A 72,089-nucleotide genomic window follows, 5' to 3' on the forward strand; every position below is an offset into this window, starting at 1 on the left:
ATTTATTTATGTACATCTAACAGTGGACAACTAGTTGTAAGTTACTAACGAGGACAGCTGACTTAATACACTAAAATCTTTAAAACATAATAAAAATGGTTGTAATTATATTTTGATCATACTTTGATATATATGTACATATTTGTATAGGTTCGTGAATCGATCCGTGGCCAAGTCTTATTTCCGAGGAAGGAAATATCTGTGAAAGTGAGTTATAGTCCCACTTTTAAAATCTAATATTTTTGGGATGAGAATACATGCAGGTTTTATAAATGATTTACAAAATAGACACAAGTACGTGAAACTACATTCTATGGTTGAATTATCGAAATCGAATATACCCCTTTTTATTAAGTCTGGTAATCTAAGAATTAGGGAACAGACACCCTAATTGACGCGAATCCTAAAGATAGATCTATTGGGCCTAACGAACCCCATCCAAAGTACCGGATGCTTTAGTACTTCGAAATTTATATCATATCTGAAGGGTGTTCCGGAATGATGGGGATATTCTTATATATGCATCTTGTTAATGTCGGTTACCAGGTGTTCACCATATGAATGATTTTTATCTCTATGTATGAGATGTGTATTGAAATATGAAATCTTGTGGTCAATTGTTACGATTTGATGTATATAGGTTAAACCTATAACTCACCAACATTTTTGTAAACGTTTAAAGCATGTTTATTCTCAGGTGAATACTAAGAGCTTCCGCTGTTGCATACTAAAATAAGGACAAGATTTGGAGTCCATGTTTGTATGATATTGTGTAAAAACTGCATTCAAGAAACATATGTCGATGTAATATATTTCTATTGTAAACCATTATGTAATGGTCATGTGTAAACAGTATATTTTAGATTATCATTATTTGATAATCTACGTAATGCTTTTAAAACCTTTATTGATAAAATAAAGATTATGGTTGTTTTAAAAATGAATGCAGTCTTTGAAAAACGTCTCATATAGAGGTCAAAACCTCTCAATGAAATTAATTAATATGGAACGTTTATAATCAATATGAACGGGACATTTCAGTTGGTATCCGAGCGTTGGTCTTAGAGAACCAGAAAATTTGCATTAGTGTGTCTTATCGAGTTTGTTAGGATGCATTAGTGACTCTGGACTTCGACCGTGTTTTATTTAAAAATGATTGCTTAACATTTTTGTTGGAAACTATATATTATTAACATGTAAATATTACGTGATATATTAATCTCTTAACATGTTTGATATTGTGTGATAGATGTCTACCTCTAGCACCAATCCCATTAACTCACCTAATAATAACGAAGATTCAAATATATATTGGCAAGATTCACAAGTTCCCGAAGAACCGGAAGAAGAGGAAACGGAACCGGAAGAAGAGGAACTGGAAGAAGAGGAACTAGAAGAAGAGGAACTGGAAGAAGAAGAGGTTCCAGAGGGGGGAATAGTAGGAACCACAGACTACCGGTCAAATAAAAGAAAATCCTCAACCAATGGACCAAAGTTAATAATGGTCAATGGTGTTTCCGCTAAGGAAGCAAAATATTGGGAAAATTACCAATTTTTCGATGAATCGGATCCTGAAGAGGATTCCGATGATGTTATAAAAATTATCCCGACCCAATTTAATGAGGCAAAAGAAAATAATAAGGGAAAAGGCATCAAAATAGAGAAATCTGATTCCGACCCCGATGAACTTTATATGTACCGTCAACACCCGTATTTTCAATATTGTGACAATAACCCGGGATCCTCTAAACCACCAGGTTTTTCTAAACCAATGTGGAAAACGACGGCTCGTATTAGAGGAACATCATATATCCCTAGAAAATTAGGAAAAAGAACCAAGTCCGAAGAAGAAGAAACCAATGATTCAGATTAGAGGGGTGTGAGCATGTTGTGTAATAAATGTATTGTAGTGTGCTTGTACTTTTATGTTCTATGTAAAAATTGCTTGTATTGTTTGTTATTACGAATCTGATCCTTGTCTATTTTACAGTATAAGAACAAAATGGACGTTAAGGGTAGAAAACTGAATATTTTAGAAGACCTACCAGAGGATATGATTGAGGAAATCTTGTCTAGAATCGGTCTGAATTCATCAGCATATTTAGTTATGGCGAAATTAACTTGTCAAACATTTGAAAGACTTTCCAGAAATGCCTTAGTTTATAAAAGGCTTTCCTTTGATAGGTGGGGTATATCACATTGGGGAGACTTTAAGTTACGCCATGTTTTCTTTAAAGCGTTAAATGCGGGGAACCCAAATGCAATTTTACGCTACGGGTTAAGAACCTATTTTGACTCAACATATCCCAACATAGGATTTCATGAATTAGAAAGAGCTTCTAACATGCAACTTAAAGAAGCATGTTATGCTTATGGGTTACTGATGTTCGCTTCTTACCAAAGTGAGAAAAAGAACATCGGATTGCAGCTTTTAAATAAAACTTTCCCACAAGTGACGGATTCAGTAGTTGGGGTGAGAAACAAGGTTTTTAGATTATTACGGGGCTGTTGGACATTACGAAACCCTCGTCCTTTTGACGACATTACAACATGCTGCCTAGCTAATGGTCATAAAGGTTATTTTCCACAAGACCGAGGATGAGAAGTCGTATTAGTAAAACCAAAATGCATGACTTGTTTCTGGACTTATGAATTACGTGTCTTTATTTCCTTTGCTGAACAACTTGCGTATTAACTAGATTTATCTTCAAAACTGTCCTGTATCATAGTGTACTATATTTCATGTTATATGTAATATAGCGAAGTTGTAAGTTTTAAGAATATTTGTATGTGATATATTATTATAATCAGTTTTTCATATGGAATTGTAGTAGTTGAATTGTATATTAGCTACTAAGTATGAACTTAACGGGTAGGTAGTACCAGAATTTAAATTTATAAAACGCTAATATGAAGAAAAAGCTTTTATAAATGAGTTCATATTATGCTACGAGATACTATTGACTACTCTTAATATTCTGTATGATTAAATTGTTTCATTTGACTATTTTGAAGGAAATGGCACCGACTACTCGACACACCTTGAATATGAGCGAAGAGGAATTTCGTGCCTTTCTTGCTTCAAACATAGCCGCAGTACAGGCCGCGCTACATACCAACAATAACTTTGAATCTAGCAATACAGCTAACGGCGCAAGAAATCGTGTAGGATGCTCCTACAAAGAATTCACTGCCTGCAAACCTTCAGAATTTGATGGGACTGAAGGACCAATCGGATTGAAACGGTGGACCGAGAAAGTTGAATCGGTGTTTGCCATAAGTAAGTGTGTTGAAGGAGACAAAGTGAAGTACGCTACGCATACCTTCACAGGTATTGTGTTAACATGGTGGAATACCTATCTAGAGCAAGTGGGACAAGATACTGCTTACGCGCTACCGTAGTCAGCATTCAAGCACTTGATGAACGAGAAGTACCATCCGAAAACCGAGGTCAATAAGCTCAAGTCAGAACTTAGAGGGTTATGAACACAGGGATTCGATATTACTTCGTACGAAAGACGATTCACAGAATTGTGCCTATTGTGTCCGAGAGCGTTCGAAGATGAGGAAGAGAAGATCGACGCGTTTGTGAAAGGGTTACCAGTGAGAATCCAAGAAGATATAAGTTCACACGAGCCTGCCTCCATATAAAAGGCATGTAGAATGGCTCACAAACTAATGAACCAGATTGAGGGAAGAATTAAAGAACAGGCGGCCGAAGAGGCCAACGTGAAGCTAGTCAAAAGAAAGTGGGAGGAAAATGGTGATAAGAGTCACCAATACAACAACAACTATCCCAACAATCGCAACATCAATCGCAACTACAACAAATGGCACAACAAGAACAACAACAACTACAACAATCATCCCAACAACAATAACAACCGCAATAACAACAACAATCAGAAGCAGCTATGCCAAAGGTGTGAAAAGTATCATTCGGGGTTCTGCACCAAATTTTGCAACAAGTGTAAAAGAAATGGTCATAGCGCAGCGAAGTGTGAGGTCTACGGACCATGGGTTAACAGAACGAAAGGAACAAATGGTGTCGGAACGAGTAATGGCGGAGCAAGTAGTGTCGGAGCAAGTTATGCCAATGTAGTTTGTTATAAATGTGGAAAACCGGGCCACATTATTAGAAATTGCCCGAACCAGGAGAACACAAATGGACAAGGCCGCGGAAGAGTTTTCAATATTAATGCGGCAGAGGCACAGGAAGACCCGGAACTTGTTACGGGTACGTTTCTTATTGACAATAAATCTGCTTACGTTTTATTTGATTCGGGTGCGGATAGAAGCTATATGAGTAGAGATTTTTGTGCTAAATTAAGTTGTTCATTGACGCCATTGGATAGTAAATTTTTACTCGAATTAGCAAACGGTAAATTAATTTCAGCAGATTATATATGCCGGAATCGAGAAATTAAACTGGGTAGCGAAATATTTAAGATTGATTTGATACCAGTAGAGTTAGGGAGTTTAGATGTAATAGTTGGCATGGACTGGCTGAAGGAGATGAAAGCAGAGATCGTATGTTACAAAAATACAATTTGCATTGTACGAGAAGAAGGAGAACCCTTAATGGTGTACGGAGAAAAGGGCAACATGAAGCTACATCTTATTAGTAATTTGAAGGCACAAAAATTAATAAGAAAAGGTTGCTATGCTGTTCTAGCACACGTCGAGAAAGTACAAACTGAAGAAAAGAGCATCAATGATGTTCCCGTCGCAAAAGAATTTCCCGATGTATTTCTGAAAGAATTACCGGGACTACCTCCACATCGATCTGTTGAATTTCAAATAGATCTTGTACCAGGAGCTGCACCAATAGCTCGTGCTCCTTACAGACTCGCACCCAGCGAGATGAAAGAACTGCAAAGCCAACTGCAAGAACTATTAGAACGTGGTTTCATTCGACCAAGCACGTCACCATGGGGAGCTCCTGTTTTGTTTGTCAAGAAGAAGGATGGTACATTTACGTTGTGTATTGACTAAAGAGAGTTGAATAAACTTACCATCAAAAACCGTTATCCACTGCCGAGAATTGACGACTTATTTGATTAACTACAAGGCTCATCGGTTTATTCGAAAATCGATTTACGTTCTGGATATCATCAAATGCGAGTAAAGGAGGATGATATTCCAAAAATGCTTTTAAGACGCGTTATGGTCATTACGAGTTTATGGTTATGCCGTTTGGATTGACTAACGCACCAGCTGTGTTCATGGACCTTATGAACCGAGTGTGTGGGCCATATCTTGATAAGTTTGTCATTGTTTTCATCGATGACATACTTATTTACTTAAAGAATGATCAAGAGCACGAAGAACATGTAACATCCCGCCTTTTTCCGTTTACTTTTCCGTTATACTATTTTTAAACTCCATTATATGTTTATAACATCTCCCGTTAATACGCGTTTTAAATTATCTCGTTTAGGTAATTCACGCACCCGAATGAAACTAGAGGGACCATTGTTGCAAAGTGGTCAAAGGTGTGACTAGGTCAACTAGTCAACACCCTTTCTCCACCATTCATTAATTTCCAATTTCATTTTCCTTTTCTTTCAATACTTCTCAAATTCCTCTCAATCTCCATGACAAAGAACTCATCATCCACTCATGATCTAGCAAGTGTTTGATAAAACAAATTACATATTTGGAATCCTTGCAACCTCCTCTTCGATTCCATACCGATTTCATTACATTTGGGTAACTTTCTAAAATCACTAGATTTTGTGTTCTTGATGTTTTTAAGTTATAAAGTTGTTAATTAGTGTCTATGGCTCAAGTCTAACATGATTATATGCTTTATATGCTCAATTTCGTTATTTGAAATAACTAACTTGAATATGGACCTTGGTGTGTTTGATTTGGTGAATTGGTTGCTTGAGTGTTGTTAAATGTTATAAATGCATGTATTAAATGTGTTCCTAGTATCACTAGCTTCAATTTGATGTGTAGGTTACTTGAGAAAACTCCATAAACTTGATTAGTGATTTTGGTGAATTTTGGTTTAGGGTTTGATAAGCTTGAAATGAATATTTGATGCATTGAATGCCATGAATTATTGTTAGTAAGTAGTTACTTATATTGTATGCTTGATTATCTAAAAAATGGCGTGTTTTATGTATGCATTAAATGCCCGAATCATAAATGTGCACTTGTAAAATTTGAAGCATTAAATGTGTGCATTGATTGATCATTTAACTTGGGAAGTCGATTGTGGCAAATGATGTCTTTGGTTGGTGAAATGTATTTAGTTGTGTTCTTTGTCAAATTACCTTTCTAACGATATAAGATACGAGTTCTAAGTGTTAGCGGTTTGTGATTTATGCTTGAAAGAGTTTTGATTTGAGGCTTGGACATTTGAGACTGACCAGGTACCAGCACACGTTATATGTCGCGGCGCGGCAGTCTTGGTCGCGGCGCGACCTAAGGCGTGTTCAGCCTCTAACCTACTTGTCAATTATATGAAAAATGTTTGGCATGCTATGGACCTCCGATTCACATGAGACTTGTTCTAACATGCTTATATAAGAATAACTAGCATAGAAAAATAGTTCGAGACCCGACCCGAACGCGTTGACTTTTCGTTGACTTTGACCGATCAAAGTTTGACTTTTTGTCAAACTTAACCGAATGATTATGCAATCTTTCTAACATGATCCTATACTTGTATCTTGCATGAAACTTGACAATTTGATTCACATGCTACATAATCGAGTCGTATTGAGCCATATGACTAATTGAACATCTTTGACCAATCGTGACTATCGTTATTGATACAACCTATTTGTTTAGGTCGAGACTAGCATTGTTCTTGCACACGTTACTTGTTGAAGTAAATTTACATTCATACACTCAAGTTGAGATCATAGCCCCACTTTTCAAATAATTTTATACTTTTAAAATCGTGGGATGAGAAAACATATACATTACATACTTATATATACTTTTCACATGTATATATATACTTTTCATACTTTGATACTTTGAATACTATACGAAGCAAAGATACATACGAGTTAGAACGAAAATCCTCAAGTCCAATTATCATTAGTTACACTTTAGGGTGTAAGCGAGAAATTATGTTGTGTGCCCATGCGGGTTTGACGAACCCTCATTCAGATGAATGAAATGTACTTTCGATGTATAGTGTAGGTTCTAACACTATTATGCAGAGGTAAGATTCAGTTAAGCTTGATAATTGGGTGCTCGTGATACAAACACATCTTTTGAGATGTATACGCTTGATAAACGATTTATACTAAACCTTGTGATACAAATATACTTTATGCATACAACTATGATTTCACCAACGTTTTCGTTGACAGATTCTTTTATGTTTTCTCAGGTTCTTGAATGCTTAATGATACATGCTTCCGCTCATTACTTTTGATACTTGCTTGGATGTCGAGTATACATGCATACGTGGAGCGTCTTTTGACTACTTTCAAATTGTGTATCATATGTTTCATTTGTACTTTAAACTTTGTTATGTAACTAGTTGTCGAACTATTTTGTAAACCTTGAAACATCTTTACTTTTGAAATTAATGTGACATACTTTTGGTCAAACGTTGTTTTAAAGACTTATGACCATGTAACGGGACCTAAGTAGACGGCGCCGTCAATGACGATTTTTTCGGGTCACTACAGATGGTATCAGAGCATTGGTTGTAGGGATTTAGAGTTCATTGGTTTCAACCCCGAGTCATAGGGTACATTGGTGAGTCTAGACTACAACCGGCATATAGACTTGAAGTAGGAGTTACTTGACTACTTGTGCATTATACTCGAACTCTTCTATCATATCTAATTCTTATTCAATCTAAATCTCACGCTATTTAATTTAATTGACACGCCACCTTGACATAGTGAAATAATGTCGAATGCACATATGATTTAGGGTAATATAATTTTCGGGATTCTATTATAGTGACTCATATGAACGTTCCGACATTATGACGTAAAGAATTTAAGGCGAGTCAAGGAAAATTTTCTCTCTATCTTTATTCCATATCACGGTTAGTATTATTTAGAATACTAACCAATGGTATTCTTTTGTTTTGAAGGAACAATGCCTCCTCGCCGTGTGCCACGCCATGAAACTCCCGAACAAGCACTACAACGAATGGTGGCCACCGCCGTAGAGGCGGCCATGGCTGGTCACTCCACCAACAACAACATCAATAACAACAACCACAACAACAACAACAACAACCAAGGAGCCGGTAACTCTAGTGAAGGGTGCTCCTACAAGGCTTTTATGGGGTGCAAACCTCACACTTATGATGGAACCGGGGGACCGGTTACACTCACTCGATGGTTCGAACAAATGGAGGCCGTCTTTAGCATAAGCGGTTGTCGGGACCAAGACAAGGTCAAATACTCCACTCACACTTTCGCCGGTGTCGCCCTCACGTGGTGGAACACCTATGTTCAATCAGTGGGTACCGATGAAGCTCATGCCCTCTCTTGGGCCGATTTAAGGGAGAAGATGATTGTTGAATACTTCCCTCGCGAAGAAACCCGAAAGCTCGAACAAGAGCTAAGAACTTTGAAGGAGGTTGGAAACGATCTCAGGGCCTATAACCAACGCTTCGCCGAGCTATCCTTGATGTGTCCTAATCTCGTGAACCCCGAATCTCAAAGGGTTGAACTCTATATGGATGGTCTTCCAAAGAGCATCAAACAAGGTGCGATGTCCTCCAAACCCGCTAATCATCAAGCCACTTTGAACATGGCCCGCCAATTGATAGAAATGGTGGATGAAGTAGTAGTACCGGCTCCTAAGGCCGAGGATAAAACGGGCGGCAACAAAAGAAAGTGGGAACCCTCTCAATCAAGCAACTACAACAACAACCCCGCCAAGAAGCCTTTCACTCCCGACGGTAAGAAAGGTTATGTCGGAGCTTTACTATTTTGCAACAAGTGCCACAAACATCATTTGGGTGAATGTGGAAGGCCGTATTGCATCAAGTGTCAAAAGAGTGGCCATTTGGCCCACGAATGTAGAGACACCGCTCCCGTTGCTCAAAAGGGGCCCAATGCACCAAGATCGGGTGTTTGTTATGAATGTGACCAACCGGGTCACTATAGAGATGCATGCCCAAAGAAGAAAGCCAACCCCAACACACGCAGCTGAGCTTTCAACATCAACACCGAGGAAGCCCGAGATGACAATGAATTAGTCACGGGTACGTTTCTTCTCAACAACACTTATGTTACTTGTTTATTCAATTCGGGTGCCGATAAATGCTTTGTATCCAAGACTTTGACTCATTATTTTAGCACTCCACCACTTCCACTAGATACCACTTATACCATTGAAGTGGCCAATGGGAAACTATTGAGTGCTGACACATATTACCGGGGGTGTACGTTAAACATTTTGGGTAATGGGTTTGAAATTGACTTGATACCCATGGAACTAGGAAGCTTCGATGTAATAATCGGTATGAATTGGCTAGCTAAAACGAAATCTCACATCCTTTGTGATCTTAACGCAATCCGAATTCCTATCGAGAATTGTGAACCATTGATTGTCTATGGCGACAAGAATTGCACCGGACTCAACCTCGTTTCGTGCATCAAAGTTAGAAAACTACTCCGTAAGGGTTGTTTTGCAATCCTTGCCCATGTTAAGAAAGTCGAGTCCGATGAGAAGCATATCGATGATGTGCTAATTTTTAGTGACTTTTCCAATGTATTTCCCGACGAATTGCCGGGTCTTCCACCTCATCGATCGGTAGAATTCTAAATCGATCTTATTCCGGGAGCCGCACCCGTAGCACGTGCACCATGTAGACTCGCTCCATCCGAAATGCAAGAATTGTATAGTCAAATCCAAGAACTACTTGATCGTGGTTTTATCCAACCTAGCCATTCACCATGGGGCGCTCCGATTTTGTTTGTTAAAAAGAAAGACGGATCCCTACAAATGTGCATTGATTATTGTGAACTAAACAAATTGACGGTTAAGAACCGATATCCTCTTCCTCGCATCGATGAACTCTTTGATCAACTACAAGGGTCTTGTGTATATTCGAAAATCGATCTCCGCTCGGGTTATCATCAATTAAGGGTTAAGGGGGAAGATGTCTCCAAAACCTCTTTCCGGACTCGTTATGGTAGTTATGAATTTCTTGTAATGCCATTTGGTCTCACTAACGCGCCGGCGGTGTTCATGGATCTTATGAACCGCGTGTGCAAACTGTATCTTGACAAATTCGTTATCATGTTCATCGATGATATTTTGGTTTATTCTAAAAGCGAAGAAGAACACGAGGAACACCTTCGACTTGTGCTTGAACTTTTAAGACAAGAACGACTCTATGCCAAATTCTCCAAGTGTGAATTTTGGTTGAAGGAAGTTCAATTTCTTGGTCACGTTGTAAGTGACCAAGGTATTAAAGTTGATCCATCGAAAATCGAAGCCATTAGTAAATGGGAGACTCCTACTACTCCTACTCACATTCGTCAATTTTTGGGTCTTGCCGGATACTATCGTAGATTCATCAAAGATTTTTCTTTGGTTGCACGTCCTCTAACCGCGTTAACTCATAAGGGAAGAAAATTCGTTTGGGCAACCGAACAAGAATCTGCATTTCAAATCTTGAAAACAAAGCTAACCACCGCTCCTATCTTGTCACTTCCCGAAGGCAATGACGATTTTGTTGTATATTGCGGTGCCTCGAAACATGGTTTTGGGTGTGTATTGATGCAATGAAAGAAAGTCATTGCTTATGCCTCTCGACAACTCAAAATTCATGAACGAAACTACACGACACATGATCTCGAACTCGGAGCCGTTGTCTTCGCACTTAAAATGTGGAGACATTATCTTTATGGAACCAAAAGTACCATCTTCACCGATCACAAAAGCCTTCAACACATCTTCGATCAAAAGCAACTAAACATGAGACAATGACGGTGGATTGAAACTTTAAACGATTATGATTGTGAGCTTCGTTACCATCCCGGGAAGGCAAACGTAGTAGCCGATGCCTTAAGTCGAAAGGAGAGAGCGGTGCCTCTTCGTGTCCGAGCTTTAAACATCACCATTCACACCAACCTCAATAGTCAAATTCGTGTAGCCCAAGATGAGGCTCTCAAGGATGAAAACATCTCTCTCGAACACTTGAACGTCCTCACCTCTTGATTCGAAGTTAAAGAAACCGGACTCTGATATTTCACCGGAAGAATTTGGGTGCCTAGTTACGGGGACTTGCGAAGCCTTATTTTAGACGAAGCCCATAAGTTACGATACTCGATTTACCCCGGTGCCAATAAGATATACCATGACCTTAAAGAACAATATTGGTGGCCGAACATTAAAAAGGACATTGCTACTTATGTTGGAAAGTGCTTAACTTGCTCCAAAGTCAAAGCCTAACATCAAAGACCGTCTGGACTACTTCAACAACCCGAAATCCCGCAATGGAAGTGGGAAATAATAACGATGGATTTTATCACCAAGCTACCGAAAACGTCGGGTGATTATGATACTATTTGGGTCATTGTTGACCGTCTCACCAAATCCGCACAGTTTCTCGCCATGAAAGAAACCAAAAAAATGGAGAAACTTGCACAACTTTACATCAAGGAGATCGTAGCCCGTCATGGTGTACCCTTATCGATTATCTCCGACTGAGATGGCCGTTTTGTTTCTAGATTTTGGCGTACTTTACAAGAAGCGTTGAGAACGCGTTTAGATATGAGCACCGCCTATCATCCACAAACCGATGGGTAAAGTGAACGTACAATACAAACCTTGGAGGATATGTTACGAGCTTGTGTTGTCGATTTTGGGAAAGCTTGGGAAAAGCACTTACCTCTCGCCGAATTCTACTATAATAATAGTTATTACGCGAGTATTAACGCCGCACCATTCGAAGCTTTATATGGCCGAAAATGTCGTTCTCCTCTTTGTTGGGCCAAAGTAGGCGACACACAAATCACCGGACCCGAACTCATTCATGAAACAACCGAGAAAATCGTTCAAATCCGAGATAGGCTTAGGACGGCCTGAAGTCGTCAAAAGAGCTATACCGACAAACGACGCAACGACCTCGAATTTCAAGTCGGAAATCGTGTAATGTTAAAAGTTGCACCTTGGAAAGGTGTAATCCGTTTCGGGAAACGCGGGGAGCTAAATCTGCGGTATATTGGTCCTTTCGAAATCTTGGAGCGTGTTGGAACCGTTGCTTATCGTTTAGATCTTCCGCCTCAGTTGAGCTCCGTTCATCCTACTTTTCATGTAACTAACTTGAAAAAGTGCCTTACTGAACCCGATATCGTCATTCCTCTCGAGGAGCTTACTATTGATGAAAAACTTCGTTTCGTGGAGGAACCGGTTGAAATTGTGGACACCTCCATCAAAACATTAAAACAAAGCCGAATTCCAATTGTCAAGGTCCGTTGGAATGCCAAAAGGGGATCCGAGTTTACTTGGGAAAGACAAGATTAAATGCAAAGGAAGTATCCTCATCTATTCACAAATTCGGAAACGCAACATCCCGAGGAAGAAACAACGACTACTACGCCTACTTAAATTTCGGGACGAAATTTCTTTTAAGGAGTAGGTAATGTAACATCCCGCCTTTTTCCGTTTACTTTTTCGTTATACTATTTTTAAACTCCGTTATATGTTTATAACATCTCCCGTTAATACGCGTTTTAAATTATCTCGTTTAGGTAATTCACGCACCCGAATGAAATTAGAGGGACCATTGTTGCAAAGTGATCAAAGGTGTGACTAGGTCAACTAGTCAACACCCTTTCTCCACCATTCATTAATTTCCAATTTCATTTTCATTTTCTTTCAATACTTCTCAAATTCCTCTCAATCTCCATTACAAAGAACTCATCATCCACTCATGATCTAGCAAGTGTTTGACAAAACAAATTACATATTTGGAATCCTTGCAACTTCCTCTTCGATTCCATACCAATTTCATTACATTTGGGTAACTTTCTAAAATCACTAGATTTTGTGTTCTTGATGTTTTTAAGTTATAAAGTTGTTAATTAGTGTCTATGGCTCAAGTCTAACATGATTATATGATTTATATGCTCGATTTTGTTATTTGAAATAACTAACTTGAATATGGACCTTGGTGTGTTTGATTTGGTGAATTGGTTGCTTGAATGTTGTTAAATGTTATAAATGCATGTATTAAACTTAATCTTTATACGTTTCCGACACGATATGTAACACCCGTGTTACATCCGTCCCACATCGGTTGGAGAGGGGAACGAAGCTTGCCTTATAAGGGTGTGGAGACCTTTCCTAGCATGACGCATTTTGGGACCACAAGCGCAGCAGATCCCATGAGAACTCTGCAGTTAAGCGTGCTCAGGAGAGAGCACTACCAGGATGGGTGACCTCCTGGGAAAGTGCTCATCGTGTGTGGTTGCCAAGAAAAATCCGTGCGCCTACGGGCAAAGCGGACAATATCATGCTACGGGGAACGTTTACCTGGGATGTTACAGATGGTATCAGAGCCAGGCCCCGGACCAAACGTGCACAGCGGGGACGCTGTGTCCCATTATGGGGTAGGATTATAACACCCGTGTTACATCCGTCCCACATCGGTTGGAGGGGGGAACGAAGCATGCCTTATAAGGGTGTGGAGACCTTTCCTAGCATGACGCGTTTTGGGACCACAAGCGCAGCAGATCTCATGAGAACTCTGTAGTTAAGCGTGCTCAGGAGAGAGCACTACCAGGATGGGTGACCTCCTGGGAAAGTGCTCGTCGTGTGTGGTTGCCAAGAAAAATCCGTGCGCCTACGGGCAAAGCGGACAATATCATGATATGGGGAACGTTTACCTGGGATGTTACACGATAAGGAAAATCTGTAATGTTGAGTCTCGAAAGATTTGGAATCTATATTCAAGTAATCAATTACCTTTCGACCATGCCTGCCGATTCACGAACAATTAATTGTAAATAGATGTGTATATATATACAGAAATATTTGTAAAACAATTACAAAGTATTAAATATTATACTTTAAGTTATTTTTTTCAATATATAATTATCTACTTGATATTTAAAACATAATTATATATATGTGTATAAATATTAAATATTAAATATATGTTAATATGTAATTATTAAATATTAAATAATTAATAAATTGTAATATCAATATATGTAGTTACAAATTAAAACATAAATATTATAACAAATATTATTATTACTACTATACCAATAGTATCATTTATATTATTAATATTAGTATTATTAGTTATATTATTAGTAATATTATTATTATCATTATTAATTACTAATAAACCTAATTAAATTATCATTATTGTTAATATCATTATTTTTATTATTAAGATTACTAAAATAAGTATTATTTTTTTATACAAACTTATTATTATTATCATTAATGTTATTATAATTATTAATATTAATATTAACATTTTTATTAATAAATATCATTATTCTTATTATTTATATTATTTGTAGTATTTTTATTAATATTAAAGATATTATTAATATTAATATATGTATTTATAATAATTATATATGATTAAAGTTGTACCACATATTCCAATTTCGTTACTTGTAACTATCAAGCTGTTGCAGATTTTTGTTTCCTATCTGATAAAGTAGACCAGTCGATCTCAGCATATAGTTAAAACAAAAATCGGGTACAATTTAATTGTCAAACTACATATTTTTTTCTTTTTCGTCTGATTAATTTAATATGTCGACTATCCAATTGTATTTAACAATCGAATGGTTCAGTCATATTGATGAACTCATTGATTCCTTTCGTCTTCACCATCAATTAAAACAATTACAGCCTCTATCAGATTTAAAATTATCAAAGGAAACCCAATAAAACCTTCGGTCCCCTGTCCTTGTGTTATTTTATTAAAACCGCGAATTCGAATCCCATTACAAAAAAGTAAAAATGCAGTTCTGTTAGTGATCTCTGATGAAAACTTTCTGCAAAATTCCATGTCCCAATTCTTAATAACAAACCCAAATTTTGAGGTCAAACTTTAGGTTCCAAAAGTCAAACGTTTTGTTTATAAAGAAATTCGAAATTTTTTTGATGTTTTATGTTAAATTGATGAACCAAAAAGATTATAAGTTTGATTTAGGACTTATTTCATTCAGGAAGTGTAGTCTGAAACAGTCTAAAACTTCGAAATTGATCTAGAGTTGTGTACGTGTTCATAGCAGGTATACAGCTTCTGTTTTTTTTAATGTTTCTATTCCTCTCTGATTAATTAAAACAACCACTACAGATCAAATATGTTTCTATTTCAAGTCTTACTTCGATTTTTATTTCGCGGTCATGATATTGGGTCTGATTTTAGTGGGTATTATCTCTGGTCGAGGTGTTTATGATGAGGAAGGAGAGGAAAAACAGAAACTGAATATATATTTATTTAGGGTTAGTATTATATTAGAAAAATGGAAACAGCGTGATGGTTAGAGTGTGTATTAGATGAGCGAGAGGTCTCGGGTTCGAGCCCAGTTCGTGGCAAATATTTTTAGGAAAGCTTCATAAGGTAGTTCTCATTTATTATTATTATTATTATTATTATTATTATTATTATTATTATTATTATTATTATTATTATTATTATTATTATCATTATTATTATTATTATTATTATTATTATTATTATTATTATTATTATTGTTGTTGTTGTTGTTGTTGTTGATGATGTTATTATTATTACTTATAGTACTTGTTATTATTATTAATACAAATATTATGAGGTTCATTATAAACATTAAGATAATTTATCACTTTGTTATTAGTATTATCATTATTATTATTATTAACATTACAAATAAATATTACAAATATAATAATATAAAGTGTTATTACATAATATGATATTTCTAAACATCAATATAGGATATTTATAATAAATGATATATCGTGTACTTTAAATCGGTTATCTATATATATCTAAAAATTGACTTCTATTGTCATAAATTAGGGTATTTAATCAACATAGTTACCCCAAATTTTTTACCCATTTGCTGCAATTAACCACATGGTAAATGAGAGTTAATTAAAAAAAAGGTAAATTTGTTAGGTTTCAAATTTTTGGGTCAGCAGCCACATATGTACGTAGTCAAAGCACCCAATATCTGTTTAAAGTCAATGTGTTGTGGTAATTTATTTAACATATTTAAAACCGAAAAGGCAACCGCTTCCTTCCCTATTTTGAAAACGCACGTCGTTCAGGCTCTCACCCATAAATTTGCCAGGCTCCTGTTTAACAGCCACAATCAACCTTCAACCACAATGACATGATCGGACGCCGGAAGGTTACCCCATACCTTCATCGGTATCGGCGAATCCTTTTCTTCCGGCATGCATGCAATTGAAGGTAAGCTTCCGGCCAAATCCGTAGCTTCCGACCAAATCGGTTAGTGTCTGTTCAGATTCATGAAAGATGTGATCATACATTATTTAATTCGTTAATTAATTGGGTTTTATATGTTTAATTAAATCTCAGATCTGTAACTCCCTATAATTGATTTCGGAATTTGCTCAAAATGCCCTTTCGTTTTCGTAATTAAATAACAATTTTCAGTTTAGGTCATGGTTTCATGTTTCATGTATGTGTTTAAATGGGTAGCCTCTACAGTAGTATGATTATAGAAAGCAAGAACAATCCATCTTGGATTATTATACATTATACAAAAACAACTGACATTGCAATGGCACTACCTATTGAAAACAACATGGCACAGGGTGGTCAACGAACGTATGTTTATCTTCATGAATTGCAGCTAGGTGAAGATGCCGTTGTTAAGGTCATGATCTGCAGGACATGGGATACGCATTCGGCGTACGGCAAATACCTCAGCACGGATTTTATAGCTTCAGATGAGAAGGTGCAAAATTCCCCTTACATTTGGTTTTTGAATTTCTGTGTAATTTAAGTTACGTATATGTATATGATGTTTAATACTGAAGTTGTGTATGGGATGTACATACATACATTGTGGTTGAGTGCATTTGGTATTGCATAATCTTCTACTCCTTTAAAATAGATACATATATCATAATTGAGATACCTTTTTGTGTGTGGGGTTTTTTTGAATGAATGCATCCTTCTTTAGACATAAAGGTCAATAGTGTGTGCATCTTTCTCTTTCTGAATGTAGTTGACCACTATATAGTGGATGCAAGCACAATGAATCCCTTTGTTTGTAATTGAAAAGTTTGTAAAAAACTGTGTAATATATATGCATATTATGAATTGGACCCATGTTTTCTAAATTTGTCCCTTTGTATATTTTATGCTGATGTGGTTTTTTTAAATGAATCCAACCTCCTTTACACATATATATCAAAAGTGGCTGCATCTTTTTCTTTCTAAATTTAATTCACCCCTGTATAGTACATGCATACACAATGAACCTCTTTATTTGTAGTCGATAAGTTTGTAAAAATTGTATGACATCTATAGATATTAGGAATTGGACCCATGTTTTGTAAATTTGGTCCTCCGTATATTTTATACAAGTCTTTGTATGACTTCAACCTTCTTTACACATATATATCAAAACTTTCAGCATCTTTTCCTTCCTAAATTTAATTCTCCCCTGTATAGAGCCTGCATACACAATGAATATCTTTATTTGTAGTTGATAAGTTTGTCAACACTGTATAACATATCTATATATTAGGAATTGGACCCATGTTTTGTGAATTGGCTCCTTTGTATATTTTATCCAGTTCTTTGTACACTTACACCTCTATATATGTATGCATATACATATTTAGAGTTGATGCCCACAAATGAAGCCTCTGCATTCGTAGATGTTGATTTTTTGGTCACCGTATAATCATATATACACCTTCGTATATTTTATGCTGGTGTGGTTTATTTAAATGAATTCATCATTCTTTTGACATAGATGATAATACTTTATGCACCTTTTGGCTTCTGAATTTAGTATACCCTCCTATAGTTCATGCATATTTTCTACAATTCTTTGTCGGCCGGTACAACGGGCTACATCCGACACCCTTTCGCCTGCATTCCATTTGAATCCTTGGAAGCAACTGACGGGAAATATTTGATTGGTAGGGTTTCTTAAAAATTTACATTCCATTTCTGTTTATGTCAAAGTGCTTATACAAGATACCCCTACTAACTTCTGAATTTTAGATGTCGTTGGATGCGTGTTGAATGTGGGAACGCCACAGAACCCAAAAAAGGGAACGCCCACTCTAGAATTTGAACTAGCAAACGAACGGTACACGGCCCATGTGACTGCCTATTTGGCTTCTGCGAACTTAATTCTTAGGTATCATCTAAAAACTTTTATGTTGAGCCTCCCTCTTTGTTAACAGGGATCAGCGGATCAGGGTGACATTGTGGGGAAACTTGGGCTCTTATTTCCTAGGCCGGAAACCTGTGACAAACACACGCTACTGCATCGTTTTAAGCTCAGTCTCTGTGAAACAAAACTACTATGGTATGCTTTATCACTTCCGTCAATGGCCCCTCGACAAATATCATGTTCATTAACAACTACTATTACCCTCCCTTTACAGGTACAAAGGCTTTGTCAAGCACATCATCGACCATGATTATGGATGACACGCAAATACCCGATCTCAGTGATTTCATCAACAAAATCAGGTATATGTGGTTTCATTTGTTACCAAAAAATGTGCATAGTTGACCTAAAACTGGTATTAAAGAGCAAGGGAAATTTCGACAGCGGCGTTGAGTTTTCGGACACTCAGGAAGATTTATATTCCGGGCGCCATTTTCCACCACCCAAAGAAGGGACACTCACTGATCTCCTGGCGCTGGTCCGTAAAGGAAAAACAGTGTGGTAAGTACACTCCAATAGAAAATGTGTTTTCATGTTATCACCAACAGGGGTTTCCCGTCACATAATACCACTAACTGCTGCGGTTAAATTTTAGGGTGACGTTTTCAAGTGTAAAATTGAACTGGTTAACATCCGCATGAACAAGGGGTGGCATTACACAACCTGCAGTATCTGCAAAGCTTAAAAAGGGATCACGAGGAAGTTTTGTGGCTACTATTGTGAATCTTGCGCCAAAATTGTGCCTGAGCCGATTACCAGGTATTTATTGTCTATACTTATATGTGGGTTCCAAACTCCAACCATCTATCTCATTTGTTTGACCTTTCACTGAGGCCTGTCTGATACATGCCCGCTATACATTCCCAGGTTCCGAGTACAAAGCGATGTCTGAGACACGACTGCTGAGACCATGGTTGTTTTCTTTGATGAAACCGCGGAACAGCTGACTCAGACAACAGCGCCCGTTCTGTTGGCTGAACAAGATGAGGTATGTTTAACAAGTTTTGTCGCGTACGTTTGTTTGCGCATGCTAACAGTTCATGCTTATATCTATCTAGGAAACCTGTACAACCGTTTTTCCGAATGCGCTTGCAAACCTCTTGGGAACCACACAGGTCGTGTTGATAAAGACTAGCTCTTACTATGAACACGGAACGTTTGAAAGCTTCAATTGTATAAAGGTGTACTTGGATGACCCAGTTCCCGAAACCCCACCCTCTGGATGTGACGAGGACGTCACCGTACCTACAGTTGCTGAACCAGTTACTCATACTAATATTTCCCCATCGTCCGCCTCAAAAGGGCTGAAACGCGAGATTGATGTCCCTACACCAGCAAAGGACTTGGAACATCTGAACCGCCGGAGGTAACCTATTACCCAGCCTACTTATATAGAAATATGGAATCATATATACAAGGGCAGACACCCGTTGTATAATGCTCCCATTATTATCAATTGTGAAGCCCACGCTTAAACACATCGTTGTCATGAAATACAGGTTCATAGTTACTACGTCTGATTTGGATGATGACCAGCCCCCTGCAGCAACAAATGTTGAAGAGAAGGAAATGAAGAAGAATGCATAAAAAGGAGCCGCATAATTAAAATAAAGAGCTCAACTTAATGAGTTATAATTTCAGTCTTTTATCTTTGTAAGCACATTTTTCGATCTCCTACCACTGTTGGCGTGTTTAGCCAACATGAATAAACTTTGTCCCCCATGTTTTTGGGCATTTATAATAAAGTCTATGTTTCCGTTATTCGTCATGCTTTAAAGGTATTATAACCATGTCGGTTTTTATGGGTTTGCATTATATGGTTGTGTTGCTGTATTACCCGATTCCCATTTAGTGGAGAATGCAGTTACCATACAACCCTCCAAATTAAGGATGTGAGTACCTTTGTATGCATTCTGACCCGATTGAATTCACCGTATGCACTATTCTTAAATTGCATGCCACTATAATCTGGGCTTGGTATAAGGGCCTGCTGCAATATTTTTTAAGTTATGGTAACTGGTAACTTACATAAACGAAAATAGGCTTGAATTAGAGGCAGTTGATTTATGTACTTGCAAGAATGTTTACTATGCATGATTCGTTTACACTGTATACAATCGTATTTAGGTGTACCATGTTTACTTCACTTTTGTACAACGCCGACTCGAGCTCCTAGCATACAATACCTGCCCAAATAGTATTTTGCCTTATGTTTCCCAGGTGACCGGTCCTCATAAATGCCAGGAATACAAACATGGAAAGGGTGACTCATAAATGGCAGGATGAGTATCATTAAAATAGTACATCGGAATCCTTTGCCTATATTAGGCATCCAAGGAGGTAGAATTGTCGAGTATGCGTTGTAGTCCATACATATATGTAGTGTAATCAGGCCTATTTTCCTACTTAACTATCCATGGCCATTATAGTAATTAAATTATCGACTGTTAGAGGATGTATTGCATCAGGAGTCATGATAAATTTAAGCGCATACCCACAGTTACATTTAGTGTGAATCTATGGATTAGATAACATAAATATAATCCCCTCATGTTCCCCTTCTCCAACCCTTGGCTTTCTGTAAACCCCCTGCATTACTTAGCCACATCATATTAAATGTTTAGGGATAAGTGAAAAGCCACAAGGAAAGGAAAAGCCTGTAAACTGTCTACTCACATTTATTTGTTGCTATACATAAATACTAATTTCTCTCATTATAACCCAATATCTCGAATGACCTGCACTTAGGTTTGGCTCCCCTATGCACAGATGTCTCCAGGTATGTTTTACATTCATAGCACGTTATATCAAATTTTAGCACATCCCATACATACCAATGCTTATCCTCCTCCCTTTTTGTGATCACCAGATTCCATCCTTCATCTCACACATTCAGGATTTCCCAAGTGTGGGCTGTCAATATACACATCAACAAAGACAGGAGCTGTTGGAAAACCACAGCCGTATTGTGTTCTAAAGTTAACTCAAGGATGTAGCAGCAATTCAGGTTTTCACTAAATCCTGTAAAAAACCCTGATTTGCACCTAATTTTGTTACACATATTAACCTCACGATACATTTGCTTATGATCATACTTTAAATCATAAAAAAACATTTTTATGCGTTCGTGCCTCTGCATTTTCCTGTAGGGAATAAGAGTATATCCGTGTAATGTTAATAAACATTTGTATAATATATCGGGTAATATATGCTTTATATTATTCATAGTACAAATTTGTGGATGTATTTACATAGACACAGGCTGGTACGTATACCCAAGCCCAGGAGTTTGCCTAGCTACATTCTTTAATTAACACAATATGATTTAACGTTACTATGTTAACACAAACTTTACCAGATATATAAGTTGTTGCTTTTTCCAGGTAAAGCCACTGCCGACGAAGCACCACTGACCTTCTCCACTATTCTGCACCATTCATTGATTTTAGAAACCATCAAGACCCAGCTACATGGCCAAAGTCAGACTTTTGTTGGCCTTAAGTACATTGAACTGACTAACCATGTCAAATCTGGTAAGTATTTGTCCATTTCATCAATGCACTCATTGTTTGTCCATGGTATAAAAGTCTCTCATCAGACAATCGTGGCTGTGACACACTGGCCCATTACTTTTGATACATTTATTTTCAATGTAGCGAACCAAACAGACGACAGGGCAACCCTATCGTTCTCCAGGATCCTACAGCATTCACTCATTATAGAATCGATGGAGACAAACATGCATGGTCGGGTGCAGACGTTTGTGGGTTTGAAAATTATGCCGCCCCCTGCGTTGCCGAAACCTGGTAAACTTACAATTAACTCTCACCTAAAGGTGTTTGCTAAGCGAAAGTGTAAGGACATAACTTTTATATTGTGTTCTCATGCAAGAATTGATAAGAAAAGTATTCTAATTTTATATTTTTTTTTAAACCATGTTTCCTAGGATGCCCATAGTGTCATGATTTTTATTTTGTCTAGCGGTGTTGATGGTCAAGATTTGTCATATTTGAAGTAGCTCCCTAACTAACTGTTTATCCATCGTTCTCATACATGGTGAACCAGAACAACTAAGATTTGTTTTTGGATATTCGACCCGCTTAGGCTTTCCCAGCTGACCGTTTAAATTGTTTCGAGTTGTTAAACGTTGTTTTACTGCTTTCACTAAATTTATCATCGAACACGTACACTTTATTTTACTCAGGCAAACTCGGCAAAGAACATACAAGTTATAAAAAGCGCAACCCGCATATTGCCTACACGTCTTCAGGTAACTTCTATGCCCAACAGGAACTCCACCAATAACCAATTATTTTAAACATAAACTAAAGTGGTTAAATTATTTATGGTAACCACCCATACAGGTCAAAGTACATTTGTCATTAAACCATCATGGCTAACTAATTACTCTATTTGCAGGTACACAGGTGTCTTACCATAACCAAGGCGCACCAACCTTTAAGTGTATGTATTGCAATGCAAGTATGTGGTATGAAGAGCGTAGTAACAAACCCAATACCACAAAGACACCAACGTTCTCACTATGCTGTCAAAACGGAAAAATCCTCCTCCCAAAGCTACAGGAAGCCCCAACATTGCTGAAATCATTATTAGACTACACAACTACTTCGACGGCTAAATTTCGCGAGCAAATCTGGGTGTATAACAGCATGTTTTCCTTCACATCATTTGGCGCAAAAATTGATCACTCAGTCAACCGTGGCCGAGGCCCTTATACATTTAGAATAAGCGGCCAAACATACCATAAAATTGGTTCACTTTTGCCAGAGGAGGGAAGCCAGCCCAGATACGCACAACTGTATTTTTTTGACACAGAAAATGAAACAAGGAACCGCATGTCTGCCTTTGTTAGTCCCGAAACACGACAACCGTTAGATGAACACTTAACCACGAGTCTGATCAACATGTTGAATGACCACAGTGACGTTGCACAAGCGTTTCGGATGGCACGAGATTGGGCAACTAATAACATATCGTCAAATTTTGAACTCAGGTTGCTTGCTAGGGTAACACATACCTGACAATATAACACACCCACTGTAGCGGAAGTAGCAGCATTGATAACAAGCGATTTTGGGCAATGTACAACCTCACGTGATATCATTGTCCAAAAAAAAAAATTCACCCCCGAAAAGGATATCAGAACTACACTAACTGTATATGGCATTACAATACCCTTTATTATTTCCCTATGGGGAAAAAGGGTATCACGAAGAAATCCCGTACCGTAATAATAACGAAAGACGGAAAACTATTAGAGGGTTTGTCACCATGCGTGAGTTCTATTGTTATATGATTCAACAACGTGAAAATGAGGGCACCACCTTGCTAAGAGGTGGACGATTATTTCAGCAATATTTAGTCGACGCGTTCACAGCCATCGAAGAACAACGGCTTAAATGGCTAAGGAATCATCAAAACGAGTTACGCCTTGATCTATACAATAACGTTTGTGATGCTGTGACACGAGGAGACACGAAAGCCACCTCAATAGGAAAACGTATCATCCTCCCATCTTCACACACAGGGAGCCCGCGGTATATGGTCCAGAACTACCAAGATGCGATGGCTCTTTGCCAAGAATTTGATAACCCCGAATTATTCATTACCTTCACCTCCAACCCTAAATGGCCAGAAATCGACGCCATGCTATCCTATATAGAAGGTCAACGCGCACCAGATCGACCCGACATTATTGCACGCGTCTTCAAACAAAAGCTTGATTGCATAATGACTGACATAATGAAGAAACACATTTTTGGCACAACGGAAGCAGGTATCTTTTAGACACTTTTAAACTTCCCATTATAGGGCCATTTCCTTCTTATCGTGGACACTATTGTCAAAGTGGCGTCAAAATAACTGTTTCTGTTACCCTACCTCTATGTTATCATTTAAATACCTGTTAAAACATAAAAAAATTAAATAAATATCTGTAAATACAAAGACCCATATTAAAATACATAGCAGCAACCTACTAATAATTATAGGTATTACCCTGTTGACCAATTTAAGTATTAAGTTCTTAGTCAATAAACCTGTAGATAATTAAACTACTTGCAGACCCTATGACATGTTTCACTCAAACACTATATGGGCTCATTTTGCAATTAACCACGGTTTCCTGATAAAAACCTATTGTTTCCTTCAGGTATACATATAATCGAGTTTCAAAAACGCGGGCTTCCTCATGTACATATGCTGATTTGGTTAACTCGCGACTGCAAATGCAAGAGTCCATCAGACATCGATGACCTCATATCCGCTGAGATCCCATCTAAGACTGACGACCCAGAAGGGTACAAAGCCGTTAGTGAATACATGTTACATGGACCATGTGGTGGAAACAACATGGATGCACCCTGTATTATTAAAAGAAAATGTTCAAAACATTTCCCTAAACCGTATTACGCAGAGACAACAATAGATGAGGATGGATACGCAAACTACCGCCGAAGGAAAAATGGCGAAACGGTTACTAAAGCCAAAACTACACTTGACAACAGCTTTGTTGTCCCTTACAACAGATACCTCCTACTAAAATACAACGCACACATAAATGTAGAATGGTGCAATAGATCTCGGGCTATCAAGTATTTATTTAAATACTTAAACAAAGGCCCTGATCGAGCAACAATTGTTATACAGGAAAATTTAACTCAGATAGAAAACTCCTCAGTAGCAAAGATTGTTGAAGTAGACGAAATAAAAAATTATTTGGATTGTCGTTACCTGTCTCCATGTGAGGCTGTTTGGAGAATGTTTTCGTTCGACATCCACTTTTCTCAGCCATCCGTGATAAAGCTGTCATATCATTTACCAAATCAACAAGCTATTACCGTACATGATTCAGCTAACCTCCCCGCGCTTCTACATAGAGAAAGCATAAAGGAGACAATGTTCACTCAATGGTTTGAACTGAACAAGCGAGACGAGAATGCCCGACAGTTTACATACGCTAAAATCCCTATTCACTATGTATGGAACCAGGACGCAAAAGAGTGGACCCCTCGAAAACAACGGATTGTGTACTCAAACCCTGCATCGGGCGAGCGTTATTATCTCCGTATGTTGTTAAATATAGTGAAAGGTCCCCAATCATTTGAAGATATCCGTTCAGTCAATGGCATATTACATCCCACGTTCAAAGATGCTTGCTTTGCATACGGTCTCATAAATGATGATAAGGAGTGGACGGAAGCGATAGACGAGGCAACATTATGGGCTTCTGGTTCACAGCTTCGCGATTTTTTCGTCACAATTTTGCTTTTTTGCAACGTCAGTAAACCTCTCAAACTTTGGGAACAACATTGGGAGGCCTTATCTGATGACATTCTTCGCAAGAGGCGAAAACTGTACAACTACCCGGACTTAATCCTGACTGAGACTCAGATTAAAAACTATTGCTTGGTCGAAATAGAAGCTATTTTGAATAAAAATGGTAAAAGTCTAGCGGATTACCCGGATTTGCCCCAACCTGACCAATCTCTACTAACGCATAAGGACAATCGACTAATTCGAGAGGAATTAAACTACAACCTGCAGGAAATGAGAACCCTACACACCACACTTCACAACTCTCTCACCCCAGAACAACTAGCCATTTATGAGAAGGTTATTGCAGCAGTCACACAAAAGAAGGGCGGGCTTTTTTTCCTATATGGCCCTGGTGGTACAGGAAAAACGTTTGTGTACAACACCATATTGACCAAGCTGAGATCAGAAAAGATGATCGTCCTTGCGGTAGCATCATCAAGTATGCCCATTTTTTTTAAACAAAAGCAGCTGTGCAGGATATGTACCTCAATATTTACTACAATTAATAATTAAAAAACAGTCATTCATTATACATAAATGTCTAGCGCCTACTATTTTGGTACTGTTTACCCCCGGTTTATAATTATAAGGTTTTACCCATAACTAATCTTTCTCCCTGTTTGTGTTTACACTTAGCTGTTTATTTACTATCACATTAGACATTTGTTACCCCCTTATGTACTATATTAGCCATGTATAATTATACAGATAACGTTAAACCATGCAGTTACCATTGTATTGTCGAATACATGTTTACCCTTTTATATGAAAACACATACTTTAACAATTTACATTCGCAGGAATCGCATCGTTGCTTTTACCAGGAGGCAGGACTGCTCACAGTAGATTTGTCATCCCATTAGAACTCATGGAGAATAGCACTTCCGGTATAAAACAAAAAACACACCTGGCTGATCTCATTCAGTAAGCACGGTTAATAATTTGGGACGAAGCTCCCACGACACAAAAATATGCATTTGAAGCATTGGATAAAACCTTGCGGGATATTTTAGGCGCTCAAGATGAAACAAACAGAACCAGGCTCTTTGGCAGGATGCCGATTCTATTGGGAGGTGATTTTAGACAGATCTTACCGGTCATCCCCAAGGGCAAAAGACAAGAGGTGGTGCATGCGTGCATTAACCGTTCTAACCTGTGGAATCATTGTCAGCTACATACACTAACACGAATTATGCGGGTCAACGAATACGCTCCCGACGGTGCCATTGATACAAGAAAAAGGTTATTCAATAAGTGGGTGCTCGATATTGGAGATGGCAACGTCCCAGCGTCTACCCGAGACGGGGAAGATGAGGCTACATGGATAAAAATTCCCGACGAATATATTGTTGAATCAGATACCTCCCCAATTGACACTATTGTGGACACCATATTCCCAGATTTCATAGCAAACCATCAAGATGAAGACTACTTACGCGAAAGGGCAATTTTAACTCCACGAAACGACGATGCAGACCAGATTAATAAACGCATGTTCAAGAAACTACAATCTAAAAGTATGACATACCAAAGCTCAGATGAAATATGCAAGGGATCAACAGATGCACTGGAGCAACACCAAGCATATCCGGTCGAGTTTTTAAATAAATTGAATTTCCCCGGCGTCCCACCGCACAAGCTAAAACTGAAGATCGGTCAACCTATAATGTTGTTACGGAATTTGTACCCCAGCGCAGGCATGTGTAACGGAACCCGGCTTATAATTACCGACTTTCAGAAATTCGTGATTCATGCCCGCATAATTACTGGCTCGCATATAGGGAATACGGTCATAATACCTAGAATAGTCTTAACCGCTACACAGTCCAAATGGCCATTTGTTCTGCAGCGCATCCAGTTTCCCGTTAAACCATGCTATGCGATGACGATTAACAAGAGCCAGGGACAATCCCTAGAATTAGTGGGCCTATACTTACCAAAACCGGTCTTCAGCCATGGGCAGCTATACGTGGCAATGTCACGAGTCACTCACCCCGATGGCCTGAAAATAGTGATGGTCAATGAACTATACGACGGGTTACAGAACCATACACGAAATGTCGTCTACAAGGAAACATTCACAAACCTACATCCTACTACTTAAAGGTTCATCATCACTCTCTCTAACCAATTAATTATATACTGTCCTTCATTTGCTTATAAGTTATAACATATTTATGCTATTAATTAAAAATATACAATTAATTGAAACACGGGTGATATTCGCAATAACAGCCACGGTTACTTCCTACTTTAACAATATGTACCCCTACAATTAACTGGTTCAGGTGAACTTTTGTTTCAGGCATCCCCTGCAAATGGGAACATTATAAAATAGCATACGCGCATTAATCTGGTACATTACTACTCCTCACTTTTAATTTTACAAATTATACTTTTACTATTTTGGCAGTCATGGACTTCGTTGTGTTATTTAAAACTTAATTCAAAGATATAGGATATACTCTGCTACATTCATTCAGCTCACTTTTACTTTTACAGAATATAAGGTTTCTAATTTAACAAACATGTTCTTAGTTGTCTTATTTGGCATTTGCTTCAAGTTACGCTCGCAATAAGGCTATTTGCAGCCTATATCGCTAATAAACTGTTGGTTTTAAACAGGCATACTACACACCCATAGTTCTGCGCACCTATTCTGTAACTTAATTTCATTTACCTCCCAGAAAACAGCGGCTAACCTGCCTTTAGACTCAGGTATACAATGTAGATAGGCATTACCTTTGAAAGAGATATATAAATACTAAGTTTAAGAATATAGCATACAAATTGGACTCTACTAGGTGATAACATCAAACGATCGTAATAGTTCATAGTTATTATACCAACACATGATTTACTTCAGATTTGCTATAAATGGCAGCAGCTACAGGATGTCGATATTCAACTGAAATAAAAAAGCCATTATACCCAAGCTTCTACGCGCACAGGCAACCAGTTTGGCAACCAAATATCGGAGTCGACTCCGCAGCTATATTCAATTGTTTAACCCTATGTAGAAAATGTGTCCACCAGTCTACATTTATAACGTCGTCTGATCCAAAATGTAATAGCTAGCACCGATATTTTTAATTCGCTTTCCTGGATTCATATGCACTATAAATTTATGCTACAATACCCTCAATTCTGGAAATAGCACAGGTAAAAACCATCGATTTCGTATACATTTTGAAGCCCTCTGTTTACAAAGCCACTTTAAATAGATCCTCATAACCTTGGATATTGAATTAGCAAACACATTAGACATACAAAACAAGCCACCGTTCACGTGTAACGCACGGGCATTGGCTACTAGTATATATAAATATTAAGTATTTAAAATATATATAAATTAATATAGCTAATAAATTTATTAATTTAAGAAGTATATTAATAATATCAATAAATACTGGTTAATTGTCATCATGTGTTTTAATATATATATATATATATATATATATATATATATATATATATATATATATATATATATATATATATATATATATATATATAAATGATATAGGTTCGTGAATCCGAGGCCAACCCTATACTTGTTCAATATCGTTCTATGTATTTTTACTACAAAATACATTAGGTGAGTTTCATTTGATCCCTTTTATCTTTACATGTTTGGGCTGAGAATACATGCAAATGCTTTATTAACTGTTTTACAATATTTATATGCGTGAGTTTCATTTGCTCCCTTTTTAAATGCTTTTGAAATATATATTTTTGGGACTGAGAATACATGCGCTGCTTTTATAAATGTTTTACGAAATAGACACAAGTAATCGAAAATACATTCTATGGTTGGATTATCGAATCGAATATCACCCTTTTTAGTCTGGTAATCTAAGAATTAGGGAACAAACACCCTAATTGACGCGAATCCTAAAGATAGATCTATCGGGCCCAACAAGCCCCATCCAAAGTACCGGATGCTTTAGTACTTCAAAATTTATATCATGTCTGAAGGAGGATCCCAGAATGATGGGGATATTCTTATATGCATATTGTGAATGTCGGTTACCAGGTGTTCAATCCATATGAATGATCATTTTGTCTCTATGTATGGGACGTATGTTTATGAGAAATGGAAATATGAAATCTTGTGGTCTATTAAAAGTTATGAAATGATTATTTATGATAAACTAATGAACTCACCAACCTTTTGGTTGACACTTGAAAGCATGTTTATTCTCAGGTACGAAAGAAATCTTCCGCTGTGCATTTGCTCATTTTAGAGATATTACTTGGAGTCATTCATGACATATTTCAAAAGACGTTGCATTCAAGTCATTGAGTTCATCAAGATTATTATTAAGTCAGTTATAGATAGATATATTATGAAATGGTATGCATGCCGTCAACTTTCAATGTAATGAAAAATTTTCTTTTCAAAAACGAATGCAATGTTTGTAAAATGTATCATATAGAGGTCAAATACCTCGCAATGTAATCAACTATTGTGAATCGTTTATAATCGATATGGACTTCGTCCGGATGGATTAGGACGGGTCTACACAGTTGGTATCAGAGCGGTGGTCTTAGCGAACCATGTCTGCATTAGTGTGTCTAACTGATAAGTCGTTAGGATGCATTAGTGAGTCTGCACTTCGACCGTGTCTACATGTCAAAAGTTTTGCTTATCATTTTGTGTCAAAAATTACCTGCTTATCATTCTTAGAGAATCACTTGCTTATCATTCTTAGTCTAGACACGTTTTACTGCATTGACTGCATGAATAGTGTATAGACAAAATTCATATCTTAGCGTATCTGCTACTTCATATCTTAGCGTATCTGTTACTGTAACTTTGCCTGACAACTTCCGTAGATTCCTCCGTAACTTATGGGATTTTAGTATTATATATGCATATGTAAATTATGTATTGCAGGGTACTAATCTACATCCTATAGTCTATTTCTTATCGAAAATTCTTCATCTGATCGTACGAGATGAATCCTGCAACCAGTTCGAGTCCCTCAGATTCCAATAGCTATTCCGATAGTTATTCCGACAACTATTCCGACATAGATGTTCACCTAAGCTCCGAAAACAGCGTCATCAGCATGAATCAACCAATCAGCCATTATTAATTCATCTGATGGGTTCGTAGTCGACTTAATTAATGGAAACGCGCAAAAGGGAATCCCTTCCACCAACCGAATTCACCTCTTGACAATGAACCTGAAGCGTTTACCGGCGAACCTGTTCGAGACACCATTTTCAATCTCATTTCCAGGGTAACTCGACAAGATTATATTCTATCCACAATTTTGAACCTTATTCATCCGCTCGTTCCGACTGACAATCATCCTAGAGTAATAAGTCAACGAACTTCGCGCTCGAATAATCAATTCGGAGAATATGGTGCAAAATGTACCAGCTTCAGCAACATCACCGGCACCAACAGTAGCATCAATAACAGCACCAGTACCATCAACAATCCATGCTTCAATATCATCATCTGTACTTTGAGTATGATCTTCGTTTTACGTATCGTTCTACCTCATTTATCTTCGTTCGACATGGCGAATATGTAATCTCTAAAGTTTTAGAGATTATTTATTCTAGTTCCAACCGAAAAGCAAATGAGTTTAATATCATATTAACTCATTAAATCCATGAATACATCTGAAGAAAATATATATGTATATATGTTTTCATAAAGATTGTAATTAAAACTTCTCTTGTACAAACTGTTAATGGTGAAAATATTTTAACGGGTAGGTAATACCCAAGGAATATTTAAATTTCACATTAATAAGTTACATTGTACGTTCTTCAAATCTGTTTCAACAGTCATATACTATCCTACTTACATCCACCGATATACAAATCCGTTCACCACAGAATAACCATATTCATCCAATTTCATATTTGCATTTTGATTTATCAGAATCCAACAAGTGGCATAATGAAGAAAACATTTGAAAAAATAAAATTTGTTAGAAACAAACAAATTAACTATGAGAAATTTTGTTAAGAATCCACGCTAACTGTTCCTAGATAATTGTTCCTAGCTAACTGATTACATTTTATTTATCGCAATTTACATTCTCGCAATTTTATTTATCGTCATTTAATTTCTGTTATTTACTTTACGCACTTTATTTATAGTCATTTAAATTTATGTTATTTATTTTTACGTACTTTAAATATCGGGATACGTATAGAAGGTTTTGACATATCATATCGACACATCTATATATATTATTTGGAATCACCATAGACACTCTATATGCAGTAGTGACTGAGTTCTCTATACAGGGTTGAGGTTGATTCTCTAATAATATATATACTTTGAGTTGTGATCGAGTCTGAGACATGTACACGGGTCACGATATGAATTAATTAATTCGAATATTATATATTAAAATATGTATGAATTATTGGACTGTTAACTGTGGACTATCGACTGTGGACTGCCAACATTGGACAATTAAAATGAATTAAAATACTGATTATAACATATGAAACTAAACAATTCTTCAAGTTTGCCACTTGATTTCATCTTAAACCTCATTTGTATCTTGACAATTCTAATCTGCGTTCAAACCTTTCATGATTCTTAAAAATACCTCAATTGAAAGGATGAACCAACCGCACTTCATCTATGGAAGAAAAGATTAGCACATATAGTTATGCACCTGAAAACTCCCGGACCCTAAGTAAAAGTTTAACACGTGTCTGTGTTAGCTCCTTTGGCATTATTATTACCGAAAATAACATTGCAACTCTTTTTCAAATTAGACAATTTTGTCACAGCTTCAACAAGTCAACTTCGACTTTTCACTCGGATTAGCTTATTATTACCCTGATATATAAGTTGTCTTTCGTCATCGATACCGAGAACCCGTTTATATCTCACCACATTAGCAGTAAATTTACCAACAACTCCGTTGATCTCTGACTTTTCAAAAAATCACTATATTAAGTGAAACCCTATCATTTACTCATTTACATCTTATAACAAGAATTACTATACCAACCATCGGGAATTAACAATCAGTATTTTGAAATCTCGCAGCATGTCTACATCAATAGTTATATGTATACATATAACAATTATCTCCTAGAATTAGAATCTTCAATTCTGAAATTTTGAAAAGGCACCCAGCTTACGAATCAATACATTGAACTTTGAAAAAGCTTAATGAAGCAGCAGAAACTGTAGGCAACCGTAAACGACCTTAGTCGTCGAAAGTTTGATGATAAAGAATAATATGTTGGAAAAGCTCATAAACGTTGGAACTAGAAAACGGATAGAGTTAACCATGAAGGAGACTAAGGACAAATACAAGGACCATACCCTATATTCAAAGAATTCAGATAATTCTGGATCCGTTGAAATCTTTAGAGAATATCTTGCTCCGAAGTCATGTTAAAATCTTACGGAAAAATCTTTCTCCATCAACCATCAAACTTAGAAATTCCAAAGTATCATCATCAATATCTTCGATATTTCTTAGGATATTTTTATAAATATTCTCGTCCGAAATTATATACCTCTTCGTGCTTCCTGTGTATCATTATAATGGAAACATTCAATAAAAAATTTAGTACCGAAAAGCAGATTATGCGAAACTATGAAGAAAGCCGTGGACAAATCACAAAAAATAAGTTTGACTTCAAAGAATCCGAATGATTCAATGTCTGCTAAGGTCTTTAGTGAATATCTTGCTCATTACTCTAAACCCTTGCAGACAATATTTTCTATCATCCTCTGATCTTAGATATTCCGAGATACTATCGTATCTTTCATTATAAATATCCTCCATATTTCTAGAGATATTTTTATAACTATTCTTACCTGAAATCATTAATCTCTTCGTACTATCAGTGTTACATCATATAGAAACTGTTAGTTTCTATATCCTGTAAACTTTCGAGCTTAAAATATGAATGTTATTGAAGTAATGTTGGGAACTGATGCATGAGTTAGTATAATATAATGACACTTGATCAACGTGATTATATTACAGTAAGTCATGCTGAGTTTCTAAATGGAACATGATGATTCACAGATTATAACATCATCATGTGTCATGTTACGTAACTCTTTCATTCTGCTAAACTTTTGAACATATCAAGAAAGTATATTCTTGATATTTCTATAGTGATTCTGGTAATTTGACAAATCAAATCGTACTAATACATTCTTTCCTATTTAGAACATGATGTTTATTCAAAATTCCATACCTACGAATTCTGGACCATTACTCGCTTTACTAGAGATCAGGAGGATAATAAAAAGGCAAAGAGCTCCAAAATATAAGAGAAAATATAAAACCCAATGACAACACAGAAGTTACAAACCATGGATATTAATACGAATAACAATATAAAGACAAGGCATAATTAAGAATAGTATCACCCCAAGGTTATATTAAAAGTAAACAGATTTTTCTGGTGGGAAATTGAAAAGAAGGATGACAAAAATGATAATTAGGAAAATATCAGGGATTAGAACTGGACTAAGAATTTTCACAATCTTTTGAATGTATGAACTAAGAAGGAAAGTATAGGAATGGTGAGAATAATGGAACAGAGGAGTTTAATTTATAATGGAAATATCAGACAGAGTAATCGAGGCAGATCACCGTATTTAATTATAGAGATCTTAATTTCCTTATTCGCCGAAGAATCAAATCTTTTAGATTTCGAAGATTTTCTTTAATCCCTTGAATTCCGGAATTCAACCAATATAACTTCAAAAGCTAAGATGCACTTTATTTTCTAAATTCAACCCTGACTCTGTCAAAAGTTAAGACGAATCTTTGATTTCAAATTTCACTCTTTGGAGATAGCTTCATTCGTACTCTTCGAATAATCGAATTATTTTATCCTTATTACTCAATGGTGATAAAGCTCTAAATTTCAACTCGTATGAGTCATGAAAACATATTAATTGTTAACAATGACCATCCCAAACAAATTTCGGGACAAAATTTCTTTAACGGGTAGGTACTGTGACGACCCGGAAATTTCCGACCAAATTTAAACTTAATCTTTATATGTTTCCGACACGATAAGCAAAATCTGTAATGTTGAGTCTCGAAAGATTTGGAATCTATATTCATGTAATCAATTACCTTTCGACCATGTCTGACGATTCACGAACAATTAATTGTAAATAGATGTGTATATATATACAGAAATATTTGTAAAACAATTACAAAGTATTAAATATTATACTTTAAGTTGTTTGTTTCAATATATAATTATCTACTTGATATTTAAAACATAATTATATATATAGTAGTTAAATATATATATATATATATATATAAATATATATATATATATATATATATATATATATATATATATATATATATATATATATATATGTGATTATTGAACACAATTACTGATTATATTGTAATATATATTAAAATGTATAAATATTAAATACTCAATATATGTTAATATGTAATTATTAAATATTAAATAATTAATAAATTTTAATATCAATATATGTAGTTACAAATTAAAACATAAATATTATAACAAATATTATTATTACTACTATACCAATAGTATCATTTATATTATTAATATTAGTATTATTAGTTATATTATTAGTAATATTATTATTATCATTATTAATTACTAATAAACATAATTAAATTATCATTATTGTTAATATCATTATTTTTATTATTAAGATTACTAAAATAAGTATTATTTTTTTTATACAAACTTATTATTATTATCATTAATGTTATTATAATTATTAATATTAATATTAACATTTTTATTAATAAATATCATTATTCTTATTATTTATATTATTTGTAGTATTTTTATTAATATTAAAGATATTATTAATATTAATATATGTATTTATAATAATTATATATGATTAAAGTTGTACCACATATTCCAATTTCGTTACTTGTAACTATCAAGCTGTTGCATATTTTTGTTTCCTATCTGATAAAGTAGACCAGTCGATCTCAGCATATAGTTAAAACAAAAATCGGGTACAATTTAATTGTCAAACTACATATTTTTTTTTCTTTTTCGTCTGATTAATTTAATATGTCGACTATCTAATTGTATTTAACAATCGAATGGTTCAGTCATATTGATGAACTCATTGATTCCTTTCGTCTTCACCATCAATTAAAACAATTACAGCCTCTATCAGATTTAAAATTATCAAAGGAAACCCAATAAAACCTTCGGTCCCCTGTCCTTGTGTTATTTTATTAAAACCGCAAATTCGAATCCCATTACAAAAAGTAAAAATGCAGTTCTGTTGGTGATCTCTGATAAAAACTTTCTGCAAAATTCCATGTCCCAATTCTTAATAACAAACCTAAATTTTGAGGTCAAACTTTAGGTTCCAAAAGTCAAACGTTTTGTTTATAAAGAAATTCGAAATTTTTTTGATGTTTTATGTTAAATTGATGAACCAGAAAGATTATAAGTTTGATTTAGGACTTATTTCATTCAGGAATTGTAGTCTGAAACAGTCTAAAACTTCGAAATTGATCTAGAGTTGTGTACGTGTTCATAGCAGGTATACAGCTTCTGTTTTTTTTTAATGTTTCTATTCCTCTCTGATTAATTAAAACAACCACTACAGATCAAATACGTTTCTATTTCAAGTCTTACTTCGATTTATATTTCGCGGTCATGATATTGGGTATGATTTAAGTGTGTATTATCTTTGGTCGAGGTGTTTATGATGAGGAAGGAGAGGAAAAACAGAAACTGAATATATATTTATTTAGGGTTAGTATTATATTAGAAAAATGGAAACAGCGTGATGGTTAGAGTGTGTATTAGATGAGCGAGAGGTCTCGGGTTCGAGCCCGGTTCGTGGCAAATATTTTTAGGAAAGCTTCATAAGGTAGTTCTCATTTTTATTATTATTATTATTATTATTATTATTATTATTATTATTATTATTATTATTATTATTATTATTATTATTATTGTTGTTGTTGATGTTATTATTATTACTTATAGTACTTGTTATTATTATTAATACAAATATTATGAGGTTCATTATAAACATTAAGATAATTTATCACTTTGTTATTAGTATTATCATTATTATTATTATTATTAACATTACAAATAAATATTACAAATATAATAATATAAAGTGTTAATACATAATATGATATTTCTAAACATCAATATAGGATATTTATAATAAATGATATATCGTGTACTTTAAATCGGTTATATATATAAATATTAAGTATTTAAAATATATATAAATTAATATAGCTAATAAATTTATTAATCTAAGAAGTATATTAATAATATCAATAAATACTGGTTAATTGTCATCATGTGTTTTAATATATATATATATATATATATATATATATATATATATATATATATATATATATATATATATATATATATATATATATATATATATATATATATATATATATATATGATATAGGTTCGTGAATCCGAGGCCAACCCTATACTTGTTCAATGTCGTTCTATGTATTTTTACTACAAAATACATTAGGTGAGTTTCATTTGAACCCTTTTATCTTTACATTTTTGGGCTGAGAATACATGCAAATGCTTTATTAACTGTTTTACAATATTTATATGCGTGAGTTTCATTTGCTCCCTTTTTAAATGCTTTTGCAATATATATTTTTGGGACTGAGAATACATGCGCTGCTTTTATAAATGTTTTATGAAATAGACACAAGTAATCAAAACTACATTCTATGGTTAGATTATCGAATCGAATATCACCCTTTTTAGTTTGGTAATCTAAGAATTAGGGAACAGACACCCTAATTGACGCGAATCCTAAAGATAGATCTATCGGGCCCAACAAGCCCCATCCAAAGTACCGGATGCTTTAGTACTTCGAAATTTATATCATGTTCGAAAGAGGATCCCGAAATAATGGGGATATTCTTATATGCATATTGTGAATGTCGGTTACCAGGTGTTCAATCCATATGAATGATCATTTTGTCTCTATGTATGGGACGTATGTTTATGAGAAATGGAAATATGAAATCTTGTGGTCTATTAAAATTTATGAAATGATTATTTATGATAAACTAATGAACTCACCAACCTTTTGGTTGACACTTGAAAGCATGTTTATTCTCAGGTACGAAAGAAATCTTCCGCTGTGCATTTGCTCATTTTAGAGATATTACTTGGAGTCATTCATGACATATTTCAAAAGACATTGCATTCAAGTCATTGAGTTCATCAAGATTATTATTAAGTCAGTTATAGATAGATATATTATGAAATGGTATGCATGCCGTCAACTTTCAATTTAATGAAAGATTGTCTTTTCAAAAACGAATGCAATGTTTGTAAAATGTATCATATAGAGGTCAAGTACCTCGCAAATGTAATCAACTGTTGTGAATCGTTTATAATCGATATGGACTTCGTCCGGATGGATTAGGATGGGTCTTCACATTAAATGTGTTTCTAGTATCACTAGCTTCAATTTGATGTGTAGGTTGCTTGAGAAAACTCCATAAACTTGATTAGTGATTTTGGTGAATTTGGGTTAGGGTTTGATAAGCTTGAAATGAATATTTGATGCATTGAATGCCATTAATTATTGTTAGTAAGTAGTTAGTTATATTGTATACTTGATTATCTACAAAACGGCGTGTTTTATGTATGCATTAAATGCCCGAATCATAAATGTGCACTTGTAAAATTTGAAGCATTAAATGTGTGCATTGATTGATCATTTAACTTGGAAAGTCGATTGTCACAAATGATGTCTTTGGTTGGTGAAATGTATTTATTTGTGTTCTTTGTCAAATTACCTTTCTAACGATATAAGATACGAGTCCTAAGTGTTAGCGGTTTGTGATTTATGCTTGAAAGAGTTTTGATTTGAGACTTGGACATTTGAGACTGACCAGGTACCAGCACACGTTATATGCCGCGGCGCGGCAGTCTTGGGTCGCGGCGCGACCTAAGGCGTGTTCAGCCTCTAACCTACTTGTCAATTATATGAAAAATGTTTGGCACGCTATGGACCTCTGATTCACATGAGACTTGTTCTAACATGCTTATATATGGATAACTAGCATAGAAAAATAGTTCGAGACCCGACCCGAACGCGTTGACTTTTTCATTGACTTTGACCGACCAAAGTTTGACTTTTTGTCAAACTTAACCGAATGATTATGCAATCTTTCTAACATGATCCTATACTTGTATCTTGCATGAAACTTGACAATTTGATTCACATGCTACATAATCGAGTCGTATTGAGCCATAGGACTAATTGAACATCTTTGACCAATCGTGACTATCGTTATTGATACAACCTATTTGTTTAGGTCGAGACTAGCATTGTTCTTGCACACGTTACTTGTTTAAGTAAATTTACATTCATACACTCAAGGTGAGATCATAGCCCCACTTTTCAAATACTTTTATACTTTTAAAATCGTGGGATGAGAAAACATATACATTACATACTTATATATACTTTTCACATGTATATATATACTTTTCATACTTTGATACTTTGAATACTATACGAAAGCAAAGATACATACGAGTTAGAACGAAAATCCTCAAGTCCAATTATCATTAGTTACACTTTAGGGTGTAAGCAGAAATTATGTTGTGTGGCCATGCGGGTTTGACGAACCCTCATTCAGATGAATGAAACATACTTTTGATGTATAGTGTAGGTTCTAACACTATTATGCAGAGGTAAGATTCATTTAACCTTGATAATTGGGTGCTCGTGATACAAACACACCTTTTGAGATGTATACGCTTGATAAACGATTTATACTAAACCTTGTGATACAAATATACTTTATGCATACAACTATGATTTCACCAACATTTTCGTTGACAGATTCTTTTATGTTTTCTCAGGTCCTTGAATGCTTAATGATACATGCTTCCGCTCATTACTTTTGATACTTGCTTGGATGTCGAGTATACATGCATACGTGGAGCGTCTTTTGACTACTTTCAAATTGTGTCGCATATGTTTCATTTGTACTTTAAACTTTTTTTATGTAACTAGTTGTCGAACTATTTTGTAAACCTTGAAACTGTGACGACCCGGGAATTTCCAACCAAATTTAAACTTAATCTTTATATGATCTCAACACGATAAGCAAAATATGTAATGTTGAGTCTTGAAAGTTTTGAAATCTATATTCATGTAATCAATTACCCTTTGACCATTACCAATGATTCATGAACAATTGTTATAAACTAATATATATATATATATTTAAAATTAGTTTTAATATATAAATATTTAATAAATGTTATCATATAATATAATATTGTATATTATAATAAATGTAAGTACAACTATAGTTGTTATATTATTACATTTAATATTAATAATATTATTAAAACTTATTATATGAAAATTGATACATCTGAGTTATTACAATTACTAATATTATTGTATCATTGTTAACATCTTTACTATTATTATAACCCGTAGTAAAGTTGCAATTTTAATTATTATGATTAATATTAGTAATATTGTTAGATATAAATATTATATTGAACATTAAAAATAATTAATATTATCATTAATAAGATTATTATTATCATTGTTATAATTATTATTAAAGGTTTTATTATTTATAATTAATATATTTATTGTTATCATTATTGATATTATTATTATTAACATTAGTGTTTTTATTATTGGTATTCATATCAGAAATTAATATTAATGGATTTTTATTAATAAATTGATATCAATAATTTACTTAATATAACACTTATATAAATATAAGTATACTCCGTATATAAGTATAAAACAGATATACTTCGTATATATAGTATTATACATATAAGATCAGTAGTATTTTTTTTATTTAGATTATTATTATTAATATAATTATAATTATAATTATTAATTATTAATAATTATATAAATTCAAAATGATGAATCCAAATCTGTTTCTTTTCACTTTCAAACTGTGCTTAATTGATTCTTCAACTCCTAATATTGTACGAACCAGGAATCAGTCATTAACATAATCCAAATTCAGTTACACATCCAGCTCATCCACTGTTTTGATTTTTGGTTTCTTGTTTAAAAATCGTTATATAAAAGTAGAAATGGTATAAATCAGTAATAGATTAACAAAGGAATCAGTATCCATCTGTTTCTACTTTTTCTTTTATTTTTGTTTGATTCCTTTATTTGATTTACTTGTCTGAATTTGTTACACATCTCAATCGAACGTACAATGGTCACTATCTGATTTTTAAATCTTTCTCCTGTCTTCATTCTCTGTTCGATTCTTCCTGTCAACTTTTCCTATCGACATAATAATGAATCATCCTAGTTGTTAAGAGAAGGATCCAACATCTTTCTTCTCTACTAGCATAATTGAGCTATAATCTCCACCACTCAAACCACCATTGTGGAACACCAATATTTATCATCATCCAATTCAACATTGACTGCTATTATACCTTCTTGTTTCTTTTGACTCGTCAATCAAACCACCACCAACTCGCTCTCTATCTCCCCCTGTTTTCCTGCTTTTGATTCAAATGCAACAACAACCCACGAACCCATTTACTGTCAATCTGCTACAACCATTAATTGTTTTCGATCTCCACATATTGACAAACGAACAAGAACACTACTCTTCAACCCTTGCAACTATTCGCTATTTCCTAACTTATGTTACTGTTACGATCAACCTTTCAAATAACCAGCCATACCATCTTGCTCGAATCGTCACCATCACCATGAACCCAAACTGCAAACCTTCGATTATTAACTAGCTGCTACATCACATTTCTTTTTCTTTTCATCCTGTTGAGTTCCACACTCACCACAACCTTCATACAAATACCACCATGAATCATCAAACCAACGACCACCTTTCTTCCTCACCTCATCACTACCTTCATTTTAATCGCCACCGTTGATCCCCATCTTATACCACCAAACTACTGCTACTTCACGATTGTTTAAAACATCATTCAAACACCCTACACATGCTTTGATTGAATACCGATGCTGCTTTGTTTGTATTTCAATTCAAATCAAAAGAAAAGGGAACGTGAGGAATATGGGAGTTAGGGGATATTAAAATACCTCACTTATTTAACCTACATGATAAATCAAGTGGGATTAGTGGACTCTATCATGGCCGACCAGTGGAAAGTTAATGATACCATTTGCTTTTATTAAAAAAACCGAATTCCCTATCTACTTTAACATTCAGCGATTTTTTTTTTTTAACTCACGATTCATACAACTTGCTTTTTCTTCCTGTGTTATACTATCTTCCTCCTTTACCGAATCCTATATACCTTGTCGGTTGGGCTGCAGCATGATGGACCATAAAGTGTTAATTGTCTTTCTGATTGGGCCTTTGAATTAACTTTGGGCCGAATCCTTTTATGTTCCTAGTGGGCCGAACGAAATCAAGTGGTGAGAGTATAAGCCGAGTGTCTTTTCTTTTTTGGATTCTTCTCAGTTTCTCCTCTTATTCCCAATCTTATTACTGCTCGATGAAGTTGATAGTAATGTTAAAAGGAATCTAAGTTTAATATGATAGATAATGATTTGAAGCATGAAGGTAATGATTATGAAAATGGTTAAGATATATGATGAAGAATGATTATGATTATGATTATAATAATCATAATGTTTGATGATGATGATGATGATAACTGAGTATGACGATGATGAAGTTATATAATGATGGAGATGATTTACAAGATGAAAATAAAGGATGATGAGGAAGATGGAAGCTGTTAGAATACGGGTTATATATTTATACGAGGGCATTTAAAATAGAAAAATTGAATTGGCTAAATGGTGAGGAGAGTTTGTGGGTTAACAGGAGGTCTCTGTAGTGACCCGAACTTTTCCATGTTTATATATATTAATTGAGATTGATATTTACATGATTAAATGTTTCCAACATGTTAAGCAATCAAACTTGTTAAGACTTGATTAATTGAAATATGTTTCATATAGACAATTGACCACCCAAGTTGACTGGCGATTCACGAACGTTAAAACTTGTAAAAACGACTTGACGATATATATATGGATATACATATGGTTAACATGAGATTATGATTAGTAAGTATCTCCATAAGTATATTAACAATGAGTTATATACATATAAACAAGACTACTAACTTAAGGATTTCGAAACGAGACATATATGTAACGATTATCGTTGTAACGACATTTAAATGTATATATATCATATTAAGATATATTAATATATCATAATATCATGATAATATAATAATTTAACATCTCATTAGATATAATAAACAATGGGTTAACAACATTAATTGAGATCGTTAACTTAAAGGTTTCAAAACAACACTTACATGTAACGACTAACGATGACTTAACGACTCCGTTAAAATGTATATACATGTAGTGTATTTAGATGTATTAAAATACTTTTGGAAGACTTCAAGATATATATCAAAACACTCATACTTAACGAAAATGGTTACAGTTACTTTCCCATTCTTTTCTTTCATCAAGAATTCTAGTCGTATTCTTACCCGTATTATACACAGCTTCAAAACGTACTTACTATGGGTATATACCAATAGGAACTAGCATGGGATTCCACTCTTGATTATGTCATGTATGACTAATCAATTTTAACTTCTACCATGAGCTAGTCAACTAACTAGAACTCCTTTTAACCCCACTCACCACTCACCAATTAACACTCATCATTCACTCCATTTCACTTCCAAATCTCTTTCTAATTCTCTCTCAACACACCCATACTATTATGAACGTATTTTTCCAGTAGTTAATCATCATCTTCATCAAAAATCACTTCAAGAATCAAGCTATAATCATCATAGGAAGAACACTTCAAGAATACTTCAAAAATCCCTTCAAGTTTACTAATTTACTTCCAAGCTTTCTTATCCATTCCAAGTAATCATCTAAGATCAAGAAACCTTTGTTATAAACAGTAGGTTATCTTTCTTATTCAAGGTAATATTCATATTCAAACTTTGATTTAATTTCTATAACTATAAACTATCTTAATTCGAGCAAAAATCTTACTTGAACTTGTTTTTGTGTCATGATCCTACTTCAAGAACTTTCAAGTCATCCAAGATCCTTTGAAGCTAGATCATTTCTTGTCACTTCCAGTAGGTTTACCTACTAAACTTGAGGTAGTAATGATGTTCATAACATCATTCGATTCATATATATAAAACTATCTTATTCGAAGGTTTAAACTCGTAATCACTAGAACATAGTTTAGTTAATTCTAAACTTGTTCGCAAACAAAAGTTAATCCTTCTAACTTGACTTTTAAAATTAACTAAACACATGTTCTATATCTATATGATATGCTAACTTAATGATTTAAAACCTGGAAACACGAAAAACACCGTAAAACCGGATTTACGCCGTCGTAGTAACACCGCGGGCTGTTTTGGGTTAGTTAATTAAAAACTATGATAAACTTTGATTTAAAAGTTGTTATTCTGAGAAAATGATTTTTATTATGAACATGAAACTATATCCAAAAATTATGGTTAAACTCAAAGTGGAAGTATGTTTTCTAAAATGGTCATCTAGACGTCGTTCTTTCGACTGAAATGACTACCTTTACAAAAACGACTTGTAACTTATTTTTCCGACTATAAACCTATACTTTTTCTGTTTAGATTCATAAAATACAGTTCAATATGAAACCATAGCAATTTGATTCATTCAAAACGGATTTAAAATGAAGAAGTTATGGGTAAAACAAGATTGGATAATTTTTCTCATTTTAGCTACGTGAAAATTGGTAACAAATCTATTCCAACCATAACTTAATCAACTTGTATTGTATATTATGTAATCTTGAGATACCATATACACGTATACAATGTTTCGACCTATCATGTCGACACATCTATATATATTTCGGAACAACCATAGACACTCTATATGTGAATGTTGGAGTTAGCTATACAGGGTTGAGGTTGATTCCAAAATATATATAGTTTGAGTTGTGATCAATACTGAGATACGTATACACTGGGTCGTGGATTGATTCAAGATAATATTTATTGATTTATTTCTGTACATCTAACTGTGGACAACTAGTTGTAGGTTACTAACGAGGACAGCTGACTTAATAAACTTAAAACATCAAAATATATTAAAAGTGTTGTAAATATATTTTGAACATACTTTAATATATATGTATATATTGTTATAGGTTCGTGAATCAACAGTGGCCAAGTCTTACTTCTCGACGAAGTAAAAATCTGTGAAAGTGAGTTATAGTCCCACTTTTAAAATCTAATATTTTTGGGATGAGAATACATGCAGGTTTTATAAATGATTTACAAAATAGACACAAGTACGTGAAACTACATTCTATGGTTGAATTATCGAAATCGAATATGCCCCTTTTTATTAAGTCTGGTAATCTAAGAATTAGGGAACAGACACCCTAATTGACGCGAATCCTAAAGATAGATCTATTGGGCTTAACAAACCCCATCCAAAGTACCGGATGCTTTAGTACTTCGAAATTTATATCATATCCGAAGGGTGTCCCGGAATGATGGGGATATTCTTATATATGCATCTTGTAAATGTCGGTTACCAGGTGTTCACCATATGAATGATTTTTATCTCTATGTATGGGATATGTATTGAAATATGAAATCTTGTGGTCTATTATTATGATTTGATATATATAGGTTAAACCTATAACTCACCAACATTTTTGTTGACGTTTTAAAGCATGTTTATTCTCAGGTGATTATTAAGAGCTTCCGCTGTCGCATACTTAAATAAGGACGAGATTTGGAGTCCATGCTTGTATGATATTGTGTAAAAACTGCATTCAAGAAACTTATTTTGTTGTAACATATTTGTATTGTAAACCATTATGTAATGGTCGTGTGTAAACAGGATATTTTAGATTATCATTATTTGATAATCTACGTAAAACTTTTAAACCTTTATTGATGAAATAAAGGTTATGGTTTGTTTTAAAATGAATGCAGTCTTTGAAAAACGTCTCATATAGAGGTCAAAACCTCGCAACGAAATCAATTAATATGGAACGTTTTTAATCAATAAGAACGGGACATTTCAGTTGGTATCAGAGCGTTGGTCTTAGAGAACCAGAATTTTGCATTAGTGTGTCTTATGTAGTTTGTTAGGATGCATTAGTGAGTCTGGACTTCGACCGTGTTTACTTGAAAAATGATTGCTTAACAAATTTTGTTGGAAACTATATATTTTTAACATGTGAATATTATGTGATATATTAATCTCTTAACGCGTTTGATATTATGTGATAGATGTCTACCTCTAGAACAAGTCCCATTGACTCACCTAATAATAATGAAGAGTCAAATGTAAATTGGAATGATTCGTGGACTGATTCACAAGTTCCCGAAGAGGAACCGGAAGAAGAGTCGGAACCAGAAGAAGAATCGGAACCGGAAGAAGAATCGGAACCGGATGAAGAAATAGAACCTGTGGGGGAAATAATAAAACGGTTAAGTAAAAGAAAATCCCCAACCAACCGACCAAGGTTAATTATGGTCAATGGTGTTTCCGCTAAGGAAGCAAAATATTGGGAGGATTACCAATTCTCCGATGAATCGGATTCCGACGAGAATTCCGATGATGTTATAGAAATTACCCCAACTGAATTTAAAAAGGCAAAAGAAAATAATAAGGGAAAGGGCATAAAAATAGAGAAATCTAATTCCAACCCCGATGAACTTTATATGTATCGTCAACCCCCGAAGTCCTTAAGTTGTAACAATGACCCGGGAACCTCTAAACCACCAGGTTTTTCTAAACCAATGTGGAAAATAACGGCTCGTATTAGGGGAACATCATATATCCCTAGAAACTTGGGAAAACGAACCAAAACCAAAGAAGAAGAAACAAGCGAGTCGGAATAAGATAGTTGTATTCGTGTGGTGTAATATATGTAATATAGTGTGCTTATGCTTTATGATATATGTAAAAATTGCTTGTATTAATAAGTATTTTTTTTTTATGAATCTAACTCTTGTCTATTTTACAGTATAAAAACACAAAATGGATAGACAACCCAATATTTTAAGAGACCTACCCGGAGACATGATTGATGAAATCTTGTCTAGAGTCGGTCAGAATTCCTCGGCACAACTATTTAAGGCGAGATCAGTTTGTAAGACATTCGAAGAACGTTCCAAGAATGATTTGGTTTATAAAAGGCTTTCGTTCGGAAGATGGGGGATATCACATTGGGAAATCCATAAGTTACGATGTGTTTACTTTGACGCATATATTGCGGGGAACCCAAATGCTATTTTACGCAACGGGTTAAGAAATTATTTTGACTCAGTATATCCAAATATAGGACTTCATGATTTAGAAAGAGCGGCTAACATGCAACATAAAGAAGCATGTTATGCTTACGGGTTAGTAATGTTCGCTTCTCACCAAAGTGAGAACAAGAACATCGGGCTACAACTATTAAACAAAACGTTCCCTCAAGTGACGGAGTCGGTAATTGGGGTAAGAAATGAGGTTTTTAGGTTATTACGAGACTGTTGGTCATTACGTAACGCTCGTCCCTTTGACGACGTTACAACACGCTGTCTTATCAATGGCCATAACGGTTATGTTCCACAAGACCAAGGATGGGAAGTAATCCTAGTAAAACCAGAATGCATGACTTGTTTCTGGACGTATGAATTACGTGTCTTTATTGCCTTTGCTGAACGACTTGTGTACTAGCTAGAATTATCTTCACAACCATCTTGTATCAAATTTATTATGTGCTATATTTCATGCTATATGTAAAATAAACGGTATTGTAAGTTTGTAAAATATTGTGTAAAAGTTTGAACGCGAAATATTATTATAATCAATTTTTCATATAGAATTGTAGTAGTTGAATTGTATATTAGCTACTAAGTATGAACTTAACGGGTAGGTACTACCCGAATTTAAACTTATAAAACGCTGATATGAAGAAAAAGCTTTTATAAATGAGTTCATATTATGCTACGAAATACTATTAACTACTCTTAATATTCTGTATGATTAACTTGTTCCATTTAACTATTTTGAAGGAAATGGCACCGACTACTCGACACACCGTGAATATGAATGAAGAGGAATTCCGTACTTTTCTAGCTTCAAACATAGCCGCAGTACAGGCTGCGCTATATACCAACAATAACCTTGGATCTGGCAGTACAGGAAATCGTGTAGGATGCACCTACAAAGAATTCACTGCCTGCAAACCTTTGGAATTTGATGGAACCGAAGGACCGATCGGATTGAAACGGTGGACCGAGAAGGTCGAATCGGTGTTTGCCATAAGTAAGTGTACTGAAGAGGACAAAGTGAAGTACGCTACGCATACCTTTACAGGTTCTGCGTTAACATGGTGGAATACCTATCTAGAGCAAGTGGGACAAGATGATGCGTACGCACTACCGTGGTCAGCATTCAAGCACTTGATGAACGAGAAGTACCATCCCAGAACCGAGGTCAATAAGCTCAAGACGGAACTTAGAGGGTTACGAACCCAAGGATTTGATATTACCACGTATGAAAGACGATTCACAGAATTGTGCCTATTGTGTCCGGGAGCATTCGAAGATGACGAAGAGAAGATCGACGCGTTTGTGAAAGGATTACCAGAAAGAATCCAAGAAGATATAAGTTCACACGAGCCCGCCTCCATACAACAGGCATGTAGAATGGCTCATAAACTAGTGAACCAGATTGAAGAAAGAATTAAAGAACAGACTGCTGAAGAGGCCAATGTGAAGCAAGTCAAAAGAAAGTGGGAGGAAAACGGTGATAAGAATCACCAATACAATAACAACAGCAATTATAACAATAATCGCAACAACTATCCTAACAATCGCAACATCAATCGCAACTACAACAAACGGCCCAACAACAACAACAACAACAACAGCAACCACAACAATCATCTTAACAACAATAATAACCGCAACAACAACAACAATCAGAAGCAGCTATGCCAAAGGTGTGAAAAGTATCACTCGGGGTTCTGCACCAAATTTTGCAACAAGTGTAAAAGAAATGGTCATAGCGCGGCGAAGTGTGATGTCTACGGACCAGGGGTTAACAGAACGAAAGGAACAAATGGTGTCGGAACAAGTAATGGCGGAGCAAGTAGTGTCGGAGCAAGTTATGCCAATGTAGTTTGTTATAAATGTGGAAAACCGGGCCACATTATTAGAAATTGCCCGAACCAGGAGAACACGAATGGACAAGGCCGCGGAAGAGTTTTCAATATTAATGCGGCAGAGGCACAGGAAGACCCGGAGCTTGTTACGGGTACGTTTCTTATTGACAATAAATCTGCTTACGTTTTATTTGATTCGGGTGCGGATAGAAGCTATATGAGTAGAGATTTTTGTGCTAAATTAAGTTGTCCATTGACGCCTTTGGATAGTAAATTTTTACTCGAATTAGCAAATGGTAAATTAATTTCAGCAGATAATATATGTCGGAATCGAGAAATTAAACTGGTTAGCGAAACATTTAAGATTGATTTGATACCAGTAGAGTTAGGGAGTTTTGATGTGATAATCGGTATGGACTGGTTGAAAGAAGTGAAAGCAGAGATCGTTTGTTACAAAAATGCAATTCGCATTATACGAGAAAAAGGAAAACCCTTAATGGTGTACGGAGAAAAGGACAACACGAAGCTACATCTTATTAGTAATTTGAAGGCACAAAAACTAATAAGAAAAGGTTGCTATGCTATTCTAGCACACGTCGAGAAAGTACAAACTGAAGAAAAGAGCATCAATGATGTTCCCATTGCAAAAGAATTTCCCGATGTATTTCTGAAAGAATTACCGGGATTACCCCCACAGCGATCCGTTGAATTTCAAATAGATCTTGTACCAGGAGCTGCACCAATAGCTCGTGCTCCTTACAGACTCGCACCCAGCGAGATGAAAGAACTGCAAAGCCAATTACAAGAACTTTTAGAGCGTGGTTTCATTCGACCAAGCACATCACCGTGGGGAGCTCCTGTTTTGTTTGTCAAGAAGAAAGATGGTACATTCAGGTTGTGTATCGACTACCGAGAGTTGAACAAACTTACCATCAAGAACCGCTACCCACTACCGAGAATCGACGACTTATTTGATCAACTACAAGGCTCGTCTGTTTATTCAAAGATTGACTTACGTTCCGGGTATCATCAAATGCGGGTGAAAGAAGATGATATTCCAAAGACTGCTTTCAGAACACGTTACGGTCATTACGAGTTTATGGTCATGCCGTTTGGTTTAACTAATGCACCAGCTGTGTTCATGGACCTTATGAACCGAGTGTGTGGACCATACCTTGACAAGTTTGTCATTGTTTTCATTGATGACATACTTATTTACTCAAAGAATGACCAAGAACACGGTGAACATTTGAGAAAGGTGTTAGAAGTATTGAGGAAGGAAGAATTGTACGCTAAGTTTTCAAAGTGTGCATTTTGGTTGGAAGAAGTTCAATTCCTCGGTCACATAGTGAACAAAGAAGGTATTAAGGTGGATCCGGCAAAGATAGAAACTGTTGAAAAGTGGGAAACCCCGAAAACTCCGAAACACATACGCCAGTTTTTAGGACTAGCTGGTTACTACAGAAGGTTCATCCAAGACTTTTCCAGAATAGCAAAACCCTTGACTGCATTAACGCATAAAGGGAAGAAATTTGAATGGAATGATGAACAAGAGAAAGCGTTTCAGTTATTGAAGAAAAAGCTAACTACGGCACCTATATTGTCATTGCCTGAAGGGAATGATGATTTTGTGATTTATTGTGACGCATCAAAGCAAGGTCTCGGTTGTGTATTAATGCAACGAACGAAGGTGATTGCTTATGCGTCTAGACAATTGAAAATTCACGAACAAAATTATACGACGCATGATTTGGAATTAGGCGCGGTTGTTTTTGCATTAAAGACTTGGAGGCACTACTTATATGGGGTCAAAAGTATTATATATACCGACCACAAAAGTCTTCAACACATATTTAATCAGAAACAACTAAATATGAGGCAGCGTAGGTGGATTGAATTATTGAATGATTACGACTTTGAGATTCGTTACCACCCGGGAAAGGCAAATGTGGTAGCCGATGCCTTGAGCAGGAAGGACAGAGAACCCATTCGAGTAAAATCTATGAATATAATGATTCATAATAACCTTACTACTCAAATAAAGGAGGCGCAACAAAGAGTTTTAAAAGAAGGAAATTTAAAGGATGAAATACCCAAAGGATCGGAGAAGCATCTTAATATTCGAGAAGACGGAACCCGGTATAGGGCTGAAAGGATTTGGGTACCAAGATTTGGAGATATGAGAGAAATGGTACTTAGAGAAGCTCATAAAACCAGATACTCAATACATCCTGGAACACGGAAGATGTACAAGGATCTCAAGAAACATTTTTGGTGGCCGGGTATGAAAGCCGATGTTGCTAAATATGTAGGAGAATGTTTGACGTGTTCTAAGGTCAAAGCTGAGCATCAGAAACCATCAGGTCTACTCCAACAACCCGAAATCCCAGAATGGAAATGGGAAAACATTACCATGGATTTCATCACTAAATTGCCAAGGACTGCAAGTGGTTTTGATACTATTTGGGTAATAGTTGATCGTCTCACCAAATCAGCACACTTTCTGCCAATAAGCGAAGATGACAAGATGGAGAAGTTAGCACGACTGTATTTGAAGGAAGTTGTCTCCAGACATGGAATACCAATCTCTATTATCTCTGATAGGGATGGCAGATTTATTTCAAGATTCTGGCAGACATTACAGCAAGCATTAGGAACTCGTCTAGACATGAGTACTGCCTATCATCCACAAACTGATGGGCAGAGCGAAAGGACGATACAAACGCTTGAAGACATGCTACGAGCATGTGTTATTGATTTTGGAAACAGTTGGGATCGACATCTACCGTTAGCAGAATTTTCCTACAACAACAGCTACCATTCAAGCATTGAGATGGCGCCATTTGAAGCACTTTATGGTAGAAAGTGCAGGTCTCCGATTTGTTGGAGTGAAGTGGGGGATAGACAGATTACGGGTCCGGAGATTATACAAGAAACTACCGAGAAGATCATCCAAATTCAACAACGGTTGAAAACCGCCCAAAGTCGACAAAAGAGCTACGCTGACATTAAAAGAAAAGATATAGAATTTGAAATTGGAGAGATGGTCATGCTTAAAGTTGCACCTTGGAAAGGCGTTGTTCGATTTGGTAAACGAGGGAAATTAAATCCAAGGTATATTGGACCATTCAAGATTATTGATCGTGTCGGACCAGTAGCTTACCGACTTGAGTTACCTCAACAACTCGCGGCTGTACATAACACTTTCCACGTCTAGAATTTGAAGAAATGTTTTGCTAAAGAAGATCTCACTATTCCGTTAGATGAAATCCAAATCAATGAAAAACTCCAATTCATCGAAGAACCCGTCGAAATAATGGATCGTGAGGTTAAAAGACTTAAGCAAAACAAGATACCAATTGTTAAGGTTCGATGGAATGCTCGTAGAGGACTCGAGTTCACCTGGGAGCGTGAAGATCAGATGAAGAAGAAATACCCGCATCTATTTCCAGAAGATTCGTCAACACCTTCAACAGCTTAAAATTTTGGGACGAAATTTATTTAACGGGTAGGTACTGTAGTGACCCGAACTTTTCCATGTTTATATATATTAATTGAGATTGATATTTACATGATTAAATGTTTCCAACATGTTAAGCAATCAAACTTTTTAAGACTTGATTAATTGAAATATGTTTCATATAGACAATTGACCACCCAAGTTGACTGGCGATTCACGAACGTTAAAACTTGTAAAAACGACTTGACGATATATATATGGATATACATATGGTTAACATGAGATTATGATTAGTAAGTATCTCCATAAGTATATTAACAATGAGTTATATACATATAAACAAGACTACTAACTTAAGGATTTCGAAACGAGACATATATGTAACGATTATCGTTGTAACGACATTTAAATGTATATATATCATATTAAGATATATTAATATATCATAATATCATGATAATATAATAATTTAACATCTCATTAGATATAATAAACAATGGGTTAACAACATTAATTGAGATCGTTAACTTAAAGGTTTCAAAACAACACTTACATGTAACGACTAACGATGACTTAACGACTCCGTTAAAATGTATATACATGTAGTGTATTTAGATGTATTAAAATACTTTTGGAAGACTTCAAGATATATATCAAAACACTCATACTTAACGAAAATGGTTACAGTTACTTTCCCATTCTTTTCTTTCATCAAGAATTCTAGTCGTATTCTTACCCGTATTATACACAGCTTCAAAACGTACTTACTATGGGTATATACCAATAGGAACTAGCATGGGATTCCACTCTTGATTATGTCATGTATGACTAATCAATTTTAACTTCTACCATGAGCTAGTCAACTAACTAGAACTCCTTTTAACCCCACTCACCACTCACCAATTAACACTCATCATTCACTCCATTTCACTTCCAAATCTCTTTCTAATTCTCTCTCAACACACCCATACTATTATGAACGTATTTTTCCAGTAGTTAATCATCATCTTCATCAAAAATCACTTCAAGAATCAAGCTATAATCATCATAGGAAGAACACTTCAAGAATACTTCAAAAATCCCTTCAAGTTTACTAATTTACTTCCAAGCTTTCTAATCCATTCCAAGTAATCATCTAAGATCAAGAAACCTTTGTTATAAACAGTAGGTTATCTTTCTTATTCAAGGTAATATTCATATTCAAACTTTGATTTAATTTCTATAACTATAAACTATCTTAATTCGAGCAAAAATCTTACTTGAACTTGTTTTTGTGTCATGATCCTACTTCAAGAACTTTCAAGTCATCCAAGATCCTTTGAAGCTAGATCATTTCTTGTCACTTCCAGTAGGTTTACCTACTAAACTTGAGGTAGTAATGATGTTCATAACATCATTCGATTCATATATATAAAACTATCTTATTCGAAGGTTTAAACTCGTAATCACTAGAACATAGTTTAGTTAATTCTAAACTTGTTCGCAAACAAAAGTTAATCCTTCTAACTTGACTTTTAAAATTAACTAAACACATGTTCTATATCTATATGATATGCTAACTTAATGATTTAAAACCTGGAAACACGAAAAACACCGTAAAACCGGATTTACGCCGTCGTAGTAACACCGCGGGCTGTTTTGGGTTAGTTAATTAAAAACTATGATAAACTTTGATTTAAAAGTTGTTATTCTGAGAAAATGATTTTTATTATGAACATGAAACTATATCCAAAAATTATGGTTAAACTCAAAGTGGAAGTATGTTTTCTAAAATGGTCATCTAGACGTCGTTCTTTCGACTGAAATGACTACCTTTACAAAAACGACTTGTAACTTATTTTTTTGACTATAAACCTATACTTTTTCTGTTTAAATTCATAAAATACAGTTCAATATGAAACCATAGCAATTTGATTCATTCAAAACGGATTTAAAATGAAGAAGTTATGGGTAAAACAAGATTGGATAATTTTTCTCATTTTAGCTACGTGAAAATTGGTAACAAATCTATTCCAACCATAACTTAATCAACTTGTATTGTATATTATGTAATCTTGAGATACCATATACACGTATACAATGTTTCGACCTATCATGTCGACACATCTATATATATTTCGGAACAACCATAGACACTCTATATGTGAATGTTGGAGTTAGCTATACAGGGTTGAGGTTGATTCCAAAATATATATAGTTTGAGTTGTGATCAATACTGAGATACGTATACACTGGGTCGTGGATTGATTCAAGATAATATTTATTGATTTATTTCTGTACATCTAACTGTGGACAACTAGTTGTAGGTTACTAGCGAGGACAGCTGACTTAATAAACTTAAAACATCAAAATATATTAAAAGTGTTGTAAATATATTTTGAACATACTTTAATATATATGTATATATTGTTATAGGTTCGTGAATCAACAGTGGCCAAGTCTTACTTCTCGACGAAGTAAAAATCTGTGAAAGTGAGTTATAGTCCCACTTTTAAAATCTAATATTTTTGGGATGAGAATACATGCAGGTTTTATAAATGATTTACAAAATAGACACAAGTACGTGAAACTACATTCTATGGTTGAATTATCGAAATCGAATATGCCCCTTTTTATTAAGTCTGGTAATCTAAGAATTAGGGAACAGACACCCTAATTGACGCGAATCCTAAAGATAGATCTATTGGGCTTAACAAACCCCATCCAAAGTACCGGATGCTTTAGTACTTCGAAATTTATATCATATCCGAAGGGTGTCCCGGAATGATGGGGATATTCTTATATATGCATCTTGTAAATGTCGGTTACCAGGTGTTCACCATATGAATGATTTTTATCTCTATGTATGGGATATGTATTGAAATATGAAATCTTGTGGTCTATTATTATGATTTGATATATATAGGTTAAACCTATAACTCACCAACATTTTTGTTGACGTTTTAAAGCATGTTTATTCTCAGGTGATTATTAAGAGCTTCCGCTGTCGCATACTTAAATAAGGACGAGATTTGGAGTCCATGCTTGTATGATATTGTGTAAAAACTGCATTCAAGAAACTTATTTTGTTGTAACATATTTGTATTGTAAACCATTATGTAATGGTCGTGTGTAAACAGGATATTTTAGATTATCATTATTTGATAATCTACGTAAAACTTTTAAACCTTTATTGATGAAATAAAGGTTATGGTTTGTTTTAAAATGAATGCAGTCTTTGAAAAACGTCTCATATAGAGGTCAAAACCTCGCAACGAAATCAATTAATATGGAACGTTTTTAATCAATAAGAACGGGACATTTCAGTCTCGGGTTCGAACCTTGATTGAAGCAATATTTTTTTTAGTCTATTTCTTGGAAGGTAGTCACTCATCATCATCATCATCATTATTGTTATTATTATTATTATTATTATTATTATTATTATTATTATTATTATTATTATTATTATTATTATTATTATTATTATTATTATTATTATTATTATTATTAATACTATTATCATTATCATTATTATCATATCATTATTAAGATAAATATTTTATTACCATTAACATTATTACCATTATGAATATAAGTATTATTGTTATCATGACTATTAAAATTATTCTTTTGATTATCATTATTATTATTAGTGTTATTAATATATCAAATAAAGACTTTCAATATAAAAATATAATTATTACATAAAACATAACTATATTAATATGTTTGTAATAAATATTAATTACCTATTTAAAGTATATAAAAATAAATATCTCTAATTGAGTTATTAATAAAACATATAAATTATTAAAATAACAAGTATATCACTAATAATATATAAATTTGTTCGATTACTATTATATGTGTTAATATATATAAATGATATAGGTTCGTGAATCCAATGCCAACCCTATACTTGTTCAATGTTGTTATATGTATTTTTACTACAAAATACAGTATGGTGAGTTCATTTGATTCCCTTTTACTCTTTACATTTTTGGGACTGAGAATACATGTGCTGTTTTTACAACTGCTTTATTAAATGCTTTTGAAATATATTTTGTACTGCGAATACATGAAATGCTTTTATAAATGTTTGACGAGATATACACAAGTAAAACATTCCTCGAATGAATTATTATGCAGACAGAAGTTCTGCGGATTATTATTGAATTATGTGGACATGATAATTGCCACCATTGAATTATGTGGACATGATAATTGTCACCAATTGAAGTGAATGTTATGTATCGAGAGAATGATTTTATACACAGATTATGTGTATGTTATTTTTATGCACTAGATATGTGTACGGTTACTAAGATTTATGAAAAAGGATTTCGTACACGAGAAAGGTGTACTGTATTTAAAAGATATCGCATGTACATTACAGGTGGGTATAGGATTCGGGCCCATTTGTACCATGCAGCATTTAAATCTTGTGGTCTATCAAAATGATGAATTTTATTGTTTTATGATACACGAATGAACTCACCAACCTTTTGGTTGACACTTGAAAGCATGTTTATTCTCAGGTATGAAAGAAACCTTCCGCTGTGCATTTGCTCATTTTAAAGACATTAAATGGAGTCGATCATGGCATATAGAAGTCAGTTCATCGCGATGGTACCATATGTTATTGTATTCGTTCGGAAGATTTTGGACGGGGCATGACATGTGGTATCAGAGCGGTGGTCTTAGCGAACCAGGTCTTGCATTAGTGTGTCTAACTGATAGTTGTTTGGATGCATTAGTGAGTCTGGACTTCGACCGTGTCTGCATGTCAAAAGTTTTACTTATCATTTTTGTCGGGTATCATCTGCTTATCATCCTTAGGAAATTACCTGCTCATTATTCTTAGTCTAGACACATCATATTGCAATGATTACATGAATAGTGTATAGACAAAAATTCATATCTTAGTGTATCTGCTGATTCATATCTTAGCGTATATGTTATTGTTACCTTTGCCTGACAGATTCCGTAGATTCCTCCGTAACTTATGGGATTTTAGTATTATATATGCATATGTAAATTATGTATTGCAGGGTACTAATCAACATCCTATTCTATTCCTTATCGAAAATCCTTCATCTGATCATACGAGATGAGTTCCTCAACCAGTTCGAGTCTCTTAGATTCCGATAACTATTCCGATAGTTATTCCGACAGCTATTCCGACATAGAGTTTCACTCGAGCTCCGAAAGCAGTGTCACCAGAATGAATCAACCAATCAGCCATCCCCAATTCATCTGATGGTTTCGTAGTTGACTAAATCAATGGAGACGAGAAGAAGGCGATCCTTTCCACTCACCAACCTGCACTCTTGGTGAAGAACCTGAAGCACTTACAGGAGAACATGTTCGTAACACCATTTTCTCTCTCATTTCCAGAGTATCTCGCCACGACTGTATCACAAGTCAGATTCTAAACCTTATTCATCCACTCGTTCTGACCGACAATCATCCCGGAGTAATCGAAGAAGTCAACGAGCTTCGCGCTCGAGTAATCAATTTGGAGAACATGGTGCAAAACTTACCAGCTTCAGCAATATCACCGAAACCAACAGTACCATCAGTAACAGCACCTGTATCATCAAAAATCCTTGCCTCAATATCACATTCTGTACCACGAGCATAATCATCATTCTACGTATCGTTCTATCTATTTTATCTTCGTTCGACATGGCGATTATGTAATCTCTAATGTTTTATAGATTATGTATCTTAGTTCTAACGGTAAATCAAATGAGATTAATACTATATTAACTCATTAAACCTATAATTACATCTGAAGAAAATATATATTTAAGTATGTTTTCTTAAAGATTGAAATAAAAAAATTCTTTTGTACAAACTGTTAATGGTGAAGATATTTTAACGGGTAGGTAATACCCGAGAAATATTTAGATTTTACATTAATAAGTTACACTGTACACTCTTCAAATCTGATTCAACGGTCATTTAATATCCTATTTACAAACACCGATATACATATCCGTTCACCGCAGAATAACCCTTTTCATTCAATTTCATATTTGGATTTTGATCTATCAGAATCCAACAAGTGGCATAATGAAGAAAACATTGGACAAAAAATAAAAATTTGTTAGAAACAAACAAATTAACTATGAGAAATTTTGTTAAGAATCCACGCTAACTGTTCCTAGCTAATTGTTCCTAGCTAACTGATTACATTTTATTTATCGCAATTTAATTATCGCAATTTACATTCTCGCAATTTTATTTATCGTCATTTAATTTCTGTTATTTACTTTACGCACTTTATTTATCGTTATTCAATTTCTGTTATTTATTTTACGCACTTTAAATATCGGGACACGTATACAAGGTTTTGACATATCATATCGACGCATCTATATATATTATTTGGAATCACCATAGACACTCTATATGCAGTAATGATCGAGTTCTCTATACAGGGTTGAGGTTGATTCTACAATAATATATATAGTTTGAGTTGTGATTGAGTCTGAGACATGTACACGGGTCACGATATGTATTAATTAATTCGAATATTATATATTAAATTATATATGAATTATTGGACTGTCAACTGTGGACTATCGACTGTGGACTAATAACATTGGACAATTAAAATGAATTAAAATATTGATTATAACATATGAAACTAAACAATTCTTCAAGTTTGCCACTTGATTTCATCCTAAACCTCATTGTATCTTACAATCTGCGTACAAACCTTTCATGATTCTTGAAAACACCTCAACCGATAGGATGAATCAACCACACTTCATCTACAGAAGGAAAGATTTATGCATATAGTTATACACCTGAGAAACTCTCGGCAACTGAGTAAAAGTTTAACACGTAGCCGCGTCAGATCCTTTGGCATTTATTAGCAAAACTAACTTTGCGATCCCTTTTCAAAGTAGCCAATTTTGTCACAGCTCCAGCAAGTCAACTTTGACTTTTCATTCGAAGTAGCTTTACTATAATCCTGATATATACAATTACCCTTTTGATACCAAAGCATTGTTTTATATTCCACCACATTACCAGCAAATGTACCAGCAAACTTGTCGCTCCTTAGTTTAAATCCCTCCGACAAATCACTATATTTATCTATTGACGTCTCGTCATGTACTCATCCGCATCTTGTAACGAGAACTGCCATAACAATTACCGGGAATCAGCAATCAGTACTTTGAAAACTCACAACATATCTACATCAACAGTTATATGTATGACATTTATCTTCTAGAATTATGATCTCTCATTCTGAAATTCTGAAAAGCACTCGGTCACAAATCAATACTCTGAATGTTGAAAAAGCTGAATACAGCAGCAAAAACTGTACAAGCTGAATACAGCAGCAAAAACTGTACACGACCTTAACCGTCGAAAGTATAAAGATAAAGAATAGTATGTTGGAAAAGCTCAGAAAAGTTAGAACTGGAAAACGGATTTAGCTAACCACGAAGGAGACCAAGGACAAATACAAGGACCATACCCTATATTCAAAGAATCCAGGTAATCCTGGATCCATTGAAACCTTTAGAGAATATCTTGCTCCGAAGTCATGTTAAAAATCATGCGGTAAATATTTCTCATCAACCATCGAACTTAGAAATTCCAAAATATCATCATAAATATCTTCGATATTTCTGAGGATATTTTCATAGATATTCTTGTCCAAAATTTTTTATCTCTTCCTGCTATCTATGTTACATCATAAAGGAAACTACTTTAATTTCAAATTTTCTTTAAAATTCGAGATTGAATTATGAATGAATTTCTTCATCACAACTTGATTCAAAAATTCTAAGATATCATCGTACCTTTATTTTAAATACCATCGATATATCTGAAGATATTCTTATCTGAAATCATTTATCTCTTCGCGCTATCAGTGTTACATCATATAAGAAACTATTAGTTTCTATATTCTGTAAACTTTCGAGTTTAAAATATGAATGTTATTGAAGTAATGTTGGGAACTGATGCATGAGTTAGTATAATATAATAACACTTGATCAACGTGATTATATTACAGTAAGTCATGCTGAGTTTCTAATGGAACGTGATGGTTCACAGATCATAACGTCATCATGTGCCATGTTACATAACTCTTTCATTCTGATTGACTTCTGAACATATCAAGAAAATATATTCTTGATAGTTCTATTCTCAGTGATTCTGGTAATTTAACAAATCAAATCGTGCTATTACATTTTTTCTTGTTTGGAATATTAAGTTCATTCGAAATTCTATACTTACGAATTTTGGACCGTTACTCGCTTTACTAGAGGTCGAGAAGATAATAAAAAGGCAAAGAACTCTAAAATATAAGAGAAAATATAAAGCCCAATAACAACACGGAGGTTACAAACCGTGGATATTAATACGAATAGCAATATAAAGACACGGTAGAATTAAGAATAGTATCACCTCAAGGTAATAGAAGAAGTAAACAGATTTTTCTGGTGGATGAATGCAATGAAGGATGACAGAAATGATAATTAAGAAAATATCAGGAATTAGAACGGGATTAAGCATTTTCACAATCTTTTGAATATATGAACTAAGAAAGAAAGTATAAGAATGGGGAGAATAATGGAACGGAAGAGTTTAATTTATAATGAAAATATCAGACAGAGTAATCAAAGCAGATCACCGTGTTTAATTATAGAGATCTTAATTTCCTTACTCGCCGAAGAATCAAATCTTTTAGATTCTGAAGATTTTTATTTAAATCCCTTGAATTCCGGAATTCAACTCTGACAACGTCAAAAGTTAAGACTCACCTTATTTTCTAAATTCAACCCTGGTTACGTCAAAAGCTAAGACGAATCTCTATTTCTTCATTTCATTCTTTCGTGATAGCTTCACTCGTACGCTTAGAATAATTGAATTATTTTATCCAGGTTACACCCTGTGATAAAATTCTATTTATCAACTCATATTCGTCATGAAAATATTTCTATTGTTAGTCATGACCACCACACACAAATTTCGGGACGAAATTTATTTAACGGGTAGGTAATGTGTCCACCCGGGAATTTCCAACCAAATTTAAACTTAATCTTTATATGATCTCGACACGATAAGCAAAATATGTAATGTTGAGTCTTGAAAGTTTTGAAATCTATATTCATGTAATCAATTACCCTTTGACCATTACCAATGATTCACGAACAATTGTTATAAACTAATATATGTATATATTTAAAATTAGTTGTAATATATAAATATTTAATAAATGTTATCATATAATATAATATTGTATATTATAATAAATGTAAGTACAAGTATAGTTGTTATATTGTTACATTTAATATTAATAATATTATTAAAACTTATTATATGAAAATTGATACATCTGAGTTATTACAATTACTAATATTATTGTATCATTGTTAACATCTTTACTATTATTATAACCCATAGTAAAGTTGCAATTTTAATTATTATGATTAATATTAGTAATATTGTTAGATATAAATATTATATTGAACATTAAAAATAATTAATATTATCATTAATAAGATTATTATTATCATTGTTATAATTATTATTAAAGGTTTTATTATTTATAATTAATATATTTATTGTTATTATTATTGATATTATTATTATTAACATTAGTGTTTTTATTATTGGTATTCTTATCAGAAATTAATATTAATGGATTTTTATTAATAAATTGATATCAATAATTTACTTAATATAACACTTATATAAATATAAGTATACTCCGTATATAAGTATAAAACAGATATACTTCGTATATATAGTATTATACATATAAGATCAGTAGTATTTTTTTATTTAGATTATTATTATTAATATAATTATAATTATAATTATTAATTATTAATAATTATATAAATTCAAAAAGATGAATCCAAATCTGTCTCTTTTCACTTTCAAACTGTGCTTAATTGATTCTTCTACTCCTAATATTGTACGAACCAGGAATCAGTCATTAACATAATCCAAATTCAGTTACACATCCAGCTCATCCACTGTTTTGATTTTTGGTTTCTTGTTTAAAAATCGTTATATAAAAGTAGAAATGGTAAAAATCAGTAACAGATTAACAAAGGAATCAGTATCCATCTATTTCTACTTTTTCTTTTATTTTTGTTTGATTCCTTTATTTGATTTACTTGTCTGAATTTGTTACACATCTCAATCGAACGTACAATGGTCACTATCTTATTTTTAAATCTTTCTCCTGTCTTCATTCTCTGTTCGATTCTTCCTGTCAACTTTTCCTATCGACATAATAATGAATCATCCTAGTTGTTAAGAGAAGGATCCAACATCTTTCTTCTCTACTAGCATAATTGAGCTATAATCTCCACCACTCAAACCACCATTGTTGAACACCAATATTTATCATCATCCAATTCAACATTGACTGCTATTATACCTTCTTGTTTCTTTTGATTCGTCAATCAAACCACCACCAACTCGCTATCTATCTCCCCTTGTTTTCCTGCTTTTGATTCAAATGCAACAAAAACCCACGAACCCATTTACTGTCAATCTGCTACAACCATTAATTGTTTTCGATCTCCACATATTGACAAACGAACAAGAACACTACTCTTCAACCCTTGCAACTATTCGCTATTTCCTAACTTATGTTACTGTTACGATCAACCTTTCAAATAACCAGCCATACCATCTTGCTCGAACCGTCACCATCACCATGAACCCAAACTGCAAACCTTCTATTATTAACTAGCTGCTACATCACATTTATTTTTCTTTTCATCCTGTTGAGTTCCACACTCACCACAACCTTCATACAAATACCACCATGAATCATCAAACCAACGACCACCTTTCTTCCTCACCTCATCACTACCTTCATTTTAATCGCCATCGTTGATCCCCACCTTATACCACCAAACTACTGCTACTTCACGATTGTTTAAAACATCATTCAAACACCCTACACATGCTTTGATTGAATACCGATGCTGCTTTGTTTGTATTTCAATTCAAATCAAAAGAAAAGGGAACGTGAGGAATATGGGAGTTAGGGGATATTAAAATACCTCACTTATTTAACCTACATGATGAATCAAGTGGGATTAGTGGACTCTATCATGGCCGACCAGTGGAAAGTTAATGATACCATTTGCTTTTATTAAAAAAAAACCGAATTCCCTATCTACTTTACCATTCAGCGATTTTTTTTTTTAACTCACGATTCATACAACTTGCTTTTTCTTCCTGTGTTATACTATCTTCCTCCTTTACCGAATCCTATATACCTTGTCGGTTGGGCTACAGCATGATGGACCATAAAGAGTTAATTGTCTTTCTGATTGGGCCTTTGAATTAACTTTGGGCCGAATCCTTTTATGTTCCTGGTGGGCCGAACGAAATCAAGTGGTGAGAGTATAAGCCGAGTGTCTTTTCTTTTTCGGATTCTTCTCAGTTTCTCCTCTTATTCCCAATCTTATTACTGCTCGATGAAGTTGATAGTAATGTTAAAAGGAATCTAAGTTTAATATGATAGATAATGATTTGAAGCATGAAGGTAATGATTATGAAAATGGTTAGCATATTTGATGAAGAATGATTATGATTATGATTATAATAATCATAATGTTTGATGATGATGATGATAATAACTGAGTATGACGATGATGAAGTTATATAATGATGGAGATGATTTACAAGATGAAAATAAAGGATGATGAGGAAGATGGAAGCTGTTAGAATACGGGTTATATATTTATACGAGGGCATTTAAAATAGAAAAATTGAATTGGCTAAATGGTGAGGAGAGTTTGTGGGTTAACAGGAGGTCTCGAGTTCGAACCCTGATTGAAGCAATATTTTTTTTAGCCTATTTCTTGGAAGGTAGTCACTCATCCTCATCATTATTATTGTTATTATTATTATTATTATTATTATTATTATTATTATTATTATTATTATTATTATTATTATTATTATTATTATTATTATTATTACTATTATTATTATCATTATTATCATATCATTATTAAGATAAATATTTTATTACCATTAACATTATTACCATTATGAATATAAGTATTATTGTTATCATGACTATTAAAATTATTCTTTTGATTATCATTATTATTATTAGTGTTATTAATATATCAAATAAAGACTTTCTATATAAAAATATAATTATTACATAAAACATAACTATATTAATATGTTTGTAATAAATATTAATTACCTATTTAAAGTATATAAAAATAAATATCTCTAATTGAGTTATTAATAAAACATATAAATTATTAAAATAACAAGTATATCACTAATAATATATAAATTTGTTCGATTACTATTATATGTGTTAATATATATAAATGATATAGGTTCGTGAATCCAAGGCCAACCCTATACTTGTTCAATGTCGTTATATGTATTTTTACTACAAAATACAGTATGGTGAGTTCATTTGATTCCCTTTTACTCTTTACATTTTTGGGACTGAGAATACATGCGCTATTTTTACAACTGCTTTATTAAATGCTTTTGAAATATATTTTGTAATGCGAATACATGAAATGCTTTTATAAATGTTTGACGAGATAGACACAAGTAAAACATTCCTCGAATGAATTATTATGCAGACAGAAGTTCTGCGAATTATTATTGAATTATGTGGACATGATAATTGCCACCATTGAATTATGTGGACATGATAATTGCCACCATTGAATTATGTGGACATGATAATTGTCACCAATTGAAGTGAATGTTATGTATCGAGAGAATGATTTTATACACAGATTATGTGTATGTTATTTTTGTGCACCAGATATGTGTACAGTTACTAAGAGTTATGAAAAAGGATTTCGTACACGAGAAAGGTGTACTGTATTTAAAAGATATCGCATGCACATTACAGGTGGGTATAGGATTCGGGCCCATTTGTACCATGCAGCATTTAAATCTTGTGGTCTATCAAAATGATGAATTTTATTGTTTTATGATACACGAATGAACTCACCAACCTTTTGGTTGACACTTGAAAGCATATTTATTCTCAGGTATGAAAGAAACCTTCTGCTATGCATTTGCTCATTTTAAAGACATTACATGGAGTTGATCATGGCATATAGAAGTCAGTTCATCGCGATGGTACCATATGTTATTGTATTCGTTCGGAAGATTTTGGACGGGGTATGACAGAAACATCTTTACTTTTGAAATGAATGCGACATACTTTTGGTCAAATGTTGTTTTAAAGACTTATGACCATATAACGGGACCTAAGTAGACGGCGCCATCAATGATGATTTTGTCAGGTCACTACAGAACATTTAAGAAAAGTTCTAGAAGTATTGAGGAAAGAAAAACTGTACGCTAAGTTTTCAAAGTATGCATTTTGGTTGGAAGAAGTTCAATTCCTCGGTCACATAGTGAACAAAGAAGGTATCCAGGTGGACCCGGCAAAGATCGAAACCGTTGAAAAGTGGGAAACCCCAAAAACTCCGAAGCATATACGTCAATTTTTAGGATTGGCTGGTTACTACAGAAGATTCATCCAAGATTTCTCCAAAATAGCAAAACCCTTGACTGCATTAACTCATAAAGGGAAGAAATTTGAATGGAAGGATGAACAAGAGAAGGCGTTTCAGTTATTGAAGAAAAAGCTAACTACGGCACCTATATTATCATTGCCTGAAGGGAATGATGATTTTATGATTTATTGTGACGCATCAAAGTAAGGTCTCGGTTGTGTATTAATGCAACGAACGAAGGTGATTGCTTATACGTCTAGACAATTGAAGATTCATGAGCAAAATTATACAACTCGCGATTTGGAATTGGGTGCTGTTGTTTTTGCATTAAAGACTTGGAGGCATTATTTATATGGGGTCAAAAGTATTATATATACCGACCACAAAAGTCTCCAACATATATTTAATCAGAAGCAACTGAATATGAGACAACGCAGGTAGATTGAACTGTTGAATGATTATGATTTTGAGATTCGATACCACCCGGGGAAGGCAAATGTGGTAGCTGACGCTTTGAGTAGAAAGGACAGAGAACCTATACGGGTAAAAGCTATGAATATAATTATTCGTACTAACCTTACTACTCAAATAAAGGAGGCGCAACAGGGGGTTGTAAAAGAAGGAAAGTTGAAGAATGAGATACCCAAAGGATCAGAGAAACATCTTAATATTCGGGAAGACGGAACCCGATATAGGGCTGATAGAATTTGGGTACCAAGGTTTGGAGATGTGAGAGAAATGGTACTTAAGGAAGCACATAAAACCAGATATTCAATACATCCCGGAGCGGGGAAGATGTATAAAGATCTCAAGAAACACTTTTAGTGGCCGGGTATGAAAGCCGATATTGCTAAATATGTAGGAGAATGTTTGACGTGTTCTAAGGTCAAAGCTGAACATCAGAAACCATCAGGTCTACTACAACAACCTGAAATCCCGGAATGGAAATGGGAAAACATTACCATGGATTTCATTACTAAATTGCCAAGGACTACAAGTGGTTATGATACTATTTAGGTAATAGTTGATCGTCTCACCAACTCAGCACACTTCCTGCCAATGAGAGAAGATGACAAAATGGAGAAGTTGGCGCAATTGTATTTGAAGGAGGTTGTCTCCAGACATGGAATACCCGTCTCTATTATCTCTGATAGGGATGGTAGATTTGTTTCAAGGTTCTGGCAGACGTTGCAACAAGCATTGGGGACTCGTCTAGACATGAGTACTGCCTATCATCCACAAACTGATGGGCAGAGTGAAAGGATGATACAAACGCTTGAAGACATGCTACGAGCATGTGTTATTGATTTCCGAAACAGTTGGGATCGACACCTACCGTTAGCAGAATTTTCCTACAACAACAGTTATCATTATAGTATTGAGATGGAGCCATTTGAGGCACTTTATGGTAGAAAGTGCAGGTCTCCGATTTGTTGGAATGAAGTGGGGGATAGACAGATTACGGGTCCAGAGATAATACAAGAAACTACCGAGAAAATCATCCAAATTCAACAACGATTGAAAACCGCCCAGAGTCGACAAAAGAGCTACGCGGACAGTAAAAGAAAAGATATAGAGTTTGAAATTAGAGAAATGGTCATGCTTAAGGTTTCACCTTGGAAAGGCGTTGTTTGATTTGGTAAACGGGGGAAACTAAATCCAAGGTACATTGGACCATTCAAGATTATAGATCGTGTCGGACCAGTAGCTTACCAACTGGAGCTACCTAAACAACTCGCGGCTGTATATAACACTTTCCACGTCTCGAATTTGAAGAAATGTTTTGCTAAAGAAGATCTCACTATTCTGTTGGACGAAATCCAAATCAATGAAAAACTTCAATTCATTGAAGAACCCGTCGAAATAATGGATCGTGAGGTTAAGAGACTTAAGCAAAACAAGATACCGATTGTTAAGGTTTGACGGAATGCTCGTAGAGGACCTGAGTTCACCTGGGAGTGTGAAGATCAGATGAAGAAGAAATACCCGCATCTATTTCCAGAAGATTCGTCAACACCTTCAACAGCTTAAAATTTCGGGACGAAATTTATTTAATGGGTAGGTACTGTAGTGACCTGAACTTTTCCATGTTATATATATTAATTGAGATTGATATTTACATGACTAAATATTTCCAACATGTTAATCAATCAAACTTGTTAAGACTTGATTAAATGAAATAAGTTTCATATAGACAATTGATCACCCAAGTTGACCGGCGATTCACGAACGTTACAAATTTGTAAAAACTACATGTTGTGGTATATATAGACATATATATATGTTTGACATGAGATTATGATGAGTAAGTATCTCACTAAGTATATTAACAATGTGTGATATACATAAGAAATGAGATTACTAAATTAAGAAACTCGAAATGATATATATAACGATTATCGTTATGATAACGTCTACTAAATACATATGTATCATATTAAGATATTGATACACTATATTTAACATGATAAAATGATATTTAAATATATCGTTAAGTGTGTTAACAATGAACTACATATGTAAAAACAAGACTACTAACTCAAGAATTACGAAACGAGACTTATATGTAACGATTATCGTTGTAATGATATTTTAATGTATATATCATATTAAGAGATATTCATACATCATAATATCATGATAACATAATAATTTAACATCTCATTTGATATAATAAACATTGGGTTAACAACATTAATTGAGATCGTTAACTTAAAGGTTTCAAAACAACACTTACATGTAACGACTAACGAAGACTTAACGACTCCATTAGAATGTATATACATGTTGTGTTTTGATATGTATTCTTTCACTTTTGAAATACTTCAAGACACATATCAAAGTACTTCTACTTAACAAAAATGCTTACAATTACATCCTCATTCAGTTTCATCAATAATTCTACTCGTATGCACCCGTATTCGTACTCGTACAATACACAGCTTTTAAATGTATGTACTATTGGTATATATACTCCAATGATCAGCTCTTAGCAGCCCATGTGAGTCACTTAACACATGTGGGAACCATCATTTGGAAACTAGCATGAAATATCTCATAAAATTACAAAAATATGAGTAATCATTCATGACTTATTTACATGAAAACAAAATTACATATCCTTTATATCTAATCCATATACCAACGACCAAAAATACCTATAAACACTTTTATTCTTCAATTTTCTTCATCTAATTGATCTCTCTCAAGTTCTATTTTCAAGTTCTAAGTGTTCTTCATAAATTCCATAAGTATAGTTTCATAAAAATCAAGAATACTTCCAAGTTTGCAAGTCTACTTCCAAGCTTTCTAATTCATTCCAAGTAATTATCTAAGATCAAGGAACCTTTGTTATTTATAGTAGGTTATCTTTCTAATTCAAGGTAATATTCATATTCAAACTTTGATTCAATTTCTACAACTATAACAATCTTATTTCGAGTGAAAATCTTACTTGAACTATTTTCGTGTCATGATTCTGCTTCAAGAACTTTCAAGCCATCCAAGGATCCTTTGAAGCTAGATCCATTTTTCTTATTTCCAGTAGTTTTATCCAGAAAAATTTAGGTAGTAATGATGTTCATAACATCATTCGATTCATACATATAAAGCTATCTTATTCGAAGGTTTAAACTTGTAATCACTAGAACATAGTTTAGTTAATTCTAAACTTGTTTGCAAACAAAAGTTAATCCTTCTAACTTTACTTTTAAAATCAACTAAACACATGTTCTATATCTATATGATATGCTAACTTAATGATTTAAAACCTGGAAACACGATGAACACCATAAAATCGGATATACGCCGTCGTAGTGAAATCGGGGGATGTTTTGGTTTGGATAATTAAAAACTATGATAAACTTTGATTTAAAAGTTGTTCTTCTGGGAAAATTATTTTTCATATGAACAAGAAACTATATCCAAAAATCTTGGTTAAACTCAAAGTGAAAGTATGTTTTTCAAAATGGTCATCAAGATGTCGTTCTTTCGACGGAAATGACTACCTCTTTAGTAATTGACATGTAACTTAAATTTCTGACTATAAACCTATACTTTTTCTGTTTGGATTCTTAAATTATAGTTCAATATGAAACCATAGCAATTTTATTCACTCAAAACGGATTTAAAATGAAGAAGTTATGGGTAAAACAAGAATGGATATTTTTGATTTTTTAGCTACGAGAAATGTTTAACAAATCTATACAAATCATATCCTAGCTAACTTATATTGTATTATACATGTATTCTAATATATTATGTAATCTTGGGATACCATAGACACGTATGCAAATGTTTTGACATATCATATCGACCCATGTATATATATTATTTGGAATAACCATAGACACTCTATTGCAGTAATGTTGGAGTTAGCTATACAGGGTTGAGGTTGATTCCAAAAATATATATACTTTGAGTTGTGATCTAGCCTGAGACGTGTATACACTGGGTCATGGATTGATTCAAGATAATATATATCGATTTATTTCTGTACATCTAACTGTGGACAATTAGTTGTAGGTTACTAACGAGGACAGCTGACTTAATACACTCAAATCTTTAAAACATAATAAAAATGGTTGTAATTATATTTTGATCATACTTTGATATATATGTACATATTTGTATAGGTTCGTGAATCGATCCGTGGCCAAGTCTTATTTCCGAGGAAGGAAATATCTGTGAAAGTGAGTTATAGTCCCAGTTTTAAAATCTAATATTTTTGGGATGAGAATACATGCAGGTTTTATAAATGATTTACAAAATAGACACAAGTATGTGAAACTACATTCTATGGTTGAATTATCGAAATCGAATATGCCCCTTTTTATTAAGTCTGGTAATCTAAGAATTAGGGAACAGACACCCTAATTGACGCGAATCCTAAAGATAGATCTATTGGGCCTAACGAACCCCATCCAAAGTACCGGATGCTTTAGTACTTCAAAATTTATATCATATCCGAAGGGTGTCCCAGAATGATGGGGATATTCTTATATATGCATCTTGTTAATGTCGGTTACTAGGTGTTCACCATATGAATGATTTTTATCTCTATGTATGGGATGTGTATTGAAATATGAAATCTTGTGGTCAATTATTACGATTTGATATATATAGGTTAAACCTATAACTCTCCAACATTTTTGTTAACGTTTAAAGCATGTTTATTCTCAGGTGAATGCTAAGTGCTTCTGCTGTTGCATACTAAAATAAGGACAAGATTTGGGGTCCATGTTTGTATGATATTGTGTAAAAACTGCATTCAAGAAACATATGTCGATGTAATATATTTCTATTGTAAACCATTATGTAATGGTCATGTGTAAACGGTATATTTTAGATTATCATTATTTGATAATCTACGTAATGCTTTTAAAACTTTTATTGATAAAATAAAGATTATGGTTATTTTAAAAATGAATGCAGTCTTTGAAAAACGTCTCATATAGAGGTCAAAACCTCGCAACGAAATCAATTAATATGGAACGTTTATAATTAATATGAACGGGACATTTCAATTGATGTGTTAGAATGACCTTGAGAAACCCCAAAAATCACCTTGGCTCATCAAAAAGCTGCTAGAAATCGTCTGGATGCGAAAGTGATTAATTAGGGAATTTTTCGGGCTTTAAATAGGAAAAATCTGAACTCGGCTGAAGGTTGGCGCGGCGCGGCAAATACCCGCGCGGCGCGCCAAAACACTGCGCGGCGCTCCATTTGCTGTATGTTTGCTTTCTCGTCTTCTGAAAACTGTCAAACTGATTTTCTAGCCTAATGGAGCGGCGCGCCACCTTTTGGAGCGGCGCACCAGGTCCTTTTTGCTGAATCTGAGCTGAAAACTCACTAATATCACCTGTTTTCGAACCAAACTCGAATCAAACCAATCCTTTTCACTTGCTTTCATATAAAATCACTAAAGACCATCAAATATCTTCAAAATTCATCTCCTTGGTTTTAGAACTCGAACTTTCAAAACACTTATCAAAATAACACCAAATCGTATCCAAAAGGACCAAAATGTACCCGATATCGCTAAGGAAAACGCGTATGAAATATGCGATATCAAATATTCTCATCTGAAATTATATACCTCTTCGTGCTATCTGTATTACATTATATTAGAAATTTCTGTAAAACCTAAGTATAAATTATGAATGAATTCTGGAGAAGTGTTAGGAATTGAAGCATGAGTTAGTATAATATAATGACGTCAGGCCAACGTGATTATATTACAGTAAGTCATGCTAAATTT

At 34.3% G+C, this 72,089-nt stretch overlaps 1 protein-coding gene across 1 annotated transcript; it reads left to right on the forward strand.

The window, feature by feature from the left end:
• Positions 1 to 23,531: 23,531 nt before the first annotated feature.
• LOC139841730 (uncharacterized) lies at positions 23,532 to 27,792 on the forward strand. The gene is made up of 4 exons (XM_071831935.1): positions 23,532 to 24,147; positions 24,523 to 26,127; positions 26,489 to 26,575; positions 26,702 to 27,792. The coding sequence occupies exons 1-4, from the start codon at positions 23,532 to 23,534 to the stop codon at positions 27,790 to 27,792; spliced, it is 3,399 nt and encodes a 1,132-aa protein (XP_071688036.1).
• The last annotated feature ends 44,297 nt before the right edge of the window (positions 27,793 to 72,089 follow it).

The sequence above is a fragment of the Rutidosis leptorrhynchoides genome, chromosome 4 (genome assembly GCF_046630445.1).
Source record: "Rutidosis leptorrhynchoides isolate AG116_Rl617_1_P2 chromosome 4, CSIRO_AGI_Rlap_v1, whole genome shotgun sequence".
NCBI lineage: Eukaryota > Viridiplantae > Streptophyta > Magnoliopsida > Asterales > Asteraceae > Rutidosis > Rutidosis leptorrhynchoides.

Coding starts and splice junctions, on each gene's coding strand:
- LOC139841730 (XM_071831935.1), top strand. CDS start 23,532: ATGGCATTACAATACCCTTTATTATTTCCCTATGGGGAAAAAGGGTAT. Junction 24,148..24,522: donor TTTTGGCACAACGGAAGCAG/GTATCTTTTAGA, acceptor TGTTTCCTTCAG/GTATACATATAATCGAGTTT. Junction 26,576..26,701: donor CATGGAGAATAGCACTTCCG/GTATAAAACAAA, acceptor GGGATATTTTAG/GCGCTCAAGATGAAACAAAC.